Source organism: Phocoena sinus, chromosome 1, assembly GCF_008692025.1.
Source record: "Phocoena sinus isolate mPhoSin1 chromosome 1, mPhoSin1.pri, whole genome shotgun sequence".
NCBI lineage: Eukaryota > Metazoa > Chordata > Mammalia > Artiodactyla > Phocoenidae > Phocoena > Phocoena sinus.
The window spans coordinates 73567032-73639120 of NC_045763.1; positions in this window are offsets into that span (position 1 = coordinate 73567032).

Sequence of the window (72089 nt, forward strand, 5' to 3'; positions counted from 1 at the left end):
CTGATATTTGGCAATATTCAGGCTGTTTTCAACTATGTGCTCCCCGGTGCATTCCTTTCCACTGTGCCTAAGGACGCTGAGGGATGCTGAAGGTATCTTTATGACAGCATAAGATTCCTTGTCACAGGGATAAAATTCAGTGGACTTTTACAGCTGCAGATGCTCTCCTGGAACTGGGAGAAATAATTCTCAAGGTAATCACCAAAAAAAAAAAAAAAAAAAAAAAAGGAAAAGGGATAAAAGAAGAAATAGAAACAAATATATTATACTCAGGAAAAGTATCAACTGGGCAGGAAGGAGGGCTAAGGCCAGCATTTATTGTGTTTTGACTATGGCTCTAAGGTTCCCATTAAGCTAAGGAAAGGGAAAAATATAGGCAGTCAGAGGTGGATGTCACAGCCAAGAAATGCTGTCATCTGCAACACTGCCAGCTCTCTGGTCTCCAGGGCCAAAATTGTAGAAATGATTTTCTAGTCCGAAAAATCTAAAGATGTAAAGGTAAAAAGCATATTGGGTATTTCACAGTGTTTGATAACTGACGACTGTGTAATGGAAAAAAAAGAAAAAAAAAAAAACCTTTGGACAGAACACTTTCCCATATCTATTAGACTTTGTAAGTCTGTTAGGTAAAGAGAAGTCTTTAAAATAAAGAAGACGGCAAGGACCTGAAAGTAATGACTGTGGAAATCCTTTATGGAACCAGAAATTATAACAAAAAGAGAAGGAAAGAAGTTACATATGTAATAAAATTTCTTTGTTATTTCATAAATTTTGACTGTAAGGTGAATTCTTGTTGCAAAAACTATAAGGAAAGTTGAATTCCTCTGATCCCTTGTGGAGAATCAATGAACATTCCTTTTCTGACAGGTAACAAACAGGCTGCAAATAAGTCATTCATACTAGAAGTCCATGACTCTAACATCAATGGTGATTTGGACTGCTTGGATTGGATTCAGGCAAATGACTCATGCACTTAAGCTAGAAGAAAACACACACACACACGCACACACGCACGTGCGTGTGCGCACACACAGACACACACATGACCACTAACATAAGCTTCACATAGCTTGCAAATTTTGTCTGCCTTAAATTCTATTCCATTTGAAGCATGTCTACTGAAATAAGATGTGCTGGTCATCACAGAGTCCTTGGAGTTCACCCTGTACAATCTTCCTACTCCTGGGTAGAACCAGTGTAGCTTGATCTTAAATATTTTCAACCTAATAGGGACTACAGTGTCAAAAATAATGGTGATGTTTCTTTTTTAAGTGTTAAAACCTTTCCTGATGCAGGGCAATATGGATAGCATCTTCCCTGAATACCTGGTAAAAGTACCTCTTTTCCCTTCTGTAGTCATCTGTGTATTTTGGGCCCTTGTCTAGGATTCTGGTGATGTGGGAAAGGATGTATGATGGTGAAACATGTTCTGTATGTCAGTCAGCTAATTAGGAAGCCAACTTACTGACTGGATCCTGAGTGCCTCACTTCCCAGGGCTGTAAGTGGTTTCTAAATATTTGACTTTTTCATGGAAGCCAAGTGCCTGCCACCATTTCTCCTCATTCCTGTTGGCTTCCCAGCAGCTCTCCATTGCTTAGATTCAGTCCTTTCTTTACTCTCAAAATATTACTGGGTAACTAGCTAGGCAGTATCTTCACCCATTTCTGAAAGCAAATCTACACTGACAAACATCCTAATTTATTGTAATCACTTCTATTATTCCATCTCCATATATCACTGTGACAAAAATTCAACTATTATAATTATTTAGTTTGCATTCAAACTTCTCCAAAATAATAGAGTTCTCCTTAAAATCAAATTAACTGCAATTTGAAAAGGTATATGTCATATTTATATCCATTTATGGATTTTTTCCATTTCCACAGCTTACATTTCTTTGTTTCTAGAATAAAATGTATGTGTTGATCATAATAGCATCATCCATTTATCCAGCTTTTGACTCCAGAATAATGTCCCATTTCATTGGAATAACTTATAAATGATGGTGTGAGCTCCTACATATTTACTTGCTAGGTATTGTTCTTCCCAAAGTATTTCTACAGACTTTTCTGAAAATTCTCCTGCTTTCTCACAAAAGCTCAGAGAATAGATTCTTCATGTCTTCCATACAGGAATTCTTCCCTTGCCTACACACTCCCATCTTTGATGCTGATGGGATTAGAAAGAGGTCACTTCAACAAGTCAGTGATTACAGTTGCTATCTCCTCTCTGGCTGCATTTGAGTCCCAGCTTTAGCAAGGCATCACTTTGCCATTTTAATAAAGTGTCTCTGATGGTGGTAATTTAAATGAGGGATAATGGAGGAAAGAGCATCTTGTCTGGCCAATTATATGAATGTGATACTATTCTCTGAGTTAAGGATTACAGAAGGAGATGAAAGTGTTCCTTGAGGATTGTGTAAAAAGTTCAGCTTTGGACATTAGTTTGTGTTACATCCATATACAATAACCAGAAGACAGTTGATAATATGCAAATAAATCTAAAGAGAGTGTTGTGGACTAGAAATATAATTGTGGAAGTTATCAACATAAAAATGGTAATTAAAGTCATGAGAATGGAGAACTTAACCTCTGAAGTTTACAGTAAGAGAAGGTCTCAGACAAAGGATCATCAACATTCATGAGATAGCCAGGGATTGATGCTCTGAAAGGATACTGGTGGAAGACCCAAGAGGAATAAGAGAAGACCCAGTAGAGAAAAGACTTAGACATTTATTGGATGTAGGGTCACATATGAACGGTTAAAAATGATTCTAAAGTTTCGAGTATGGGTTACTGGTATTCATTAGTGAGTTGTAAATGGATGGACGTTTATTTACAGAGTTAAATTATATTTTAACTAGAAAAAATATTGGACAAAAATTTACAATGAAAAAATTATTTCTAAGCCTGGGCCAATGGCCTAGAGCATTAGTGCCTTGTTGATCTTATTACAAACAAAATTCTCTATGAACTATTTAGTATAATGACTTTTCCCAGTCTTGTCTATTGAGTAGTTCTTCACTTACAATGAAAAAAATCATAAGAATAAAAACTGTTCCATGAAAGTTGACTTAAGTTTAAAAAAACATCATTCTCTAGAGTCATAGTAGTGTATCCAATGTGCAAGGTGTTGTGATTTGCTGGAAACTGAAGCTGGGCTCCTGGGTGTTCATTTAAATGGGGAGCCTGGGGAGAAATGCAGAAGTCAATTTAATAAAGCATGCAGTAGAACTGCCCTCTCTGGCTGTCCAGATTGTAATAGTGGAGCATGGCGTTGTTCCCCTTTTCTCCAAATCTATTCTTGTTTTTCTGTTACCGCAATTTCTTACACTCTTAATGTCTCTTCTTTGTCCTTCTTTCTCCTTCCTTCAGGACTGCCTGTACCCCTCCTCTTTACCTCTCTGCTTCACTCCCTGCTTTTCTCCGTTACCTTTAATTAAGGCTGTTACCTCTGTGCTCATGAGTTCTTCTGCAATGCAGTGCTCTCAGAAGCCCTCATGGTGCTTACTTTCCTGCTAAGAGCTGCAAAGTCAAACCTCCACTTACTTGGTAAAGAAGAGCCTTACTTCGTACAAAGGAGATGTGTGTATTTTCAGTCTTTATTATTTTTGTTTATTTGTTCTTTTTTTTTTTTTTCTGAGAGCTCTGTTCCTTCTGCTTCTTATCTGAGTCTGGAGAGGTGGGAAGCAATTTATCCACTCATTTTTCTGGCTGTGCTTTCAATTCAGAGCTCAGTGATGGTCATTTCAAGTCTCTTTGAAAGAACCTTTCTACAAGATCCTGATGCATCACTATCAACCAGGGTGGTAGAAACCAGGAGGATGCAACTTAGGAATCTGCCTTTTTAATTAGCTCTTTGGGTAATCACTATGCACGCTACGACCTGAGACCTTTACTCAAAAATCATTATGACCGTTGGGATGAGGGAGTGTTTTACAGGAAAAAAAAAAAAAAGAAAAAATCACCTAAGCTGCCTCTTCCTAACTCTACTGGCCTTCAGAATATTTTCATAAATACAACTGTAAATTTCCTGAGGTCAGGAATCTTGCCTTTTATTTCTTTGTGTCTTAGACACAGCAGTGTGTCATCACGGGATGAGCATGGTCCTAGAAGTCAGAAACACTTGAGTTTCGGTTCTAGCTGCATTGTCTCACCTTGGATAAATTCCTTAACCTCCTTGAGCCTCATTTTATTCACCTTATAGGAGTAGAATACTCAATTACAGGATGGTGTTGAGCATTTGGTGCAATTAGTAAAAAATGGAATGCTTATATAAAACATATGATGGAAGCCACAATGTGTATTTGAAGCTTTAATATTCTCACTTTCACCCTCTGTAAGACTGTTTCCCCATTTGTAAAATACAAGTTTTACAGTTACATCTTACACTGATGAGGAGTTAAGAATAGTAGGGTATGTGAAAATATCCACAGATTTGCTTGCCATATAAGGTTACCTTTATTTGTTAGATATACTTCCAGATATCAGTAAATCAAATTGTACTCATCATATAGTTATTGAGTGTCCCTATGTGCAATTCCCTCTGCTAGGTATGCTTGTAGATTCAAAATTAAAATCACAGGGTCCCTGAACTCCAGGATCTCACAGCCTAGTGAGAAACATGAATAAGTACATACATGACTAATACAAGGTAATCTACGTTCTGTGGTATTCACTGAGCCATAAACTAAACTTTAGTTTATGTAGCCATAAACTAAAGGCTACAAGAGTTGTTTGGAGGAGGAAGAAACAAATTCTGACTGGGAGATAAGAGCATCTCTTCTTAATGCTGGTTGATTTTAAAAGGGAGAATAAAATTAAGGAAAGCCGTATCTCTGTGTACTTAATCTGCTTGGGAGGGCTTTAATTACTCAGAAAAGAGAAGGAAAATAGTACAGTTAAACCTTGATTAAATGGAACACTCTGAATTAGGATAATGGGATTTTTCTCATTAATTCTCTTTACGAACAAAAACCTCATGGATTGTTGTTGCTATTCCTACTTTTAACAATGCCTATTCAAACAGTCCTTACTGAATTAACATGGATTCAACAATGGTAGACACTGGAGCAAATATGAGTGATTCATAATATCTAACTCCTGACTTCATTGAGTTTATTATCTTGTGAATGAAAAGGGACATAGCATAAAATATAGCATTAACATTAAAATATTAATATAAAAAACAATAATATAAATAAGTATGTAACTAGCTAGAAATAAAAGAGTGCTATAAGGATTAGCTCGATGAAAGGGATATTTTGAATTAGAATAGATTAACAAGATTTAGTCAGAATACATTGATTTGTATCAGAGATACAAGTATTTCAGAAATATTGAGAAGTTGACAGTGTACAGAATGGTTTGAATTTGAAGAGATGGGAAGCAAGGAGACAAATTTAACAGGTTTTAATAGTACCTGAGAGTGTCGCTTGATATGTCTTAGATAACTGAATTCCAGAGTTCTTGTTTTGAAGGCCATCATTATTGATTAACATTATCTGAGCAAGTACAATGTACAAAGCAACACAAATGCAGCATGGTCCAGGGATTACGAGTGTGGGATTAGGAATCTAAGAACCAAAGGTAAGAAGACTTCAGCAATTTCTGTATTTGAAGACTTAGGCAATTAAGTCAAACATTCTAAACGAAGGTTTCCTTAGCTGTAACTTAATAATAATAACAGTATCTAACTTTTTCTTTTTACCATGAACAAGAGACGAAGTAAGCAAATCAGTTGGAATGATGCTGTACACCTGAAACTAACACAACATTGTTAATCAACTATACTCCAGTATAAAATAAAAAGTTAAAAAAATCGGTTGGGACAATGCCTGGAACATGGTAAGTATTCAATAAGTGTTAACTATCATTATCAGAATGTCTTGGAACTTGGACAGAAGTAGTAGAATTTATACAAACCTTTTGAAATGTCTAGACAATTTTATTTAACATGAATTCTGGGGATATATTTCTTTTGTTTTCTACTTTATTCTAGCTGTGCATGAACTAGATCCTAGTTTATTAGGACTTTATGATAGTACAGTGAATGCTGTTCATGCTGTGCCCGCCTACATCCAATGGCCTAGCCAAGTAGTGGCTCACAAAGTTTCCACATAAACCTACCACATCCTGATTCTCTCTGCCTCAGGTCAGGTCTGACCTTGGCTTGTGTGAGTTGACCAGAAGTGCAAGCCAAGGAACAACCCTAGGAGTTACCCCAACTGATGAAGAAGAGGAATTTGTGAGTGGGAACCCCACCTTCTCCTTCTATGGGATTACTCTGATTTGTGTTCCAGAAATTCTATCAGATGATCCCCAGTGGGTAGGGACTCTAGCTTCCTAAAAGAGTAATCTGCTCATGAATAAAATTTTATGAACCTTCTCTTTTTACTGTCTAACTTCCTCACTCCTACATTTTGCTTCCTATGCCAGTTATCAGTTCATTTTCTTTAAATCTACGCTTTGTTTCCTGCTCTGGGATAATGGAGTTAAGCTCTATAGAATTTCTCTTCTGCCAGTTGGCACAATATTAAGCTGTTTCAGTAGAGGATGCTGGAGAAACATCCTGGAGAGGAAGGGAGTTTCTCCTGATTTCAGTGTCCTCCTTTACGTTAGCTACAACAGCATATGAAGGGCACCTGGCAGTCAGAACTCCATGAACAGCTTCCCCTGGCACACCTCTCAGGTGGTTTGGCAGCAAAATTCCTCCAGCACAGTACCTCCCAAAAATGATTTTTCATGGCATTACCTAGAGCAGCTTTGAAGTGAAGTGGCATTTGCATAGCATCTTTCTGTGGGTGGCTCCCCTTAGAACCCCTTAGGCATCTTCACTGCCTCAGTTAAACTCACTGAGCCAGAGGTACATCCTCTTCAACCAGGTCTGGATCTTAGCCCTGAAGATGGAGGTGTGTGTGTATGTGTGTGCACATGTGGTGGAAAAGTGGAGGCCCTTTAATAGAGGACCTTCCTTTGGCACTCCATCTCAGCACTTGGGATAGTGGTTGTTCCTTATAGCTGCTATTTCTACATTCTATAGAGTTCTCTTTACTCCTTAGGTTTAGCTAATCTCTGTTACTCCAATCTCATTTTATAGTTAATACTTCTTTATATAAAGACTTCCATATTTAAATTTCTGTGTGAGTCCTCTATCCTAACTGGACTCAGACCTATACATCTCCCAAATAAACTACTTGCACCCAAATCTTTGTGCAGAGTCTGCTTTTGGGTGAATCCAAACTAAAACTGGAAAGTCATAATTCAGATATGATGCAGCAACACAATTACATAGATTCTCATCTATGATGGATTGAGATGTGAAATGGAAGAGGAAGTTCTGGCTTTCAATACCTGTCTAGCACACTGGTTCCCAAAAAGTGGTCTCTGGACCACCAGCATTAACATCATGTGGAAACTTGGTAAAAATGCCAATTCTTGTGCCAATTCCCAGACTTACTGAATCAGAAACTCAGGGATCAGGGGTGTCCCCAAATCTGTGTTTCAAAAAGCTCTGCAAGTGATTTTAAAGTGGTGTAAAATTTAAGAGCCAATGTTCTAGAACTTTAAAGATATGGGGATAAATATAAGAATAGCAGAGCATGGGCTTCCTTGGTGGTGCAGTGGTTGAGAGTCCGCCTGCTGATGAAGGGGACACGGGTTCATGCCCCGGTCTGAGAGGATCCCATATGCCGTGGAGTGACTGGACCCATGAGCCATGGCCACTGAGCCTGTGCATCCAGAGCCTGTGCTCTGCAACGGGAGAGGCCACAACAGTGAGAGGCCCACGTACTGCAAAAAAAAAAGAAAAAAAAGAATTGCAGAGCATATTGACTTTTTATAACTGAAATAAAAGTCTTGAAGAAAGAGAATGACAGTCTTAGGTCAGCCAACTATCAACTCAGGACTGTAAAAGCAGAAAGCCTTCATAGCAGTGTTTGGGATTCTCTTCTGCAGCTGAAGTGCAGAATGTACTGACAATTAGGGCCACCATTTGATCACAAGTGAGGTGTATCTACAAACAAATATCAATTCACAGCCCCAGAAAATCTTCTATGCCAAAGTCAGAGCTATTATAGGGAAGAATGAGACATCAAGACCCCGGATGAGCCATTGAATGGGTAAATGTGCCTGAGAATTTTCAACCCCTATATCTCTCATCATTGCCAGAGGAAAACATTGCTCCCCTTGCCTGGACACTCTTCAAAGGTCTCATGTGAGGTCAATGCCTGACAGAGGATGTTTGCCCTCCTCAAGTTCTGTACTTGCCCTACTGCCCTATCCCAGTAATTCTAGATTCAATAACTGGGATCAAGCCTTGTCCTGGCATAAATGGAGAAAGTCTGTCTCTGGTATGGATTATTCACCAAAAACCTGAAGAACCTTTATATTATGTAATGACAGGGTATTGATGAGACTATTCCTACAGTGTTCCACTGAGAGCAGTGCAGAATATAAGGCAAGACAAGGGAGATTTATTAAAAATAGGGCAACCTCCTGTGATTCAGAATTCAGTATTCTCACAAGGACCTGTAATGACTCCTTAAAGCTTAGAGACAAAGATGCCCTACAATAAGTAAGTTCAACATGCCAGAATCACATTGGCAGAGTACAGAAGAAGGCGATAGAATATTTAGAGATGGGAACCTATAGGAGTGGGAACTAAGTGTATAGATCTTTGAGTCTTACATCAATGCTCCCTAGAAAGTGCCCACTGCAGAAGAGATGTTGGACAACCACTGGATAAAAGGATTCAACCAGTGTATGTAAGCAAGTTTCTGTCCTTAACCGTGGAGGTGCTTGCACAAAGGGCTCATGAACAGAGTATCCACAGTGACAGGAATGGAGGTTATGCATAAACTCAGTTGTTTGCATTCCCTTCCACTAAACCAGATAAGTAGCAGAGGCCAACAGTGAGTACCTAATAGGGTATCATCCCTTAATGATACCAACCAGTCACTTGGTAGGAAGTTAATTATTTTAAAACTTACGGGAAAAGCAAGCTAGATCAGTAAAAGTATAAGGCAGGGTGAAGGGGATCCAGAATATTTAGTAGAGGAGAGATGATGTACATCTATTGTTGCCTTGGGACCAACTGCAACAATGGGAACTGTAAAAACTTTTCCCACTAACTCTTTTATCATGGGCAATGAAGCTCAGAATACAGGATCTTGAATGCCAAATTAAGGAAGTTGTATTTTTTTCTTTTTTAAAAAAATAAATATATTTATTTTATTTTTGGCTGTGTTGGGTCTTCGTTGCTGCGCGCAGGCTTTCTCTAGTTGCAGCAAGTGGGGGCTTTCTTAGTTGCTATGTGCGAGCTTCTCACTGTGGTGGCTTCTCTTTGTTTCGGAGCATGGGCTCTAGGCGCATGGGCTTCAGTAGTTGTGGTGCACGGGCTCAGTAGTTTTGGCTCACGGGCTCTAGAGCACAGGCTCAGTAGTTGTGGTGCACAGGCTTAGTTGCTCCACTGCTTGTGGGATCTTCCTAGACCAGGGCTTGAACCCGTGTCCCCTGTATTGGCAGGCAGATTCTTAACCACTGTGCCACTTTGGAGGCCCCAATGCATTTTTTTTTCCTTGAAGAATAAAAACCTCACCAGTTGGTAAGATAATATAGTCATAAATTTAATTCACACTAACAGCCTTTACTCCCTCCCAAAATGTAAACCCACATACATACACACAAGTACATATACCAATAGGGTGATAAAATGTCAGAGAATAAAATTTAATCAACTTACAAGGTAATATTTTCCTGAATAATTTAATCAATCCAATTTTGCTTTTCTATGACCTCAGAGTACAAGAAAATCACAGATTTTAGAGCTCCAGGCTAAAAGAATATCCTTCAAATAATGTAACATTTTTTGAATGCTTACTCTGTTCAAGTCTCAATACTAACACAGTGATAACATTATCTTTTTCAGTATATTTTTGTCAGGTAAGTACTATTACTGTCTCTATATTAGGGAAAAAGAAACTGAGGTTAAAAGGGGAAAGCAGGATCAGGGTTTCAGCTCAAGTTCTAGCTGACCCTGAAATCCATGTTCCTAACCATCAAAATTTGTTCCAAAAGAGGTGGTGGAAAACCAGAGCACTTGGGTAATTTTACTCTAATTGTCTATGTTGTCTTTTGAAGTGGCAAGTCTCAGACTGTCAACACTGGTACTTTGATTTTAAAAGGGTCACAAAGGGAAAACTTTAAGTTTCTGTTATCCCATCTATAGTGTTTAAGGTAATTGCTGATAATCCAAATGAGGTCTTTGGCTGCTGCAGCTTATATTAATGATTAAATGAAATATAATAAACATAAATTTAGCTGTCTATAGTGTTTGGGGAGTAATGAAAGATATTACAGTGCTTCTAAAGTACAAGATCTAAAATACAGTATTGCAAGCCAAGATGTTAATTTATTTTTAAGATGAGGTTCAGGTTTAGAAGTAGGAAAGTGTTTCAATGAACCATGGTAAAGTTACATTTGTAATAAGAGAACTGCCAACTTTAGAGTTACACTGCCTATATAATGTAAATCCAAGCTGAGAAATATTTTATTTTAAATTGCTTTATAAAACTGTTGAACTCCTGTTGGTTTATACACAAGATTTACACCAACATGTTCTTTCCATCTCCATTTTTCATGAAGGAAATATTAATCTTTGATTACTTCCATAATTACAGAGTTAGGAGTCATTATCTGGGTTATACAGCTAATCTTTGATTTTTCATCCTACCTACAAACAAGTTCATATATTAAAAAATCTTTTCATTTACGATATAGGACTATAAAGAGCAAATCAACATGGATTCCATAGGATATTGGTAATGGTCAACCATATTCATACAAGTCCTTTCTCACCTTTTCTCTTCTGTACATCTGACATCTACCCTCATGTAGACTCGAGGTTGACCAAATTTTGCTAAGATCTAGTCTCTTTTTCTCCTATTATCCATCAAACAAAAGCCATTAAATGCCTGATTCTCTTCTTTTGGTGAAAACTAATTATATTATTGACAGCTATTTAAGTCAAAAACATATGTTATAAATCATCTCTTTGAATTGGATTGTAGTCTATTCCCTCAGTTAGAAGCAGGTTGATGTTTCTGAGAAGGGTAGACCATATACACTTAAGCATACAGGAGTTGTCTTTTTTAAAACAAGTTAGTAGCTTTATACAATAAATGTTTATTTCTTAATCATGTAAATTCCATATCTGGTAATGCCTTTTCTGAGTCTTTGTCATTTCAAACATCATCTTGGGGATCAGGATCAGACTGTTCCTGTCAATTAGACTAAACTTACAGATTAAAAAGGTTTTAATTGTTAAATGAAGTGATATTCTACAGAGTAATCTTAGAAGGTGTATATTTTATATAGAAAGACAATTTTAAATATGTGATATTTGAGCTTGAGATCTATGAAAGAAAGATGTATCCATGCCTTCCCCACCTGGCACAAATGGAGTAAGGATACTTTTTTTTTTTTTTACTATTGATGTGTAAAAACCATGTAAGTTACACTCTTTTCTGTACAACCACCATAACAAGAAAGGGTGGACAAACTGAAAATCAACTTTTCTTGGACCCATTAGAGAACTGAGATTACAAGGCAAGCAAACACCCAAATCTGGAGAGATTTAAATCAAGAACATAGCAGCCATACATGGCCAACTGGAACAAAGTCACTAGAACCATAAAATATTATGAACATTTAAATGATAATTTTGACAGTTTGCTGGAGTCTGAGTGTGGACTGGCTTGAGAATGAGAAACGATTGGAGGCTACAGTGTTGAGCGGGATACACTATTATCAATTTTACCACCAGAAACCCCCCAAGATTCTCACAGAGAAAATTCAAGAAAGACATTCTCTTGCCTCTGGCAAGGGAAGAGGACTAATCGTTGTACAATATGGTTAGAGATTATTCCTTATCAAAAGTCTACTCTCAAGGAAAGAAGACTTTACCAGAGCCTTATCCCAACTGAGGGTAGGTCTTTCCACACACTATATCCCATTTTAGCCTTTCTATTTCACCTAAGAAGGAAAAATCCTTCCAATTGAAGAAATGCTTATGAAAGTCACAGCCCAGAAACACAGAACCTCTAAAAGAATTACATATAATCAGACCCCCACACACCTGTCCCTCACACCAAAAGTATTCCAGTGTAATACAATGGATTATAGCTGATAAAGCTGCAAGATGCAGATTCTCTCTAAGAAGTGGTACTCAGGAAGACCAAAAACAAGAGTGAGATAAAAATAAGAACACTAGATGAATCTGAAGCCTCTGGAACTTACAGCTACAGAAAACTTTCATGTTTGCTCCCAACTAGGCTAAAATTAATCCTCACACTAAGTACCTATTTATCTCATATCCTATTATTTAATACATGTTCAACAACAACAAAATTACAAGGGATTTCAAAAGACAAGGAGAAAAAACAGAAAATACAAAGGAACCATAGAAACAGCCTAGGAATTGCATAGATTTTGGAATTAATAAACAGGGTATTTAAAATAACTATGATTAATAAATTAAGGACTCTAATAACAAAAAGTTGACATAGTGAAAGAAATCATAAGTAATGTAAGCAGAGAGACAGAAAAATCTAATAAAGAACTTTTAAAATGTTAGTTATCAAAAGCACTGTAACACAGATGAAGACTGCTTTTGATAGTCTTATCAGATTAGAAATGTCCTGGGAAAGAATCAGTTTGCTTCAACTTACATCAATAGAAACTTCCCAAATGAAAAATAAAGAGAACAAAAATAATTATTTAAAAACATATCAAAACACAAAACAGAAGAAAACATTTAAGATCCTTGGGACAATTTCAAAAGATGTAACATGTGTAATTAGTATACAAGGAGCAGAAAAAATAGAACAGAAAAAGTGCTTTAAGTAATAATGGCTAAAAATTCCAAATTAATGGCATACACCAAGCCATAGTTCCAGGAAGCTCAAAGAAAAAGAGGTGGAATCAATGCAAAAAAACTACACCTTAGTATGTCATATTCAGAAAACCAAAACAGAAACAGAAAACCAAAAACAGAGAAAATCTAGAGAAGGAACCAAGAGAAAAAAGAATACTCTCTAGGAGAAACAAGGATAAGAATTACAGTGGACTTTTCATAAGAAACAGTGTAAGCAAGCTGATAGTGGAGTTAAATACTTACAGTGCTGAAAGGAAAAATAACAACCTAGAATTCTATATTTAGAAAAAATTTTTTCTTTAACAATGAAAGATAAAAAATGTCTTTAACAAATCAAAACTGAGGGAATTCAATACAGCAGATTCACAATGCAAGAAATGTTAAAAGAAATTCTTCACGAATACTTACCTACTTAAAGAAGAAAGAGTTTCAGAGAAGGAATACATAAACGTAAAGTAAAATATTTTATTTTTATTATTTTCAATTTATCTAAAAGATAACTGTTTATATTAGTAACAACATATTGAGTGATTATAGCACATGGCTAAGTGAAACAAGTGACACAATGTCATAGAGGATGGGAAGGGAAAATTAGGAATACTCTGTTATATCGATATGTTACCTGCATTACACATGAATTGGTATACTATTTGTGGGTTAATATAAATTAAACATTATATTGCAAACTTTAGGACAACCACTCAAATTTAAAAATAAATATAATTGATATCCCGAGAGGAGATAGCAGAGAATTTTACAAAATGTGAAATTAAAGCCAAAGAAAGCAAAGAGATAGAGGGTGAAAGAGAACAAATGCAACAAATAGAAAACAGTTGCAAAAATGGAAAACATTAATTCATCTATATGAATAATCATTTTAAACATGAATGATGTAAATATACAAATTAAGAGACAGAGACTGTTAGCATGCATAAAAAGCATGACCCAATTATATGGTTAACAAGAAACCTGGTTTTAATATATAGATTCAGAGAGGTTAAAAGTAAAGAATAGGAAATATATATATTTCTAATTCTAATCAAAAGAAAGCTGAGGTAGCTATATTCATTTCAGACAAAGCAGACTTCAGAACAAGGGAAATTATGGGGATAAAGAGGGGCATTAATGATAAAGGAGCCAATTCTCTAAGAAGACATAATCCTAAATGTGTGTGTACAGAGTATCAAAATACTTGAAGCAAAAACTGGTAGAACTGGAAAAGGAAATGGACAAATGCACTATTATAGTTGGATATTCCAACACTCTTCTTTCAGTAGTTGATAGATAAAGCAGACAAGAAACCAGTAAGAATGGAGTTTATATGAGCAGCAAAATCAATCAACTTGTTCTAATTGACATTTATAGAACATTCCAGACAACAACATTCTTCTCAATGAAACATTCACCAAAATAAACCATAATCTGAGTATAAAACACACCTCCAGAAATTTAAAAGAGTGGAAATCATGGAATTAAATTAAAAATTAATAGCAGAAAACTTAAAAGGAGGACTCTGCTTGATAAAGTTGCCGCCCTTCACCTGAATACAGGAACTGAACTAATAAGTAAATACTGGATGATGGGGACAGGTTTCTCACTGTTGGATTGGGAAGCTACAGATAACCAAGGGCGAAGAGGCTAGAATGAAGTATATATCTCCAATATATATAAACAAGAAGGATATATGTCTATAATTATGTTATGGCATCTTCCCCTGAAACCCTATAATAGCATGCTGGAATACAGGCAAAACTCTTAAATACATATGCATTTGATTAGCTTACTTTATCTTCTCCCTATTATACTATGCTAATTTTATTTAGATTCATGGAACTTGACATTTTATTACACCAGATTCAAGAAGGAACATATGAAACTTCTTCACAAAACTATGACACTTGATGTTCATGGAAGAAAGATGGTGCTAGAAAAAATGAGAAACTATTAAGAAAAAGACAATACAAACACCATGTATTAACTGTCAGTACGGAGGTAATGATAACTAAACATGATGAATTTCAGAAAATAATGGGGAATTTTCCAAAATAAATTGTATAAGGAATCTGCCTTAAACATAAGAAAACAAACATTTAAATTGTTCATGCTCCAAAATTTCTAACCTGATCATTAACTTAAGTAACATTTCTCATTTAGTGGTAGAGGGCACAATTAGACAAGGAAAACTAACTACAAATGATTATATAACGTTGTATTTTTTTAAAGTGAAATCTTAAAGAACGCACTTGTTTCCAAATGTTTAAGATGAGGAATCTCTTCCCAAATTAGTTCTAAAAGTAGTAGAATATTAAAATCATGGGGTCTGTTGTGAAACTAGAAGGAAACACTACAATGTGATTTTATTCTATAAATGAAATAGAATCTTAAAAGTGAAGTTGGAAACCACACTTACAGTGAAATAACCTTAAGTTCTCAGAATCAACCTCAATCATGGAACCACTTTCAGGACAAAAATTATAGCAATGCAAGCAGAAAAAGAAAAGTTGTGAAGTTTTCAGATTCTTCTATGCTATCTAATGGGCTTTTACATGGGATGAGTCAACCACATAAAATATTTCTTGGTCCATATTATATGCACTGCCTAAAATACAGACACAAGCACACACATCCGATCACACACACATACATGTGCACACACACAGTGAAAACTTTGTTTACTAAAAATGTTTCTGTACTGTAGGGTTTATACCTTGATTATTGGAGCATGGTTTTTAGAAATTTTAATGTCAGAATAATCTAAGACAGAAATCAGCAACCTTTTTGCTGTCAAGGGCCACAAAGTAAATATTTTAAACTTTGTGGGCTATACAGTATTTGTCAATGCAGCCATAGACAGTTCAGAGAGAAGGAAGTGTGGTGGTGGTAATAAAACTTTATTTGTGGACACCAAAATTTGAATTGCACAAAATTCCATGAAAAATGTTTCTTTTGTAACTTGTTTAACCATTAAAAATATAAAAATCATTCTTAGTTTGGTACCATACTAAAACAAATGGCCTGTAAGGATGGTTTGAAGAGCACTGCTCTATGCTATCTTTTTTAAAAGAGCTGTGTGTGTGTGTGTGTGTGTGTGTGTGTGTGTGTGTGTGTGTCCTGAGTAACTCATTTGACCTATAATCAATTAATCAATCCCCATTGATTTTAGACTTGTTTATATGGATGAGCAAGATTCAGTTATTTGACACTAATAAGTAGGGAAATAAGAGGAGTTTACCATATGGATCCACAAATTCCTTACTCCATTATACTTTCCCTATCCTGTACAAAACACCCCTCACCAAAACTCACTCTAAATATAAAATGGACTGCAGACTTAGAAGATTGAGAGGGAAGTCCAATTTAATATTATTCCTTAGTGACATAATTTCCCATATTTTACCTCTTTCTTTCCTGGTATTACCTCTAGGAACATGTCTCATAAAATGAGAAGTTTCCACATAAGACCCAGGAGGCATGTCAGGGAGTTAGGTCTGACTTAATCAAAGTGTCCGGTTATACTGGAAAATATTTAAGTTCCTAAAAGTAAGCATCTTTTGTTGCTTAATTTTAACATTGAATTCCATTGTTAAATTGCTTGTGTGTGTGCTTTTTATTTAGTGACTTTATTTTTAATAAGACTCAGAAACACCATCTCTTTTTTACATTCTTGAAATTACTTTCTTATCTTCTAATGAGTTATGACAGCTACCCTTCTAAAGATATATGGTAAAATTATCAAGTTTTTAAAAATAATAAAAATATGACCCATAGATGGCCCACACATGACTTGTGATGTACAGAAAACCTAGTATTAATTAGACATTGTTCTTCAACTTCTGTGCTTCTTGGCTTCCTAAAAAGTCAAGTAATATCGACACAAATAGCATCATTTAATATGAAAAATAATGTTTACTTTAGGTTGTGGTTGTCATCTATATACCTAAAAGAAAAACAAATTAAAATGTTACACATTTATAGGAATATGAGAAAGTAGGAGACTGAGTATAACTTGGAAAAATAATTTTAAAATATACACCTCAGTGGAACAAAAGCTAACATGACTTCCTGTGATACACTGTATTATTGTTAAAAAATCAGCATTGTAGTATACATCCTATTTCCAACGATGTCAGGCTAGGTCACATGACTTACTTTGGTCAGTGAAATGTTAGAGTCTGAAAAGATGTAAAAAACAGTGCATGGTTAACTAAAATCCCTTTTCCTTATCTGTTATGGTGATAGGTAATATTAGCTAGGATCTTAGAGTGAAGATGACATGGAGCAGAGCTATTGCTTCTTCCCAAGCAACATGTAATGTAGGCAAGAAATGAACCTACTTTTGCAGTCATATGCCAATACAGTTTGGGGTTTGCTTGTTACTGCAGGTTAACCTAACCTATATTTACTGATATATTTTTCATAAGTTAAAAGAGGTCTCATCACTCTTTTTTAAAACAGCAACTGGTGACTCAATGTTATGGACACCATGAAATTGTCTTCCAAAGACTCACCTGATTAACAATTAACAATGGCATTCCCACTCTACAAGGGTACAGCCATCTAGATTGTTCAGTCAGAGTGTGAAAATCTTAACTAGAATGAGCAAATACAGTCCACACTGTCTATACAACAACCTATACACTTCATGAAGACAATTATTGCAAATAATAAAGAAAACAATCCACACCAGAAAATGAAAAATGCATGTAGCTAATGATAAATGCATCTAAAGCATAATACTATCAACTAAAATATAGTATACTAAGGTTCTGGTATTAAGTTTCAATTCACTAAACAGCTTGTGGGTTTTGTTTTTGTTTTTTTTTTAATGTGTGTGTTTACTATTGCAGGCTAGATTTCTCTCAGCATTTCATTATTCAAGTTATACAGGAATTCTTCACTGTGTCACATGTTATTTTCTTCTGCAATGAAAAAATATTTTCTATGCCAGCTTGTCACTTTTTTCCTTTTTCTTTTCTTTTTTTTCTGCATCTCTGAATTTAGAATTGCTCAAGTGAACTTTAAATTTAATGATTATCATCTCATATTGAAAGTTGTTTCCTTTCCAAATGGTCTTGAAATTGTCAGACGATTGTTCTTATTACTAAGAAATAGCACCTCTTTTCATGAGCTGAACCTCTGCTTAATAATGAAAGTGATGATGATGAAGTCTGCCATTTATTTAGACTCCATAAAGCTCTAGGAACAATAATTGGTATTTTATAAGAATTATCTCAGTTAAGTCTCACCAAAAAACCTACAAAATAGTTGTTATTTTCCTTTTACATTCAAGTAAACTGACTGTAAAATACTCTTTCATAGGGTCATAAAACAAGTTTCAAAGTCCACTGCTCTTCTACTAAGCTACATTATCTTCTCACACTATCCGATGGCTCTGTCACTCATCTATCTTTGCATTCTGTCCTGTGCTGTAGCAGTGAGAGACTAATGAGAACACTTCTTTGAGAGAAAAATGTACTTATTATTTGGTATCTGAGCTGAAAAATATTACCCTCATTGGGCGGAAACATGCCCATCATGGCATTTCTTGGATAAGACCATTAAACATCCTCCTGACTGTATCAGCTTTATTATGTCAAGCCCAGTATAATGCAAGATGAAGTGTACTCATCAGTAGGCCTGGGGAACTGATGAATAGGCACTAATAAAGCTATTCAGAGTTAAGATCTGGCCTCCAGGGAGGAGGAGGCAACTCAGCTCTTTTTTAGTCAGCTGTCTTTTAAAAAATTTTTTATTTTATATTGGAGCATAGTTGATTAACAATGTTGTGTTAGTTTCAGTTGTACAGCAAAGTGAGTCAGTTATACACATAAATGTATCTGTTCTGTTTCAAATTATTTTCCTATTTAGGTTTTTGTAGAATATTGAGCAGAGTGCCCTGTGCTATACAGTAACTCCTTGTTGGTTATCTATTTTAATAGGATTATCTCTGGTGACCAGTCTAGAGAATCTCTAGGCAAAGTGAAATGAGTTATACAACTGTACTTCTAGCACCATTAAACTGGGTTGAAGGAAATCCCAGGCTTTGGATGGAATTATGTAGACCAAGATCCAATCTGTTGTGGAAGGAGCCAGCAAAATGTATACCAGGATAAGTGAGATTCCAACCAAGAGAATGGGGAAGGGCCCCCAAACCAGCAAAGTAAATTGAAACTCACTCAGTAAAATAAATATAGGGCTAATGGTGAAAACTAAAGGTCAGTAGACATGTGAAAACCAAGTGAGCCACACTCCATACACCTAATAACAAGTTTAGAGCCATGAGACTAATTTCGGGTTGTGAATGACTCCTGAAAAATCTTGGTTAGGGGAGGCTCAAGATCTATGGTGGGATGTAACAGTAAGCTGAGGACCTTGATTAGGAATTCTAGATCTGCCTTTTACTAGCTGCATAACCATGATCAAGTTACTTATTCTGTGACTTGATTTCCTCAATTATAAAATAATGGTAATAATTATACTTAACTCATGAGTTTCATATAGTAAGTATAATATAGAAAGTGTTTCTTATTGGCTAGGGCAGTGCAAAAGATAAAAAACGAAGTGACACTTAAAAGTATATGAGCAGTTGGGGCAAACCCTTTGAACATCAAAAAGTTCTGTAAAATTTAAATCATTAGAAAACACTTCCTGAAACTAAAGTGAGCTCAGAGGAACTCACAGAATTCTTTTTCCTAGCCTTCTATTCCCTCAATTACCATTCCAGTTTGAGTCCAACATTACCATCTGTAAACTAGATATATTTACATGCATAATGTGCCTTGAATGATTTTATTATCTTTACCCTTATACTTGTATCTCTTTTCACTTGTCAAATAGCATTTATAGGAGCTCATCACATATGTATCCAAGTTCAGAATCTCCATTTCCTTCATGTATATGTCAGATTCATTTCTAAATCCATTTTACATCCATAATATTTAACACATCTATTCTCCTTTATTCACTTAACAGTTGACTTCCTAATTACCATCTCAGGTGTCTGTTAAACTTTGTAACTTATTTGATCTCTTCCTCTTTAAATTACTTTTCTATAGCCCATTTTGCCATTTTAATTCTATAAAAACACATAATCAAACATTTCTCTCACTAAACACATAATCAAGCATTTCTCTCACTAAACAATCAGCTGTTCTTCATTTCCTGTAAAATAAAGTATATATGTTATACTGACATTCATGGTCTTCCTTAAGTTGGCCTCAGTACATAGTTGTATTCTTGTATTGTTATTATTCTCTTTTCTGTATTCTACTTCCAGGCAAACTATTCTATTTATTTCTGAGCACAGTTTCTCTTGCTATTTTATTGTTGACTTTACTCAGGCTGTTCCTTCTGAGTCTCAGTGCCAAATACCTAGCAGATTTTATTAATTCTTTAAGATCCAATTGAAGTCATTTTATTTCTACATCTCTTAATGGCCTTCATTGTTTTACTTTGAATTACAGTCAAGCATGTGCATGATCTATTCACCTAAACTGTAAGCTCCTTGAGGAGAGATCCTAGGTCTTTTTACTTCACAAAGTATATCATTTATTGCACAAAATGAGTGGGTACTCAATCAATGTCAAATAAATAAATAAATAAACAAATATGTAAATTCAATTTCCAGAAAGGGAAATGATAATAATGCCTTCTGAAAAAAATGGCTAATTTTGAGAACTGTTTTAAGGATGTTTTTTCAGGGCACATATTGTTTTATTCATTGCTTGGATGTATTCTTTATCACATAAAATATTCTCCACATGAAGAAATAGCTTTAAATAATTATATAAAAACACATATCATTTTGTTTTCTTATCAGATATAAATTCTTTCCTGACACCCATGCTGAGGATGAAAACTCTGATAAAACTGAAGCTCAGACCTCCTGCAATTTTACAGGAAATTCAAAACTTTTCAGGAAAAAGAATTCACTCCCGGCAGTTAAGTTTTGCTATATATATATATATATATATATATATATATATATATATATATATATCGGTATTGCTTATCTGGGTAGTTTGAGTTTTTGTTTAGAAAACACTGAAGATGTTGAGAATTTAGGAATGAGTAGGAAGGAAGTGTGTTGAATTAGCATATGCATGCTGACATCTGCTGAAGAGAGCACTGAGAGTGCTCAAAATATCATACTCTTACAAGGATATGAAGAAAAAATGGAGATATGGGAGGGGTAGAAATGCAAGCTCTGAACCATCTATAGCTTTTTGTAGCAAGTCCTATGTTATTGTGAATAGCTCTCTACAGAGCTAACCTCCCTCCTTGATTTCAACAAATCACAAATAATAATAATTGCAATACCATAATTTGTTACTGTACAAGTGGTCTTTGTGGTATGGTCAACCTGAATCCAACAATTAAGGGCATATCAGCAGTAAATATTTTTACTTAAATAATTTTGTATTTAAACAATATGAACAATACAATTAAAGTAATAATTCCCAACCATCAGCACAACCATTTACCCCAAAGAGGAGAAGTTTACATAATATGTTCCTTAGAAGTTTATACAATGTAATTTTTAGACATGGTACAATAGGAAAAAGAAATCTGTCAGTTCTGCTACCTTTTGAGATGATTTTATTGTTATTTGATTGTGAAATTTAAATAAAGTACTACTGAGAATTACTATTTTATAGCCTGATTTATTTATGAAACAATTATTTATTGAACACTTGTTATGTGCAGGGTTTAAGACAGCAGACAAGACAGACAAGTTTCTTATCCTCATAAAGCTTACATTTAAGTGAGGAAAAGAAAAAGGAAGGTGGGGGAGAAAGGAGGGAGAGAAGAATTACCTATGGATTGTAATAGATATTGTGAAATCAGCAGGAAATGTGACAGAGAGGAACCATGATGATTAAAAAGCCATGGTTGTGCTATAGACAGATGAGTCAGGGAAGGCAAGGAGGTAATTTGGGGCCTGAAGTGTAGGATGGAGCTAATCATGCCCAGAGTAAGAGTAGAGAGAGGAACATCACAAAGAGAAAAACAAATGAGAAACCTTATAGAAAGAAATATTTTGGCACACGTGACAGGAAAGAAAGCCAGTGTGGCTATGGCCTGGGGAACAAGGGGAAAAGTGACATGAGACAGGACTGGATAAGTAGTCAATAGGTTATGTATGCAAGGCCCTACAGGTCCAGGAACTGAGTTTATTTTTGCTGAGTTCCACTGCTTTAAGCAAGTTAGTGATAATTATAACCACTCTGGTTGCTGTGGATAGAACAGATTAGAAATGGAAAAGAATAGACATATGGCCCTAGAGTGGTTTTTGTAGTAACCCAGCAGCAAGCAGATGAGAGCTTAGAACTGAAGGTAGTGATGAAAAAACAGACTTTGTTTAAGATATATTAATTCAAGGTATATCAATATATTGGGGAGGCAGGTATAGAAAAGAGAGAAATTAAGCATACATCCTAGGTTTTTTAGCTGGAAGAACTGGGTTGGGTGTATGATGGCTCCAATTATGTGAGATGGAAGTCACTGAGAGATGGAATTTATATTGTCCTTCCAGTTATGTGAATTTTAATAACACTAGCCAATGAGATTCCAAGTTAGTAAGACAGTTCAGCTTTTGGCTCTATAAGACTCAAGTTCAGAAGACAGCTATGGGCTGAAGATATAAATTTGGAATATTTTCAGAGGACCTCCACCATTTAGTAACAGCGTAGAAGAGTAGGTGTTTGCCAAAAGAATTGAGAATGGTCAATAAAGTAAAAAGTAGGAGACCATGGAATCACAGATTCTAAAAGAGGAGAATATTGGAAGAAGTGTGTGGTCTCCTACATCAAAAGATACCAAAAAGTAGCATAAAATAAAACAAAGATATTTCCATCAGATTGTAGTTTATTTTCATTAGCCAGCACAATTGGAATATGTTATAAATTAACACATATTTTTCTAGGACAACTGGTTCTTTTCAATCCAATGCAAAATGATGGAACACCGTAATTCTTATTTATTCATTCATTCATTTGATCAATAAATAATAGATGTTACAGGTTGTGTTAGGCACTCTTGGAAATACTTTGTTTTATTGTCTCTCCTAAGTTTTTATTCTTACTGCAGCCTAAACCTTATGATTTGAACGAATCTCTTTTTGAATGGTCTAATTTTGTTATACCATTAACTCCAGACCAATAACTTTCTAGATTCCAATTCTATTTAAATTTCCTTTCACAATGATAACAATCATCCCAGTCCCCTACCATTTCCCAAGAGAGTAGCATTTCATAAACTTCTATTTCTCCTACCGTTGATATAGGCATGAAATCACAATCAGACTAAAACAGACTCAGGAAAATAGAATCATTACATTAAAGCATAATCATTACATTAAAGCATAATCACGCTGTTTTTTCTCTTCTAAACCTATAATACAAAGGAGCCCCTATGAAATAAAAAAAAAAAAAAAAAAAGGGAGGTGACCATAGGGGAAAAAGCAAGCAAACAAAGTAAACTAGTGATTAGATTAAATGTGTTATTCTAATTTCTCTTTTCATTGCTTGCAATTTTCAATCATCTTTTAATGGAGATTAGGAGGTTGGCCTAAAGCCATCAAAGAAATACAAAGTCCATAGGTATAACCTACTACAGTGGCATTGAGCCAAACATCTCATATTATGAATTTTGGCACAAGGTGTTACTTTGAGAGCACAGACATGTTTCTATGTTTCTCAGGCCAACCCACAATGCATTCTTTATAAAGCATGGTCTTTATTAGGGCTTGGCCCTTTACATCAGACATGGTGCACAAATGGGCACAGCTTTCCAAGGGTTTTACTAAATACATATTCTATGTGTTACTCTCAGGCATTATGTTTATTAGTGACAGAATTATCCATAAAGACCCAAATTATAAAAACTGGAAAATTTTAAATATAGTGTTTTATACATTATGGAAAGAAAAAAAAAAGCCTTTCTTGCTGCCTGCTTGTGAAAATATTATGCACATGATATAATGCTCTCCAGTTCAAACTACTTACTGCAGAGATCGTAACACCAAGTCTAGAGTACCCTCACAATGATATTCATTACTTCACTTGGTGAGAAAAATTATATGAAAACATTCTCCCCTGGAGGTCACAGTACAAACTGAAGGGGAAACAAGAGGCGAATAAAAGTGGGAAAGCTCGTATAATGAAATGTTCAGATGTGCCAGTAGGAAAGAATAAGGCTTTTAAATATTTTTGCTATTGTTGTTATTGTTTTGTTATTATTACTCATTGTTTAAATTTGTGCTGCTTTTAGAAATTAGCTTGAATTGAATTTCTATTCTGGAGGATAAAAGGCCATTTATTTATTTAAGATGACACAACTTAAGTTTGGTGTGTTCTCTGTCCTCCCATTCCCCTGTGATGTTCAATGCCTGGACAAATAGCATTATCTAGTGTTGATTAGAAATATAAAGAACAGGTGGAAGCTATGGTTGTGTTTTGTTTTTTTTTTCCCAAGAGCAGTTTGCACTTCTGTTTCTTAGCAAATTGCAGCCTGCTGTGTTCACTTTCTGAAATAGAAATGGAAAACTGAGATAAAAAGAATAGCAACAAAACACATAATACCACTACTACTAACATAACCAACAAGCTCACTTCAGCTCTGTCATCATTGACTGTATTCAAATAAAAAGATGAAAATCCCACCATGTTATAGTGTAAGAATCTTGTTTAATGGTTTAAAGAAAAAACAAGATTTTTTAAAGCTCTTATTTTTGTCTTTTTAAAGAATTCTGTTAAAATGGATTATTTGTGTGCCATTTGTTTTACAGATATTTTTAGGCATTATTGCATGTTTCTGGATAGTTTAGATGACCATCTTAAAAGCAATGGGCTAGAGCAGTGCTTCTTAAATTTTAATGTGTATATGACTCACTGGTGGATATTGTTAAAAAGCAGAGTCTGACTCCGGTGACCTGTGGTGGAGCCTGAGATTCTGCACTTCTAACAAGTCCCAAGGTGAGAGGATGCTGCCGGTCCATGGACCACACTTTGAGTAGAAAAGGGTTAAAAGATTCTACAGAGCTAACCTCCTACTTATCTATCTGAGCCAGGGGCAAGGATAGTGTATCCATGGAAAGAAGTTTTGAAACTCATTTTCTTTTTAAGTTTCAAAGAAATGGAACATTTTTTGTGGCTTTATCTGGGTTAGTTAGAAAATTTATTGAGAAATTTGGGTTCCAGAATAAGTTGAATTTACTAAAATGATCATTTATTTTCATTGTATGAATTTTACATGTCCAGGGATAAGCACAAGTTTGTAATTGTTCCTAGAATAAGTTATTTTTTTTTAGAATAGAAAAGCTTTTGGCTATTTCTGTGCTGAAATTGCTTTTATTATGGTGTCTTTCTCAACTAATAGTGTTCCTCTTCTCAGATTTGTATTTTGAAGCTTCCCAAATGATTAGTCTGATCACATAACAAGAGGGTAGAAAATTGGGGCTGACCACTGATCCTTGGAACATATATCTAACTTATTTGGCAAGTCAGAAGCAAAAGAGATAAACCAGTCATTTTCCACAAAAGGTAGAGAGGTGGTAGCCATGGTGGGAAGTCAGAATCATACAGAGAACATGGGAACATGGCTATTTTAATTTGAAAAAATGACCCCATATGGTTCTGATTTGCCACCTCTACTCCCAAAATTAATAACTGCTGAAATAAATTAATGACATATTTTGAGTCTTACCTTTCATTTTTCAATGTTAAAGTCAAAAACCATAAAATTGTTCAATTGCTTTGTGTACTTTTATTTTTTGTATAGTTAAATAACACGAAGGGGTCTCTGTTAAAAATTTTCTCACAGACCAAGGAGCTAAAGAAAACTACATAAAAATAATGTTCTATTGCACAGGCCAGTGGTTCTCAATTCTGGCTATAACCCTGGGATAACTTAGGGGAATGTTAAAAGATACCAAGGCATGAGCCCCACCCTGGACCAGTTAAATCAGAATCTGTAGGCATGAAGTCTGGCATCATTATTTGTAAAGCTCTCCAGGTAATTCTCATATGCAGCTAGAGCTGAGAACCATAGATATGGGCCAAACACCCAGACATCCGCTGTCTATGGAGTGATCTAGAATAATTTATTTTTATATTACTAAAATATTGTTTCAGAGTAATAAATTAGAGGAACTACCATTCTTCTCATGGACTTCTTCAACTTATTTTTTCCTCATTATATAAAACCCCATGAACTGTTAACAAATACATAATTATACATTTTATCTTTTATGAGAATAATCAGTGGATAAGTATTCACTCATCTCAGTAGATTTCTCAGGAAACATAGAGCTGACTGAACTCAATTAAATAAATTTAGTGCTAATGGCATTCCAGTGTTTAGTATACTATTAGGTCCTTTCACTTAAGAACATGTATGGTTTTGCTGGGGTTTTTTTTTGTTTGTTTGTTTCTAATCCAATTATACATTCAAAACAAACAAAAACAAACACCTCACATAGGAAATAAATCTCTTGAGGACAGAAAAGAAGAAAGAATTTTCAGCTCACCTCATACTCCCATCCTCCTGGTTTCTTGAATGAAAGCTTTTTTAAAAAATTATGTATAATTTATATGAAGTAAACTTCATCCTTTTTAGTATACAGTACTGAGAGGCAATCCTCCATGAGTTCTCACATTTCTGCCTTTCCTTCAAGCAGAGACGCTGACTGCCCTTTCTTCTGGGCTATGTTTCAAGGATGTTTGTATAGTAAGCAGCTTTGGAAGATTGAGTGTTTCCCACTGGAACAAGGAGAAGGCATTTTATGAGTCCCAAGTAAAGTTTCTTGACACTATATAGGCAGATTCATATTGTCAATCCCTCAGCTGTCACGGAAATAATGTCACTTCAGTCCCCCACCTCCCCCCACCAAACTGAGGTCCAACTTCTTATTGGACTGCTTGGGAATTAGAGACAGTGTGTGTCTCCCCTGGGCACTCTACTTGGTCCTTTATGTTGCTTAAGACACAAGTCAGCCTGGTTTAAAAGGAGCCTAAACCCACAGGCTGTGTTGGAAGTGGTCCAGGAAGCTGTGGCCACCCTGTACATTTGGGTCTCCCCTCCTCTAATGACCACTTTGAGTTGCAAGTCTCTGTGTCTAATGACTTTGCCAATTAGAGCCTCTGTCAAAGGAAGGCAACCTGCACTCAGGAGAGCCCTTTTAAGGACTTATCGCCTCTGTGACACAGCTACCACCTTTTCTGAAAAGCTACTGGGCTCTTGTCAAAACTGAACTCCTGACCCAAGCTGTTAGCTGGCTACTGGGCTCTTGTCAAATCTGAACTCTTGACCCAAGGCGGCCCTGCGACGACACCTCTGCCTCTATTTCCATTTGAGTGTATATCAGTTACTCAGACTCAGTAACTAACAAGAACACAGTTGGCATCAGAGGAATCTTGGCATTACAAGAAAAAGTGACAGCTATTCCTCCGTGAGAAACTTTATCCTCCACTCCTCCATGTGAAGTAAGCCACTGGCTCCAAGGGGCTCTCGAATCACAGAGGCTCCCTAAAAGCCTAAGCAGGGTTCACCGATGGCTCGGCTGTCCCAAAACCAGATGTCGTCCATTGGGTTGCTGTCACCACTCAACTTAACATCAGCTATGCAAAATCGATGATGGATGTGGTTGCTCCACTCAGTGGACAGATTTCAATGCCATTCTCCGAGCTCTGGTCACTATTTCCTTCCATGCACTTTGCTATATTTTCACTCACTTGTTGCTAATGGTCTAGAAAACTACAAACTGATAAACGTCATTTTAGAACTGTGAACAACAGAAATAAATCACGGCTACACATCAAACTGTATGGGTGAGTCATGTCCCTGGAAAGATCTCATTCTCTGATGAGACTGAGTAGAATCAAATTGCTGATCAAGTCTTCAAACCCTAAATTTCCACCATTGATGCCTGGATCCATCATTCTACCAGACATGGAAACATATTCATCATTATAGACTGGTAAAAAGATAAAGGATTGCATGTCTCTGATGTGGAAGTTACCAATGCATGTCGGATACTGTGATGTCTGGCAAAGTTGACCTGTCTTCTTATGGTGAGGGAGGCCACATCACATGGGACATGGCCTCCATTCATTCCTGGCAAATTGCCTAAATTGGACCTTTCACCCTTTTTGTGGACTATCAGTGATGCTTCACTGCCTTCATCATTTTTTCAGGTCTCTGTGTTGCTCTTCCAGTCCAATCAATCACACTATTGTGGCCCTTGACCCTAATCTGTGCCATGATTGCAGCTTTCTTAATCAATTGCCACCTGATGATCCACTCAACAAATCTGATGGACCTGCATTGTCTGTATCTTCCAATGTTGTCTGGTAATTCTGAGCATTGAAAGGCCCTCCTCAAAGATTAACTTAAAAATATTTTTGACACTGCTTTCTTTACCCCTTCCTTAGTAAGGTAGTTTAGTCACTGTATGTGGCTGTCTCCAGAAAAGGATAATCTTCCTAGGTCACTTTCTGGGTAATTATCAAGATGAAAATTATGAGAATTACATAGACCTAATTTGATATTTTGCCCTAACCACTCCTGGGCATGAGTTCTTTCTTTTCCCTGATAGCAGTGTTACATAAGCCTGTTTGGTAAACTTTCTGAGTGGCAACCTGGCCAAAAGAGAGTCTAGGTGATTCAACCTTAATTTGGGTTCAGCTACCTAGATTCTCTTGTTGGATTGACATGACCCTATATGACAAGGATAATGATAATATTGTTGATGACACTTCTCTCCAAAAGTGAAGGACAGAGTGGAACTTTGTCAGTTTTATAAAAATATCCTGTCCTGCTTGCACTCGGTTCTTCTGGAAAAAAAAGTCTGGATGAAAATAGAGAGTGATTGCAAAAAAGATAAAGTTATGATTTCTGGAATAGGAAACACAAATTTTGAGGTGGACAAGGGAAAATAAAACCTTGGCAATTGTGGAGAGAAAACTTCAGACCCCTAGGAACTATGAGGGAGGGAGCAATATTATTTTTGTTTTTCAGAATCACTCCTGAAAGTCAACTCATGAAGGAAAACTTCCCGATAAGGCTTTCCCAAGCTGTGGCAAGCAGCTTAAACATATAGTCAGACTTTCTTAGCCATGGGTTCCACATCAGTGAATGTGGAGGGCCGACTGTAAAGAACTTCAGCCTGTGGATTTTGGCATCAAAGTGTGCCCTGGAATCAATCTCCTGTGAATATTGAGGGACGACTGTAATGGTCTGCTGGGTTTGCCAACCCTGCCAGAGGGTTCTGCCACAAGTTAACCACCACCACCCTTAACCTTGCTGAGTATTGGAAACTATAGAAATTGGCACAGTTCTTACATTTCCAACACAAATCAGCTATCAAGACTCCTATATTTTGCACCTTCATAACTGTTGCCATCACTTAGTCATTCTGCAAGGTGTATAAAGGCCAACTGGCTGGTGATGTAGACAAACATAAGAGGATGGACTTATTGCCCTCAGATAGCACACCCCCCAACAAATAAAGACCACCTTCAAATTTAAGTTGAACTGGGAATCCTAAGGTTTACCAGCCAGCCAGTCAGGAGACTAACTTGGAGGCAATGTTAACGTCTGCTTTTCTGCTGAGGAAGTTCCCACTTGAAGTGTCCAACAATTATAAACAACACTTTATTATAGCGGCACCATGTACATCCTTGGGACTCTACTTCTTGTATAGAAGCCAGGCATTAATTTGCTTTCCTTCCAAAAACATAATAACTTGTACTTCAGGGATAGTCATAAGAGAACCTGAAACATTTGAGGAAACAAAATCAGTAGATTTCACATACAGCAGATGATTGCAAAGATCTCTCCAAAATGAGACTATCATTTGTTACTTAGGAGAGCTTTCTGGAGGGATGTATAACTCATAATTTATGAAAATTAAATATTTAACTCTATGATGTTGTCATCTAATTAGAGAAGGTGGAAAGGAAATTATCCCTGTCTTTAGCTGAAGGAAATAATCAAGGGCATCACCCTGATCCAGTTAGGCATTTAGTTCAGTCTCAATTTATTGTCCAGATTTGGTAGGGATATAGAATTGTTCTAGATTTTGTCCTTATGGACCAATATGGAGTTAGTGAAATAATTTATACACCCTGCTGTACCTGAATTAATGCCTCAGGCCAAGGGGAAAATTAATCCAGAAACTTAAGGATAAAGCCACCTGGCTTTCTAAGATCAGCTGGTTGGTTCCAGGAGCCTGGGATCATACTTAAGTTTAATATCACTAGTTGTCCTCACCCTACTGCTCAGAGACCTACAGATAATAACCTAATTAAATGCTCTATAACACAATTGAATGGAGTTGGTCCTAGCTTCTGTCAGGCAGGTTAACCAGAGTGGCCAATGGAATGGCATAGTCAAGAGAAATTTCTACTAGAAGCCAAGAAAGTGTAAAAACAAGGGATTGGTATGTTGGGAGACAATTCTTCACTGGTGTCCATTTTTCTACATATCTTGTAAGCAGAGAGATGACTGTCCTTTGCTCTGGATTACATTTTCAAGGTCATTTTTATATATGTTTAAATTCCCTGTTTGATAATTCCAGCATCTGAGTCATATCTGAGTCTTGTCAGGTTGATGCATTGTCTTTTGATGGTGTATTTTTTTTCTTTTTCAAGTGTCATGTAATTTTGTATTAAAAGCTAGATGTAATCTGAAAATTAGATAAATAGTAGTCTGAAAATGGGCATACCTCTTCTTCTGCTATGACTTTGTTGTGGACAGATTGGAGCAATCTAGTTAGGAGATAAGCTGGATTTTATTGTAGTTTTTGTTGTTGCTTCTATGATTTTCTTCAGCAAACTATAGGCTACAAATCCCTTTTGTGTTCCTTGTAATTGGATTGGGTGATCAAAACATTTTATTCACTGTTTGTGTTCCACGATCAACATTAATCTTTCTCTTACAGCATGCATCTCAGAAAGAGCTCTAGGTTCTGCATCGCTTCTAGCAGTAGACTACATTTACTTGTTTCTTCATGCTTGCTAGCTTAGTGGGGATTTTCAGGGGGGAATTTCTCTACTGTTCTGGTTCAGACTCTGTCCTAGTCAATTGTTGTATCTTTACCTCTCTAGGATGACGCTTTTTCAGTGACACTATTCCTCTTCCCCATTGCAGCCAAACTTCACCTTGTGTCTTTATTAAGTCTTGGGGGGAAGAAAGTTTTCTACTGCTTCTCTTCCACTGATGTGGAAATCTTTAATAGTCTGGGCTCAGGATTGTTTCCTGCCCTTTCACCAGTGTAGAGGGTTGTTTCCTGTTTCCTTTTTCCAGTCTCAATTCTTTTTCACCTGTGCAGACCCAAAGAGGGTTTTCTGCCCTTCTCCCAATGTTGTAAAGCTTTTGCATCATTGGGGGAAAAGAAGAGAATGATCCAGTCATGGCTTCGTGCTTTTCCTGCACAGATACTGTTTCCTGTTCCAAGACCTTTATCATCTAAGGAAGCTACCTCTGTTACCCATCCATCCCCCAGTGCTTTTTGTGATTATATGGTTAGGTCTAGGGAGAAGGGTCTGTAACTTGCTGCCAACTCTCCTGTGTCTGCCATTCCAAGAAGTTCTATAGTTTCACGCTAGCTCACACTCTGATGTTAGCAATTCATCAAATATTTTAAGTTGGCCTCATTTCCTTGCATGCTACTTACCTAGTGCAAGCAAGCCAATCTTCATGTCCTGTCTCCTGGAGGAACTTAGTTTTTCTTAGATTTCAGGCTACTTGTTTATCCTGCATCTTTAGTTCTTTGATAGGTTTATAAAAACTTATGATTTTATAGATTGTTCAACGTTTTTCCTTATTGTGAGGGTGGCAACAGTATCATCTCTAGTTTTCTACACCTTAAGCAGAAGCAAGAATGTCAATGGATTTTTGGTACAGTTTTAATTCTTCTGACCTGAATCTATGGGTCTTTATTTGAAGGGTAATTTTATCCTTTTGTCATCTGATTCAATGCTGTCACAGAGAGAAATTATTATTAATTAAGGCTTATACTATATTATATTTCCTCCTAACTTTTGAATGAATTGTGATATTTCATTACACGGAAACAGAGACATTTAAGAAAATCTTGGTTTATAGTTTCTGAAAATAAAACAAATTCTACACTTACCAAAACTGATAATAAAGAATTAATTATTTGTGCTTCATGAGGGTTCTACTTATGGCCTGGGTGATAGAGCACTGTACTTAAGTCGTTTCTCCATCATTTATTATGCAATGATCTTGCAATCTTGGGCAAGTTATTTTTCTGAGTCTACATTTATTTATTTGTAAAAAGAGTAAGATATAATCTGCTTCTTTTTTTACACAGCGTGTCTAAGCGGAATCAATGATGTAGACATGTAGAGGTGCTAATCTCAGGATAGATAAGTATATGACATTATTTTTTACCAGACATATATTAATAATAGTTATCCTACAATATGCTCTTAGGCAAATCTCTTAGCACTTCTCCACCTCACTTTCTTTATTGGTAAAAATGATTTATGTAATATATTCTTTTATAGCAAATCTTACAAATCAAAATAGTGAGAATCAAAGACATTGTATCTACAGAAGGGCTTTGTCTGCTGTAATATTGTACAAATGGCAGGAGTTCTTATAACATTCAAATGTAGGATTCTCCTTATTCTTAAAAACTATTCACCAAGTATGCTGGAAATATGAAACTTCCAGAATTTATATAAAGCAATCTTAGATTTCAAAAATAATTGAATTTGCTACTTTCAGAAATATATCTTTCTAACAAACTAGAAAGATAAATGGAATCATATTTAGTTTCCATATCATTTAAATCAAGTAAGATACAACATAGTTTTCTAGGTGAATATAATTCACACAAAAATATACAATTAATGTTTAGATATATTCTTTGTCTCTCTCCTTCAACTGAAGATTTAGAAACCTGAATATTATTGATATATCTGACAAGTTAAAAAAAAAACCTACAAGTTAACCTATCAACAGAGCAGTAAATATTGAATGTGACTAAATGTAATAAGTATAACACTACCAAAAGATTGTTGGATGGAACTAGGAATAGTAGACTTTGAGTTAATATTGCCAAATTTAGCAAATAAAAATACAGAATACTGTGTTAAATATAAATTTCAAATAAATAATAAATATTGTTTTTAATATAAGTATGTAGAGAATGGATGTATGGATACGGGGGTGGGAAAGGAGGGATGAGATGAATTGGGAGATTGGGATTGACACATATACACTGCTATGTATAAAATAAATAACTAATGAGAACCTACTGTATAGCACAGGAAACTCTACTCAATGCTCTCTGGTGACCTAAATGGGAAGGAAATCCTAAAAAGAGGGATCTATATATACATATAGCTGATTCACTTTGCTGTACAGCAGAAACTAACACAACATTGTAAAGCAACTATACGCCAATATTTTTTTTAAAGTATGCTCCCAAATATTGCATGGGTCATACTTGTAGTAAAAAAAAATCATTTGTAGTTTATCTGAAATTACAATTTAACATGGCATCTTGTATTTTATCTGGCAATGCTATATGCAATTAATGTGCTTTTGCTCTTCCTACACCTGAAATTTGATTTATTTTATAGACCTTTTAGCTGTCCTCAGTTCTAATTTTTTAAAAAACCTTAGATATCCCCTTACTCCTTGTTTCATGCAAAAGGAATAACAAAACCCCAAATGAACCTCCTCAGTAACTTGGGGAATGTATAACCATTAAGGCCCTGGAATTACTCCCACCCTCCTGGGGTGCCCTAAAACTGAAGCCAAGCCAAGGTGAAGGGATTGTTTGGTGCTTATATGTTCATAAAAATTTTAATCTTGTGCAATATTTCTCATGAGGCTCTTCAAGCCTTGGAACAGTCTTTTGCCCCAGTAGAAATAGGATTTCTTGTTCCAAATTTATTGCTGCTTAAGACCCACACCTTACTTTAAATGGGCTGCCCAATGCTTGACACTGTTTCCTACAGTCAGTAACCCAAAGGATCAAGGGAATAAGTACATGTTTCTTTTACTCCATAGTGAATCTCTCATTCAGTGGTTCTCAAATTTAGCTGCATCTGAATCACTCAGCAGACTTGGTAAACAGAATACTGGGTCCCATCGTCAGAATTTCTGATTTAGTAGGTCTGGGGAAAAGCCCAAATCTCTCTGATGATGCTGATATTGCTGGTCTGGGGACCACACTTTGAGAATCACTGCTCTAAATTAGAATTACTAAGAGGAAGGACATTATAGTTGATTAACTGGAGTATGTTATTCATTTGGCACCTCTGAAAATCTGCAGTAAAGAACTGTTACAGGGATAAATTATGTTCATAATATTGACCACATTTTAGTCTTTAAATGTTTTCTGAAACATTCAAGATATATTGTACAATGTAAAGTCTAAAGCTTAAAATTTTTTGAAAATTGATACTGCATGTTCATGTGTATTTGATACCTGTCATGTCTAAACATGCAAAAGAATAGATATATGCTATATGCTATATTTTGAAATTAATTTAAGTGCATATTCTCAGAACCCTTCAAATTACATTTAAAGGCTATTAGCATTTCTAAAAATACATAAGAATAAGAAACAAAATCCTACCAAATACCCAGATTCTTTGTACTTACAGTAGTATTGTGGGGAGAGGGTGGGGAGAGGTATAATATTCAATGAGTAAAATTATAAGTAATTCAGTTTTTGTTATTTCTCTAAATAACATACTTCCTCCAAGGCATTGAAGATATTTGAATAACTTTCACTTCACTTTCTCGGTGAAGTGTCTAATCAGCATGCACTTCCAAGTGTAATTTAATGATATGCAAAAAAATAGTTAAGGAATTTATTAAGCCTAGAATTTTAACATCTTCATAAAAAACCCATGTTGGACCAGCTGGCTCAAATACGTAAGGCTAACACAAAAATTTTATCAAATATGTCTTCAATTTTTGAAATTAGAATATAAAAATGTCAGAATTTAAAAAAAATTAATCACCTAGTGTCACTTGTAACTTGAACTGATAGAATGAATGGCAGCAAAGAATTAAGCAGAGAGATTATTTTTAAAGAGCATGACAAAATGAGATCCCCTGTGAGCAATTAGAGCTTGCACTGTCTCTTAAAATGCTTTACTGTACTCTTCGGAACATTATCCAATGATATACTGATTGATGTATAGGAAATTACAACAAGAAAGCTAGCATCTTTTGGAAAAGTCTATACATAAAAATCAGACACCCAATCTCAAACCAAAATGAAGAAATAAAAATAAGGGGTAATATCTAAACTCTTTAATAAGAATTTGAACTCTGTGGAATCCTAAGCAAGTTTGTTTTCATCCTTTATTAGCTTGCTTACTAATAGATCAAGTGATAGTAGACATTCTTTAATTTATAAATACCTATTAACAAATATTTAATTAAGTTCCTCCTATGCTCAAGGTCTTATTCTAAGCAGTTGACATATCTAATTTAACACACAAAAAAAAAACTTATGGAAAAAGTACTATTATTATGCCCATTTTACTGATGAGAAAACTGGGGAAATTGAGGTTATGGTTTGCTCAGCGTCACCAGTTTGTGTGTGGTGTTGGCTGGCAGTATGATGATAAGTTCTCTTGAAGATTTTAACCATTGAGCTTGTTCAGATTCAGTATTTAATATATAATTGTCATGATATCCATTGGGATACATAGTTATCTCCCTTTTATGATGAGAAAGTGGTGCTTGAGTTTATTGTATAACTTTTCTGGTTTGGATTCTAATCTCAGTGCCATCTTGCAGCATCAAATTAATTAATTTCCCAGCTTCAGGATCCTCACTCTAAAATACTGATAAATTTATGTAATTAATAGGACTGTTTTGAGCATTAGAAATACTATATATTTAAAGAATTAATTTCAGTTCCTTACACATAAATAGTACTCAATAATAAGTAGTTATTGTAAATTTATCAAGGTCCTCTATAATGGGTCTTCTAAATTAGAAGATGTGATTTGGATATCTGACCACCCTTAAGTGTTTCTATTATACCACTTTGTCTTGAAACATACCCAAACACTGGACCTGTCAAAAGATAACTCCACTGGGATCAATCAATATAGATATTGAAAAAAAGAAGATACTCACTTAGTATGCTCAAATTAACATTGCTGCCAACAGTATGGACAAAATATTTCAAAAGGTATTGCCATGCAACTTCAACACATATGGCTTTAGCAATAATTAAAAGATCAGCTTATGATTGGCAATCAACAGCCAGAGTGCGGTGGTTAATTTCTGCAAAGATTTGGTATAATTTTGAGTCTGGAAAGCCAGAGTTAGCAAAAAAGCTATTCCGTAAACATTATCTTTTAATTTATATAAATCAAGACAGAGTTTTTAGGTGTATGCAATGTAAAAGGCACTGTTGACCATACACTCGAATTAATAACCTTTGCTTCTAGTCCTTGTAAATAAATAAAGGTGTATTGTGTAACAGTTTTAAGAAATGCAGAAAAAAACATAGCATATATCCACAATTCACCTGTACCATCCTCATAACTGGTTAATCCTATTCCATCTGAAAAGTTAACCAGAGACAAAACAATGAGCATATATTGTAGTTCATGTCTTCTCTTGAGATGTCAGAACAGTGAGGTGAAGCAAGCCCTAAGGTTGCCTTTTCTGATCTATCAAACACCCACAACTTCCAAAGACCTACCCATATCAGAGATAAACACACCTTTCATTTATTCTTCCTTTCATTATTAGTGTGTAGTTTTAGTGAGAAAAGAAGAAATAACAGTGGTGTCTGCTTTGAATCCTGTTCTAGAATGATCCTCATCTGGGAAAACACATGTCCACACATATGGATGTCTATCTCACAGGAATTCTATGTTGAGATTTGGAGCCATAGTCTTGGAGTAATATTAATTTGCAAGCATTGTCTTTGTATTTCCCTTTGGAGAATTTCTTTCCCTTCGTGGTGTAAAGATGATGACTCTGAGTGTATTGGAGTGTTCCAAGTCCTTCAATATCAATGCCTTGCTAAAAGCTGTACAAAAAAAATAGAATATAATTTAGAATATCACAAAGCTATCTCGGATTGTATCCCCAAATGGGTCAGCTACCTTAAACATAAGAATATGTCATTGTCACATAATCACACGTGTTAGAAAGTAAGGGCAAAACTATTACAAGACACTCAATATTACTGTGTTGGGAACAACAGAAATAGAAGCTTCACATGTGGATGTTGGCTATTTTGCCATTAACTCTCAGTTAATTACCTTAGGTGTTCATATTTAGCCATTAAAAATCCTTATTTTCTGGTTTCTGACAAGAGTGCCTTAGAACCAGAAGACAATGAAATCTAATATATGAAATCTGAAGAAAACTAAGCACAATTTTCCTGAGATATAGATTATAAATATTTATTTCCTTTTTTTAAAAGAATAAATTAAGTAAAAGTAGTAAAGAGGTACAAATATTAAATGCTATCCTTTACACTGATATTTCTTTTGGTACAATTACACCCTCAAATCTTTTTATTTATAATCAGTTATCTTTGTCTGTGTGTGTTGTATCATCCAATTTGACTAATATACTTCTCTTTAATCTACATTGAATCATATCGTGAGCCGAGTGGCCGAGTTTCCTGTACTTTAACATTAGGGTATTTTTTACATAAAAAAAAAAACCAATTATTTGGTATATTTGAATTTGTAGAATTCTCCTTGTAACTGTTACAAAGCTTAAATAATTATTACTGGATTGTACCTTTATCTCTTCCATGAGACAGAAGAACATGTATGCCAAAAAGAGAATAAAATTGCAGTCCACAAATTTGGAAACACCTCTAGTCTTTATGTTTATCCCATTACTTGCAAGTCAGTCAAAATGAAGCATAGTGGATGGAAGAAGAGGGAATTTATGAGTCCTAAGAGACTGACATTTACCCAAGTAACTTTTGAAAAATTTGATTTAAAATCTTTCCTAACACATAAAATTTAGTAGCTTTCACTCATAGTGGGTTTGAGTAAAGAGGTGAAACCAGTTCCCATGCTAGGCATGGCAAAATAAGCATGGAATCTTGCCAAAACTTGAAGACCAACCACTTGTGGTTGTGGGCTGGCAAAAAGTATTACAGTTTAGTTTCTTCTGAAGTAGGTGTCTTGACCTCTCCTTATTAGAGGGACTTCCAAAATGACACTGAACCATCAGTCAAGTGAAACTGGAATACCCGCTTTGGGAGGCATTAGGACATTTATACATAATCCAGACCTCCTTCTTCAGACACATGTAGGTTTATACTTCTCCACCTTCTCTGAAATTAGGCATGGCTCTGGACTTGCTTTGGCTAATGGAATAGAAGTGGAAGTGATGTGTGTCTCCCCTAGGTGGAAGCTTCAAGAGCCAATGTATGATGCGTCATGCTTCCTTCTTATTACCACAGAGATTGTGGAGGAATATGTTGAGATGGAAAATCTGTGAACTAAGGTCTTGGTATGGTGAGGAGACCACTCCTGCTGACCTTATTGATAGATGTACCTGAGAGGAAAATCTAACTGTTGTCAGAACACTGAGTTTTTTGGAGTTGTTTGTTTCCATAGCAAAACTTAGCCTATACTAAAGGATACACAAACCACCTTTTATTTGAGAAGAGTCAGATTAGATCTCACTTAATAAATTTTCCAGTCACCTTCAAAATTCAATGTATACCATAAAGCTGAGAAAAAAAAAAAAGAAACCTTGTCTCTAGAAAAACTATATAACTGATGACCTGGCTAGCTGAGGCTAAATAGGGAGTGATTTTCCACCTTACTAATTTCATTTTTTAAAAAAGTCCTAAATGTAGCATAGGGACCCAGCAACTTCTACATATTACTGGTGAGGGAATTCTTTAAAAATTTATTTCTGACTATTCCTAGGTGCCCTACACAGAGTAAGTTACTTAAAAAATTTTATACAAGAATTTTAAGTGTTTTCATGTAGAAAGAAAAAAAAAATGTCAGTTATAACTTTGTTTTTTGTCAGTAGTTACCAAGAATGGGGAGCAAAAGTTGTGGTTAAAATGTTATCATCATGTAACCAGAATGATGCTTTGATTCAGAAAAGAAAGAAAATATATTTTCTAGTGTTTGTCACAATTCAGTCCATTCACTGAGACCATGAAACAAAGAGCAGCCCTTCAATATCAGGTTCTCCTTCTGTGAAAGGGGTAATGGCATTTGCCATTATTGTTATTGTTGGCTGAAAAGCAGGTATAAAGAAATATACCTTAAAGTCAAAGCTTTAAAATATGGGAGTTCAATGTTTAGTGATTTAGATATTTTTCTCTCCTACATTTCTGTCAAATATCATCCACTGAAGTTTTGAATTTTTACCTTATATCGTTGTTAAAAATTAAAGTTGAGTATAGACAATTTCATATAATCCAAATCAATCTGATGAAATAGTATGTTTGAGGGAGCTGTGCCTGATGCTTTAAAAAAACATTTGGCCCTGAACTCCAATAATACAACCCAGATTTACTATGGTCATAAGCCAGGTAGAGATTTATCCTTTCATCAGGCAGATCCCTTACCTTCCTCTCTCTTCTCTCCTGAACATCCTGCATTCTAGATTCATATTCCTTCATGAAGACACAGGGAAATGTGTATCTATCTTCTCCGTAAGTCTGGGAGCAATTGTGAAAAGAGGAGATGTTTCTTCTAACCTGGTTCATTCCATTTTGAACACATATCTCCAACTGGAAACGCAGCATTTTATAAGCACTGGGGCAAAGAACAATTTACTCAGGCTGCTTTCTATCTTAGTGAATCATTGAGTCAAAAATGGTAAAATAGATAGCTAATGGGAACATGCTATAAAGCACAGGAAGCTCAGCTTGGTGCTCTGAGATGACCTAGTTGGGTAGGATGGGGGAGGTGGGAAGAAGGTCCAAGAGGGAGGGGTTATAGGTATACATATAGCTGATTCACTTCATTGTACAACAGAAACCAACACAATATTGTAAAGCAATTATATTCCAATAAAAAAAAATGTTATGGCTGACAACAAAGAATTCTTGAGCGTTTGCACAGAGTATAGAGAAGGGAACTACACATTTCTGACAGTGTATGTGTATTGAGTGCTTTTCTAACACTGTCACTTTTGAGCCTTACAATTCAATGAGTTGGATATTATTACCCTAAATTTCAAATGAGGAAACTGTGTTTTAGCGAGGTGGAGGAAATTAAATTTTCATCACTAAGGCTTTTCAGAATGGGAATCGAATTTTAGGTCTCTCTTATGCTCAAATTATTTATCTCACCACAGCACAATGCTGCCTTCTTTAAAGGAAATTACAATTGAAAGAAGTTAAGCAACGTACTCTCCTTCTATGAACCTCAGTTTCCTCCTTTGAAGCGTGATGATTATAATACTTCGTAAAATTGGGAAAAAGAAATAGGAGGACATTTTGAACAGAGTTGAATAATACAATGAAAAACAAACATGGAATATTCATGAGTAAAGCAACATGACAGGAGAGGAGTGTTTGTATAGAGGTGTAGCAGGACAAAAGCTTCGAGTTGAAGTGGGACTGAGATTTTTACAGTCTTGAATTTCAGAATTTTGTATCTTTAATATGTGGGAAATGATGGATACCTATAAGTTGTTACGTATAAAATGGAAGGCAGATGTAAAATATAAACTGAATCTGAATAGTGTAGTTTAACACTATTAAAATAATTAATAAAAATAATTATAAAAATATTAAATAACTTTTAATTTCTTCAAAGATCTGTTGTTATCACTAAAGGGCTTATTGCTCAAAATGTGAACTGAGATCTTGGAGACTTACTCATTGGAGCTCTAGTTCTGCCACTAAGTAATAAGGAACTAGAATCACCTCAAAGAAAGATATTATTTCATCACTTGTAACTATTTTAACAATGTTAAAATAGTTCCTTCTTGCTTTGTGATTCTGAAAATGCAGAGTAATATAACACTTAAGATCATGGGCTTTTGGAGGCAAATATAACTGGCTTAGAGTCTTCTTTATTCAATGTTTTAGGTCTCTTATTTTAGGAAAATATATTTAATCTCTTTAAGCCTCAGTTTCAATGATTGTAAAATGATGATAATAATAGTACATTCCTCATAGGGTGGTTGAAAGAATTAACAATACAATGCCATTGTTAATGTATATAATGTAAAGCTTGGCATATATGTTCACAAAAATTAGTAATTACAGTGAGTTATGCACTCAGGTAATCCACAAAGAAGGGATTTAAGTGTGGTATCACTTCTTTCTAAGAACAACAAATAAGCCATTTTCATCTTTCTACCTTCTAGAATAAAATAGTTGGGATTATTGTGGATGAGAAAGATGTGTGGCTAACAGTATTTTATTTTCTTTATGGATTTCCTCCTCCTCATCTCAATTCCCCAGCATATGAACTCATACCTTTTTGAGTCTGTTTGCACTCTTGCTATTAAGAACACAAGCTGACTTAGGGCATGCAGTGGAAGAGTGCTAAAGGCAGAAAGGAAGTGGTGGGGACCCCTTTCAACAGTATTGCATAAAGGCACATGCTGTGTGTCAGCCAGCCCACCCTGGGAGAGGAAAAGATTACTAATGGAGTAGTAATGTTAAAAAGAATAAAAAGTGAGTTCTTCTTTTTTCTTTTGGAACCATTAAAACTTTTCAAAAATACACAAAACCAACTTGAAGCTCAATTAAGGGCTGCTAAAGGGAGAAGAGTATGCTGTATCTCCAGCATCTGGACTAGAACTAGTCCATGTAATGTATATCTGTCACTGACAGCTTTCTGGGCTATTTTTAATTCAGTCTAATTAGTCATGTCTTCTCCTGCATGTATAGGAATCAGTCAGTGTGGGTAACAATTGTGAGACTACCTTTTGGAAAACTTCTTTGCATATTATTTTGGAAGACAACCATAAAGTCATATAAATGATAGCCCCCATAAATGTCAGTCCTGAAAATTCAGCTGACGTCAACAAGCAGAGGCTGGATAGGCTGTCATAGATATTGGTTTTGAATACAGCATCTGACATCAAAATCATGGCTTTGTAAACATTTCCTTCTTTGCATGCCGATTTAATTATCTTGCACCCCAGAGAAGAGAAAAACTGGGGCCAACATCATTTCAAAGGAAAGAAAAATGTGTTCCTATTTTTATAGCCTTGTAAAATCAAGGAAATGTCTGAAAAGAAGAAAAAAATAGTCTTGAAGAAGAATGCAATATTCCCCAACCCAAACTTATTCAAGATGTCATTCCTGGATAGAATGCTATACTCTCAGCATTAGACAGGCTGGTTAAGCAAAGGCAGGTTGTACACAGATTGTCATCTGAACATGATATTGATGGATTGTTTTTACAAACAGGCTGGAGTGCAATGAAAAGCCCTGTGAATGTGCTAAGACCATTTTAACAGGTCACTGGAGACCAAAGTGCCTGAAGGAGAGAATCTAAGCCAAGTCCTATGAACGGTTCATAATATATGAATAATGAAGCACTTCAGAAAAAGAAAGGGAAATGTATATATAAAATGAAGATATTTCCAAAGACATTTCTTGTGTCACTAATATTTCTGAGACCCCTTCTAGCTGCAACCCAATTAGGTGTTTCAGGATCTGCAATATGTTTTCTTCACGACACTCTGATCTGCCGTTCTTTCTTAAACATTTTTTTCACATCATACAGAACATGTTTCCATTGTACTAAAGCAGGTAGAAATCTTATCTTAAATAATCATGAGTCACTATAATGAAACAACTAAGTAGAAACACTCCTTTGCACATATGAAACTAGAACTGTTGAGGCTTTTCAAAGGCAATAGTGAAAACAGAAACATTAGCTGAAAAAATATATATATATATCAGCTTCCTTCCAAATGGGGCAACATGTAACTTGCCAACCAATCCCACACAGAACCAAGTTTCATCATTAAACATGTGACTGAGACCAACAGGCATTGAGTTGGGTCTGGCTCATGCACCTGCCCAAATGTAATCTTCCTCTGAGTATAAATATTCAACTGCAAGTCCTTTATTTTAAACTTCAGTCTCTAAAATTATATTATCATAAATTATAACCTGCTTTACTAATGAATAATCACTTAAATCAAGTTTTAGAAAGAGGAATTTGTTATTGTGCCTGCTGAGCTCATGACTTAAAAGTTTGAGAGAAGTTCAGTAAAATTAAATTTATTTAAGCTGTAGGTGACCACTGAAGTTATGAGGACTGTTTAGAGCAAATTCAAATTAAATAAACAGGGTAGCATTATTATTCAAATATACTCTCCAGCTACTGTTACTGACAATTACTTCTCATAGGATCAGATAAAGGAAAAGGAAGCAGAAGTTCAGGTGTACATCTGCCCATTTTTTGTCATTTAAGTCTTTTGTTGATTAAAAAGTAAGATGAGAGATTGGTTCAAGATGGCGGAATAGAAGGAAGTGTGTTCGCTTCCTCTTGTGAGAGCACTGGAATCGAAACTAACTGCTGAACAATCATCTACAGGAAGACACTGGAACTCATCAAAAAAGATACCCCACATCCAAAGACAAAGGTGAAGCTGCAATGAGATGGTATGAGGGGTGCAATCACACTAAAATCAAACCCCATAACTGCTGGGTGGGTGACTCACAAACTGGAGAACAATTATACCACAGAAGACCACAAACTGGAGTGAAGGTGCTGAGTCCCATGTCAGGCTTCCCAACCTGGGGGTCTGGCTATGGGAGAAGGAATTCCCAGAGAATCAGACTTTGAAGGTTAGCAGGATTTGATTGCAGGAACTTGACAGGGCTATGGAAAACAAAGACTCCACTCTTAGAAGGCACACACAAAGTAATGTACACATCAGGACCTAAGGGGAAGGAGCAGTGACCCCACAGGAGACTGAACCAGACATATCTGCTAGTGTTGACGGTTCTCCTGCAGAGGCAGGGGGTGGCTGTGGCTCACTGCAGGGACAAGGACACTGGCAGCAGAAGTACTGGGAAGTACTTCTTGACATGAGCCCTCCCAGAGTCTGCCATTAGCTCCACCAAAGAGCCTGTAGCCTCCAGTGCTGGGTTGCCTCAGGCCAAACAACCAACAAGGAGGGAACTCAGCCCCACCCATCAGCAGACAAGTGGATTAAGGTTTTACTGAGCTCTGCCTACAAGAGACATACCCAATTGTAGCCACCACAAGTCCCTCCCATCAGGAAGCTTGCACAAGCCTCTCAGATAGCCTCATCCCCCAGAGGGCAGATAGCAGAAACAAGAACTACAACCATGCAGCCCATGGAATGAAAACCACATAAACAGAAAGTTAGACAAAATGAAAGGCATGTAACAAATGAAGGAACAACATAAAACCGCAGAAAAACAATTAAATGAAGTGGAGATAGGCAACCATCCAGAAAAATGTTGAGAATAATGATAGTGAAGATGACCCAGGACCTTGGAAAAGAGTGGAGGCAAAGATCGAGAAGATGCAAGAAATGTTTAACAAAGACCTAGAAGAATTAAAGAACAAACACCTAGAAAAATTAAAGAATAAACAAACATAGATGAAAAATAAAATAACTGAAATGAAAAATAAACTAGAAGGAATCAATAGCAGAATAACTGAGACAGAACAGATAAGTGACCTGGAAGACAGAATGGTGGAATTCACTGATGCAGAAAAGAATAAAAATAAAAGAATGAAAAGAAATGAAGACAGCCTAAGAGACCTCTTGGACAACATTAAATCACCAACATTTGCATTGTAGGGGTCCGAGAAGGAGAAGAGAGAAAGGACTCAAGAAATATTTGAAGACATTATAGTTGAAAACTTCCTTAGCATGGGAAAAGATATAGCCACCTAAATCCAGGAAGCACAGAGAGTCTCAGGCAGGATAAACCCAAGGAGAAACATGCTGAGACACATAGTAATCAAACTGAGAAAAATTAAAGACAAAGCAAAATTATTTAAAGAAACAAGGGAAAAATGACAAATAACACACAAGGGAACTCCCATAAGATTAACAGCTGATTTCTCAGCAGAAACTCTACAAGCCAGAAGGGAGTAGTACGATATATTTAAAGTGATGAAAGGGAAGAACTTACAAACAATATTACTCTACTCAGCAAGGATCTCATTGAGATTTGATGGAGAAATCAAAAGCTTTATAGGCAAGCAAAAGCTAAGAGAATTCAGCACCACCAAACCATCTCTACAACAAATGCTAAAGAAACTTCCCTAAGTGGGAAACCCAAGAGAAGAAAAGGACCTACAAAAACAAACACAAAACAATTAAGAAAATTGTAATAGGAACATACATACATACATATCAATAATCACCTTAAATGTGAATGGGTTAAATGCTCTAACCAAAAGAAACAGGCTTGTTGAATAGATACAAAAACAAGATCCATACATCTGTTGTTTAAAGAAGACCCACTTCAGACCTAGGAACACATACAGACTGAATAAAACAAACAATGAGGAAGGTGGATCTGATGATGACGTGTAGTCCATGGAAGCCTGTGGCTACAAAGAAAGTGGATATTCCATGCAAATGGAAATAAAAAGAAAGCCAGAATAGCAATACTCATATCAGATAAAATGGACTTTAAAATAAAGAATGTTACAAAAGACAAGGAAGGACACTACATAATGATCAAGGGATCAATCCAAAAAGATATAACAATTATAAATATATATGCACCCAACATAGGAGCACCTCAATATATAAGGCAAATACTAACAACTATAAAAGAGTAAATTGACAGTAACACAATAATAGTGGGGGACTTTAACACCTCACTTACACCAATGGACAGATCATCCAGACAGAAAATTAATAAGGAAATGCAAGCATTAAATGACACTATAAACCAGATAGAATTAATTGATATTTATAGGACATTCCATCCAAAACCAGCAGATTACCTTTCCTCTCAAGTGCACACGGAACATTCTCCAGGATAGATCACATCTTGGGTCACAAAACAACACTCAGAAAATTTAAGAAAATTGAAATCATATCAAGCTACTTTTCCGACCACAACACTATGAGATTAGAAATCAATTACACGGAAAAAAACATAAAAAACATAAACACATGAAGGTTAAACAATGCATTACTAAATAATCAAGAGATCACTGAAGAAATCATAAAGGAAATCAAAAAATACCTAGAGACAAATGACAAAGAAAATACAATGATCCATAACATATCGGCTGCAGCAAAAGCAGCCCTAAGAGGGAAGTTTACAACTATACAATCCTACCTCAAGAAACAAGAAAAATCTCAAATAAACAATTTAAACTTACAACTAAAGGAAATAGAGAAAGAAAAACAAACAAATCCCAAAGTTATCAAAAGGAAAGAAATCATAAAGATCAGAGAAGAAATAAATAGAAACAAGGGAAACAATAGCAAAGATCAATAAAAATAAAACCTGGTTCTTTGAGAAGATAAACAAAATTGATAAACATTTGACCAGACACATCAAGAAAAAGAGGAAGAGGACTCAAATCAATAAAATTAGAAATGAAAAAGGAGAAGTTACAATGCACACCACAGAAATGCAAAGCATCCTTAGAGACTACTACAAGCAACTCTATGCCAATAAAATGGGCAACCTGGAAGAAATGGACAAATTCTTAGAAATGTATAACCTTCCAAGACTAAACCAAGAGGAAATAGAAAATATGAACAAACCAATCACAAGTAATGACATTGAAACTGTGATTAAAAATCTTCCAACAAACAAAAGGCCAGGACCTTCCAACAAACAAAAGGCCAGGATTCACGGGTGAATTCTATCAAACCTTTAGAGACGAGCTAACACCCATCCTTCTGAAACTCTTCAAAAAAATTGCAGATGGAGGAACACTCCCTAACACATTCGATGAGGTCACCATCACCCTGATATCAAAACCAGATGTAGATACTACAAAAAAAGAAAATTACAGACCAATATCACTGATGAATATAGATGCAAAAATCCTCAACAAAATACTAGCAAACAGAATCCAACAACACGTTGAAAGGATCATACACCGTGATCAAGTGGGATTTATCCCAGGGATGCAAGGAACCTTCAATATAGGCGAATCAATCAATGTGATACACCATATTACAAACTGAAGAATAAAAACTATATGATCATCTCAGTAGATGCAGAAAAATTCTTTTGATAACAATCAACACCCATTTATGATAAAAACTCTCCAGAAAGTGGGCATAGAGGGAACCTACCTCAACATAATAAAGGCCATATACAACAAACCCACAGGAAACATCATTCTCAATGGTGAAAAACTGAAGGCTTTTCCTCTAAGATCAGGAAAAAACAAGGATGTCCACTCTTGCCACTCTTATTCAACATAGTTTTGGAAGTCTAAGGCATGGCAATCAGAGAAGAAAAAGAAATAAAAGGAATACAAATTGGAAAAGAAGAAGTAAAACTGTCACTGTTTGCAGATGACATGATACTATACATAGAGAACCCTAAAGATTCCACCAGAAAACTACTAGAGCTAATCAATTAATTTGGTAAAGTTGCAGGATACAAAATTAATGCACAGAAATTGCTTGCATTCCTATGCACTAACAATGAAATATCAGAAAGAGAATTTAAGGAAACAATCCTATTCACCTTTGCAAAAAATGAATAAAATATCTAGGAATAAACCTTCCTAAGGAGGTAAAAGACCTGTACTCAGAAAGCTATAAGACACTGATGAAAAGACTGAAAGATAACACAAACATATAGAGAGATATACCATGTTCTTAGATTGGAAGAATCAATATTGTGAAAATGATTTTATTACACTAAGCAATCTACAGATTCTACAGAACTAGAAAAAAAAAATCTCAAAATTTGTATGGTGACTCAAAAGACCCTGAATAGCCAAAGCAATCTTGAAGGAAAAAAATGGAGCTGGAGGAATGAGACTCCCTGACTTCAGACTATATTACAAAGATACTGTAATCAAGGCAATATGGTACTGGCACAAAAAACATATATATAGATCAATAGAACGAGATAGAAAACCCAGAGATAAACCCATGCACCTATGGTCAACTAATCTTTGACAAAGGAGGCAAGGATATACAATGGAGAAAGACAGTCTCTTCAGTATGTGGTGCTGGGAAAACTGGACAGCTACATGTAAAAGAATGAAAATAGAACACTCCCTAACACTAAACAGAAAAATAAATTCAAAATGGGTTAAAGGGCTTCCCTCGTGGTGCAGTGGTTGAGAATCTGCCTGCCGATGCCGGGGATATGGGTTCGTGCCCCGGTCCGGGAAGATCCCACATGCCGTGGAGTGGCTGGGTCCGTGAGCCATGGCCACTGAGCCTGCGCATCTGGAGCCTGTGCTCCACAATGGGAGAGGCCACAACAGAGAGAGGCCAGTGTACCACAAAAAAAAAAAAAAAAAAAAGGGTTAAAGACCTAAACGTAAGACTGGACACTATAAAACCCTTAGAGTAAAACATAGGAAAAACACTCTATGACATAAATCACAGAAAGATGTTTTTTGACCCTCCTACTAGAGTAATGGAAATAAAAAGAAAAATAAACAAATGGGACCCAATGAAACTTAAAAGTTTTTGCACAGCAAAGGAAACAATAAACATGACAAAAAGACAATCCTCAGAATGGAAGAAATTATCTGCAGATGAATGGACAAAGGATTAATCTCCAAAATATATGAACAGCTCATGCAGCTCAATATTAAAAAAAAAACAAACCACCCAATCAAAAATGGGAAGAAGACCTAAATAGAGATTTCTCCAAAGAAGACATACAGATGGACACGAGGCACATGAAAAGCTGCTCAACATCATTAATTATTAGAGAAATGCAAATCAAAACTGTAATGAGGTATCACCTCAGACCAGTCAGAATGGGCATCATGAGAAAATCTACACACAACAAATGCTGGAGATGGTGTGGAGAAAAGGGAGCCCTCTTGCACTGTTGGTGGGAATGTAAATTTATACAGCCACTGTGGAGAACATTATGGTGGTTCCTTAAAAAACTAAAAATAGAATTACCATATGACCCAGCAATCCCACTACTCGGCATATACCCAGAGAAAACCATAATCCAAAAAGACACATGCCTCCCAATGTTCACTGCAGCATTATTTACAATAGTCAGGACATGGACACAACCTAAGTGCCCATTAACAGATGAATGGATAAAGGAGATGTGGTACATATATACAATGGAATATTGCTCAGCCATAAAAAGGAACAAAATTAAGTCATTTGTGGAGACATGGATGGACCTAGAGTATAGAGTCATATAGAGTAAAGAAAGTCAGAAAGAGAAAAACAAATATCGTATATTAATGCATGTATGTGGAACCTAGAAAAATGGTACAGATGAACCAGTTTGCAAGGCAGAAATAGAGACACAGATGTAGAGAACAAATGTACGGACACCAAGGGTGCAAAGCAGAGAGGTGTTGGTTGTGGGAAGAATTGGGAGATTGGGCTTGACATATATACACTAATATGTATAATATAGATAATTAATAAGAATGTGCTATATAAAATAATAAAATAAAGTAAAACTACAAAAGAAAAGTAGATGAAACCTCCATAGACCTTCTTGGTAAGCTCCATTAGGAGATTTAAAAACCGATGGCTTTGGTTATATGCTTGCTAAAGTTTAGACATACCTTTTTACTGTCCTTAAAGGTAGCTCTCTGAAAGAAAAAGACTTAATTTTATCTATTTATAGATAATTTTACATTTGCCAAGTCATATTCTTATACTTCTAATTTGATCCTCACAAAATTCTTGCGAGGTAGACAGGGCAGGTGAACTCTCAGGGTCAAGGGCAGCATTGAATTTATGTTTACCTCACCAATGGCAACATAGAGTGTACATAATTGTATTTGTGAATAAATGGTTGAATTATCTTTTTAAAAAAAAACAATAAAAAAATCCAGGCTCAGTGAGATTCATTGACATTCCCAAGGTCTATTGTTTGGGAAGACTATCATTAAGGCTGATTCTGAGGGCTTCTATTACTACTCACAAGCTCTGTGCTCCAACTAATTTATTGGGTCTTTCTGCATATAACACTTACAATTTCATAGTATTCATTCCCAAACTTAAAATAAAAAGCCTAAGAAGCAGAATAAAGATGGAAAAAAATGATTTGCTTCTTTATCTTGAAATTTCAATAAAATTTTATTGAAAATTTTTTTGAGGTGTACTTGATTGACAATATTATATTAGTTTCAGGTTTACAACATAGTGATGCAAAATTTTATAAATTATACTTTATAGTTATTGTAAAATATTGGCTGTATTTCTTTTGTGGTGCAATATATTCTTGTAGCTTATTTATTTTATACATAGGTTTGTACCTGTTAATCCCCTACCCCTATCTTGCCCCTCTCCTCTTCCCTCTCCTCACATTAGGTAACCACTAGTTTGTTCTTTATATCTGTGAGTCTCTTTCTTTATTGTTATATTGACTAGCTTGGTTTTTAGATTCCACATATTAATGATAACATACAGTGTTTATCTTTCTCTGTCTGACTTATTTCACTTAGCATAATACACTCCAGGTCCATCCATGTTGTTGCAAATGGTAAAATTTCATTCTTTTTTATGGCTGAGTAGTATTCCATTTGTGTGTGTGTGTGTGTGTGTGTGTGTTTTCTTTATCCATTTGTCTGTGATGGACACTTAGGTTGCTTCCTTATATTTGCGATTATTAATAATGTTGCTATGGACATTGGGGCACATGTATCTTTATGAATTAGTATTTTCATTTTCTTTAGCTATATATCCAGCAGTAGAATTGTTGGATCATATGGTAGTTTTATTTTTAGTTTCTTGAGAAGCATCCATACTGTTTTTCATAATGGCTGCACCAATTTACAAGACCACCAGTAGTGTCCTAGGGTGTGCTTTTCTCCACATTCTCACCAACATTTGTTATTTGTAGACTTTTTGATGATAGCTATTATGATACGTATGAGGTGATAGCTCATTGTGGCTTTAAGTTGCATTTCTCTGATGATTAGTGATGTTGACCATTTTTAATGTGACTGTTGGCCATCTGTATATCTTCTTTGGAAAAGTATCTGTTCCAGTTGTTTGCCCATTTTTTAATTTGATTCTTTGTTTTTTTGATATTGAGTTGTATGAGCTATTTATATATTTTGGCTATTAACCACTTCTTGGTCATATCATTTGCAAATATTTTCTCCCATTCAGTAGGTTGTCTTTTTGTTTTGTCGATGGCTTCCTTTGTTTTACAAAAGTTTTTATGTTTAATAGATCCCATTTGTTTATTTTTGCTTTTATTTATTTTGCCTTGAAAGAGACCCCAAACTATGATTTATTTCAAAGGGTTTTCTTCTAGGGATTTTATGGTTTTCAGTCTTACATTTAGATCTTTAATCCATTTTGAGTTTATTTTTGTAGATGATGTGAGAAAACGTTCTGATTTCATTATTTCACATATAACTCTCTAGTTTTCCCAACACCACCTATTGAAAAGACTGTCTTTTCTCTGTTGTATATTCTTGCCTCCTTTGTCATAGATTAATTGACCATAAGTATGTGGGTTTATTTCTGAGCTCCCTATTCTAGTCCATTGATCTATGTGTCTGTTTTTGTGCCAGTATCACACTGTTTTGAATACTGTAGCTTTGTAGTATAGTCTGAAATCAGGGAGAATGCTACTTCCATGTCTATTCTTCTTTCTTAAGATTGATTTAGGTATTCGAGGTTTTTTGTGTTTTCATACAAATTTTAAGGTTATTTGTTCTACTTCTGTGAAAAATACCACTGGTATTTTAGCAGTGGTTTCATTGAATCTGAACTGTATTTTAAGGATCAACATTTTTTTTAATAATAAAATACTCATTATACTTTCTTTTAGAGGATTCATTTTTCAAAGGAGAATATGTTGGCTCAAGAGTAATCACATTGTATGTATTTTACTTAAATTCTCCAGTAGTTGATATTAACCATGTTTTTTTTTTCTTTTTAAGATGCTTATTTTACTCAGCACTTTCACATACATTAGTTCCTAGCTCCACAGTAACAGCATTTATTAGCACTTTACCAATCAGGAAATGGTGGATAAAAGCCTAAATGAGTGTCCAAAGGTCATATATCTTGGTCTAGATGGTCCGCCTCAAAGGAGCATCATCTTGTATACTGGACAATCTTACATATTGTGACATATTATGAATGATGGCTCTTTTAAACCTTATTGCATTTGTTTAGTTGTAATTCTCCTTTCACTGGGAATTTTGGGGTGAAAAGACACTTGCCAAAGAACATAGCAAAATACATAGTGTGACTATATGAAACTGAACAGGGTTGATTTGTATACTGTACTGTTTGATGAGTAAGTGTGGGAGTGGGTGCACAGCCAGGAGAGGGTTGAGTAGAAAGAGCCACCAAAAGGCCTTCAAATTAAATATCTTCATATTTTCTCATATAAATATTTGAACAATTAGAAATTAATTTGAATTAGCAAATTCCTCTTTTTAAAAGCAAATATCCTGAGGAGATCAAATCTGTAAGTCATAGTGACAATTATTTGACTAATCATATGAATATCAAGCTGAAAATAAGTAATTCAGGAAATAGGAACTTTGCTGGGCAGGGAAAGAGAGAGAATGTGGGAGCCTGGAGGATATAAAGCCCTGGTGGGAAGGGAAGAACTTCAGTTAGGAACCATTAAGAGGGCACTGAACATTTAGAAGGTAGAAGGCAGAGGAGGAGGTGAAAAAGCAGTTGTATACTAGAGGAAAGTGATGTCTCCAAGCCTAGATAGCAGCCAATGTGTTACTGAAAATTCTCTTGTGCACATGGTTGCTAATTCAGGTAACTGAATTCTAAATAATTTTTAAGGCTACACTATAACTCTCCCTAAGTCAGCTCAGTCTCTGAAGTTCATTTTAGCTTACTCTTTTATAAGTCATTGCCTCATGAAAAACAGTGTTATCCTCATCAGTCACTCCTACCTACACAGACACACAGTTCCTGATACCTGACTATTCTAATCAAGATTTTAGAAGACCTAACCCTCTCTTAAGATCCTTTCCATTTTGTCTTTCTCAGCTTCCCTTCTCATTCATTCATTCAACTAATATTTTCTGTGCTCAAATTATCTACAAAACATTGCTGAATTTTTGAGATTTTGAAATGAATCAGCAAGGTCCTGCGTTCAAGGAACTGAAATTCCTGTGGGGTGGTGCAATAGGAATATACACAGGATAGTATGGGAGCAGGAAAAGAGTAGCACTTAATTTAGCCTGGAGTGTTAGGAAATTTTTAGAAGGATCTGTGAGTTGAATATTCTTTTCAGGTATGATTCAGATCTCTGCAAGTTATCAACTCAGATATTTCTGAGGATCTGTTAAAGTTTTTGTTATATCCAAATTCTTCCTAAAGGAAAAAATTTCAACTATCACTAAGCCAATGAATTTAGCTATCAAACCACTACAGCATTTTAGGAAAATCTTCAACCATTTTCTCAAATGTTATACCTATAATGTAGGTATATATGCAGTTAGTCAGTACCAATTAACACATCCTTTTAACAAAATAGTCAAGTCTTTTAAAATTGAATTATCTAAACTTTTAGATATTGTTAGTGCTAATCTTTAAAATTCATTAAATATACTTTTATCCCTCTATCTGATTTTTGGAGTTCTTTATCTAGTGATTATATTAAAATACAAGCTCTGCATAATGACCTAGTGGATGAAAGAACAACAGCATGATTTTACTGATTTTCCATTTTTCTTACTGGTACAGCTCTTGATACAAGAATAAAACAGGATTCTCTTTGCCCTCAGCATGCTCCATTTCAGTCCAGTTAATACTTGAAAGATTTTTCAATGTGCTTGCTTGAAAATGCTTTTATATCGTAACTGCTTTGTGGTGTGGTCACCTGTTAGATTCGGAAAGTATCAGACTATGCCTAAGCATTGCTTAGATGCATTCTTAAGACTTAACCTCCAAAGTCATCTATAGGCAGGAAAAAGAATGGAATTGTTGAAAAGAATGGAATTGAAATTGAAAAGAATGGAATTGTTCTGTCGCTATTATGTTGGTAAAGTGAAGAAGAAAAAGAAATGGTGATGATCTCTTGGGTTTTTGGTAACAATGGGAAGAGAATGTGTAAAGGAATGAAGGAGTCCAGGAAGGTGATAGATGCTTGCCAGTCCCAACAATTTTGTGTAACAGGCCCTAAATTTAAACGAAAAATAAAAACTTCCTAGGTGACTAATGTGGTCATAATGAACAATTAGAGGAGGGTAACAAGCTAGAGAGTACATTCTTATCCAACTAGCACACATTAGTCATTAGGGCTTTCAAGAGATAACAGAAACTATTGACCAGCCTGGGGAGGGCAGCTGAAGTTACACAGTCACTCCACACTCTTTATACATTTGTCACTAGTGGATGTAAATATTTATGGCTCAGATAACAAATGACTTACTTTATTTGGTGATTTGAGTCACTGGTGCAATTCTAGGGTCAATGGAATGGTGTTAGGTTTCTGCTGAGATCTGAGCTGGATTAAAGCAAGGGAGTCAGAGCAGCTGTAAATGAAAATGTCATAACCCATTCCACCTCTATAATCCTTCTGTTCTCACACATGCCCCCAAACCAATCCCCCCCACCAACAGAAAAAAAAAAAAAAAATGAAGACAATGTGTACCTTGGATTGTAGGAAAAATTCTTTCCAATAACTGGAACTTAAGAAAATGTGGAGTGCAGAAGGGAAACTAACCCAAGCACATTCAGAGTGCATAAAATTAAAGCACACCAGCCTCATCTGTTGAACAGCATGGTGCTCTGGAAGTTCATAAGCAAATGTTTAATAATATTTATAGTTCAGCTAAATAAGGACTTAATAAAGAGGAGAGTCAGTTGTCCTGGATGAGATCAACTCGGTCTGTTCTCCCAGATGTTGATCCTAGGCTTAGGCAGCACAAATTCACCTCTGGTCCAGAAGGGTACAGGAGAATTCTGTGATGGAGCTCAGCCCGGGTTAGGGGCAGGAGGGCCTGAAAAGAGATATTCTTTACCTGCATCTCAACACTTAGACAAGTATTTGGTGCCACTGGTTAGGGAGATAGTGTTTTTTAATCTAAAGAGTGTGTCTGCAGAGCTGTTTTCCAACTGGGATCCTCAAGGGCAACTATCACTTTAGCACAAAAGTGTTCACTAAAGTTTATTTCAAGTGAATGTCTTTTCTTATATATAAAGAATGCACATATATAAGGTGTACAACATGATATAGACCACTTAACAAGAACACTCAGAGATCCTTTGTAATATTTTGTACTTGATGGCGTTCTATTTGGGAAATATTACTAAACCAGCTTTGATCTTAAGTTTCAAAGCATTGTATTAAAATAAATAAAGAAGATATAATATTTTGTAAATTTTTAAAAATATAAAATGAATGGATTTTTAAGAATAGAACTTATACCAGACAGGTTATAATTACAGAATATTAGAAACAACTTTATCTTAGATTCTGGGTCATGAAACTGCTTTCCTTGAAACTGTTAAAACCTTAAGTGGATTTTGAACCCTGAAATTTACTAAATTACTGTGTATCCACACTAAAAACTGCCCTGAGGTTCTCTTGATTGGAAGTTTTCTCAACTGACTACTCCCAGATTTGAAAAAAACAAGTCCAGAAACACTAATTGATATATTCTATGATCAAGACACTTTGCTACTACTTTTTGAGGGGAAAAATGCCTAGAAAACCTTCTTTTATAAAGAAGAAAATGTACATAGGAATTGACATTAAATCTAAGGTATCCATGGAAATGATGATAAATTTTACTTAGTGATTTCTTGTATGCATCCTTTATATGCACATTTTTTTCCTGCACAACACAGTCTTATTACAAGAGAAAGGGGAGTTGTGGTGGCCATGGTGATGCCCTGTCCAGATCCTCCTTTAAGGCTGTACTTGTTGCTCAAACCCCCCTTCAAGGAAGACTTGCTACCCCAGCTTCTAGGGCTGCTGTTGAAGGCAAGCTTCAGTTGGCAGCACCTTCAGCAATGCCTTTAGCTGCAGAGAACTTCCTCGTCCAGGGTCATATCCTTATAAATGCAGCCTACATCAAATGACTGATGAGGGGTTTATATAAATGCCAGATCATTTCAGTTCACCCAATGCAGAACAACATTAACAGGCTGTATTAGCTCCAGAACTTCTCCCTAGGGTGAGTTATTGGTAGAGATTTTCATCAGGCCATCAACTCAACTACTCCTTCTGCCAGATCCTGCTGGCTTATCCTGCCTTCTGTAGGAGTTGATTCATCTCAGAGTCCAGCTCAGTTTCCTTTGTAGAGAACTCAAGCTATGACCTGTAGTAAGATCTTTGTTAGAACTTTGGTTCCAGCTTCAGAGAAGAAAGGGAATTCTGCTGATTGGAACTCTAAGTGGAGACCATTATTTGCTTGTAGAATTCCTCAGTCAGTAAGTTAGGCAATGGATAACTATCTTTCTAAATCAAGGACAGATCATTTAGGATTAAGAATGTCATGGGAGGATTCCTAACTCTGATTTCCTCTTTTCTCAAACTCAGCACCTGTTGAGCTTTTAAGATTAAAAAAATGTGGGACCTAGCCATATAACTCAACTAAGCCAATTAAGATTTGGTAAGGATGGTGATTTTCATAAGGACTAAAATACACACACAGGTTTTACTTCGCAGTTTTGGCATGCCAAGTTTATTCGCCCTTGCATTTATATATGTTCTCTGCATTTCTTTATCTCGAGCTCTAGAATCAATCCTGGCCGAAAGAATGGATGATTTAAGAGACTCTAAATCAATAACTACACATGCTCAACTTTATGTCTGGTTCTACTCAGGTCTCAAATGTCCTAATTTCTTGGTGATTCAGATTTTGATTAGTTATCTTGAGAATAAATCTTAATTATGTAGCCTAAAAATATATACCAGGGATAAATGTTCTACTCCTAAATTCCAACCTCTTACGAAATCCTAGTTTCTTTTCTGTATCTCCCCGCTGGCTATCATCTACCTACAGAGTTTCCTGCAGAATGCTTCCTTCTTGACTGCTTGGTGACCTAAACCTTGAGTTTAATTGGAAACTTTGGATAAAATATTCCTCAGAAAGTCCTAAATAATCTGCTGCTTAGTTTTTCCCAATATATGAACATCCATCCTATTCCTGACCCTATGATTCTGAGTGGCATGGATTTGGGCCTCCAATCTGTGTAACATTTAACTAATCTTTCCTTCAAGCCAGAAACTTCCAAAGCCATCTTGGTGCTCATGGATAGAAAAGAATAAATGTATCCCAGGATAAGAAAAGTGTCCTGATATTTTGATTAAAAAGTGATCTTATTACTCAGAGTATATAACACAATTAAGGTATGGCCTTAACCATTAAGAGGTTGTAGAAACACATCTCTTATGAATGGTTCAATTTCCTCACAATTATAAATAAAACTTCCCAACCATGAAGACCACTATCTTTGCAACTATATACCTAATGGACCAAGATCTGTGTTCATTCTTACTGAGAAAGGCAGTCTCATGTTCAGTCTTCTGGCCCCTGCTCAGCTGCATAAGAATGGACCTTGTGCCTGGAACCCTTCCTTACCAGGGATAAAGAGTCCACATTTCCTTTCCTGGGATTATCACCTTGTGTGTGAATATCTCTTCCTGTTTCATGCTCGTTGTGTGTTCTTTTGCTCTGTTAAGCATGTGCATTATATGACATCTGGTCAACTCCAGCTCTATCTGTCCTCTGTGTGTGGGGGACAGTGTCCTTCCACTGTTGCACAGGAGGGGTGTACATAGGCTATTTACCCTGCGTGGGCTCCGGGAAAAAAACTGTTGGCCATGGGGGACCAATGCCTAATAACGAAGTTGATCTTGCTCTGTCTCTTTTCTATGTGAGTAATGTGTAATTTCATCTAGTGCTTGACTGAGTTGTCTATTGGTGACTCCAATACCAAGATGCTATGGGCAGAAGTGTTTAGAATCCTCCCAGGGGATTGATAACCAGTGCATGGTACTCTGCCTGACAATCCACTACTGAGTCTTTCATATTGAGTCATTCTTATAATTTTAGAGAAAATTATCTCATACTTACAAATTATATACTAATTCAAAGTGTTCTCACATATGAAATTGACAGAAAAGATAGATTCCCACATGTCATACAAAATCAATTCTTCATAAAACTTTAGAAAACTAAACTATGAAACCAAGCAGGATCCTGTGGGGTCCATGGGCATGGAAGTCTTTCAAACAGTTGCTAATCAAGGAAGGGAGAGGTTGCAGAGACAAGGAAGGAGCAGTCAAGAAACAATAGTGCAGCCTTGGTGCAGGGTCCTGGTTCCACTTCAAGGGATACACATAACAATATCTTTGAGCTCTTTACAGAATTAAAACCCAGCAAATGGAAGATGTCAGCATTCTTCATTCCAGAGAAGACCTCCTGAGGCCACATTAAAGGAACCAGAGAAGAGATTACCATCAAGAGATGGTAATCATCAAGAGATTACCTGAGGCCAGATTAAAGGAATGCAGGCCCTGGGCACACCATAATCTTATTAGCAACACTGCCCCTGAACTATTGCTATAAAACTCCTCACCAAATCCTCCCAGGTTGGAACACAGTTTTGAGAGGCACGAGACCACTGTGTCCACTTGTGCCTGGCAAAGCAATAAAGCTATTCTTTTCTACTTCACCCAAAACTCTGTCTCTGAGATTCAATTCGGCACCAGTGTAGAGACCAAGTTTTCGACATCAACTAGAATTATTAAATGAAAAAATTGATTTAATTGTATATATATTAAAAAAATATATTTATATGTAAATAAATACATAAAATATATAGTATATATTTATATATATAATCACCAGATATGTACCTGAAGACCTAATTATGATTAAATCTACATATTTCTATAACAAAACAAAAATATACCAGCCACCAACTTCCTCCATGGCAACAATTAATTCATATCACCTGGTAGGATTTTTTGCCATATTTCCCTTCATAAGAAAAATAAAGCAAACAGATTTTAGATTTCTTTATTTACTTCCAGAGGGCTGATCAGGTGATAATATCAGTCAAAGATGATCACAACCCAAAGGCCAAAAACATTGCATTCCTGTCCTCGAATGGACTGATTACGTTAGTAGAATAAAATCTCCATTTCCACCCATAAATAATTCCTAAGTGGAAAAAAAAAAGGAACAATAAATTGATAAGATTTAAAGGGTTATGGAAAATTCCACCTTTAAACTCATCTACCATTCTTCACAGCACAAGCCTCTAATCTCCCCTTCCCCATACACAACCCCTGCCCTCATTACAGATTTGATCAAGCACTGAAGGAGAAACAGATTCAAGTCAATTGGCCTACCCTGGTTGAAAATAATCCAGGGAGAAAAAAGGTCAAGACTGTAGCAAAGTTCTTTTCATTAGGAAGATTTAATAAGCAGAACATAAAAACTCTGTGATTGCTAAAAGCATGAAATAATATTCACATTGATAGGAGCTTAGCACTAAAAAAAGAATTTCATTAAATAGGAATAAAAAAGTTCAGTGATGCTTACCATTTCTTAGGATATTCCCAGAATTTAGCAAAAAGACACAAATATATATACATTATGAGAGTATTTTCAAGATATCTTTGTAAAATGATTATTGCAATTACAGACACAGTCTGGCAGGAAGGACCATAGATCTTCCCACCAAGGCAAGATTCATCACAGTGGTCACCTCTGTACCTCATCTCTGAAATTTCCTCTTCCATTTCTTAAAAATGATGGTGTGTTCCTCTCCTGCTTACATCCATCAAACCTAATTTTCAAGACTTCCGTATCCTGTTGCTGTACTTGACTAAATAGAGTTGAAACTGTGCACCTCAGATTAGGACTTGAACCCAAGCAGCTGGGACTCAAACCTGGTCAAAACCCAGGGTCTTCTAACTGAGATCACACACCTAGTTTCAGGACTTAATGAAGCTCAGGTTCTTGATGTCTCATAGCAGAAAGAATTCAGCGAGAGGCAAAGTGATAGGTAAGAAGTGGATTTATTTAGAGTGAAACACACTCCACAGACAGAGTGTGGGCCATCTCAGAAGGTGAGAAAAGCTCCAGGGTATGGGGTTGTCAGTTCTTATAGGGGTGGATAATTTCATAGGCTAATGAGTGGGAGGAGTATTCAAGCTACTTTGGGAAGGGGTGGGGATTTCCAGGAATTGGGCCACTGCCCACTTTTTGATCCTTATGGTTGGCCTTGGAACTGTCATGGTGCCTGTGGGTATGTCATTTAGCTTGCTGATGTGTTACAGTGAGCATATACTAAATCTCAAGGTCTAGTGGAAGACCCAATCCAGTGATTGGACCCATTTGGTTCTAATCAGTTTATGTCAAGTCCCTGGGCTATGTCATTCTTTCAAAGGTTGTGCCCTGCCCCCTCCCCTCCTGTTTCAGAGTCTTAACCCCTTTTATCTTTTTTGAAATTATATCACCTGCTCAAACAATCCTCCTTCTGCCTGGAGTCTTAGTGGCTGGCTCATTCTTTATATATTTTTCATTAACCTTTTAATATCATTAATATTGGCAGAAGAATGTGCTTAGAACAACTATATTTAAAAACGTAGGGCTTCCCTGGTGGCGCAGTGGTTGAGAGTCCGCCTGCCAATGCAGGGGACGTGGGTTCATGCCCTGGTCCGGGAGGATCCCACATGCCGCGGAGCAGCTGGGCCTGTGAGCCATGGCCGCTGAGCCTGCGTGTCCGGAGCCTGTGCTCCGCAATGGGAGAGGCCACAACAGTGAGAGGCCCGCGTACCGCAAAAAAAAAAAAAAAAAAAAAAAAAAAAGTGAAATATATTTATTTCCTCTCAAGTTCAAACTTCATGATTTTGGGGAAAAAAACAAGCTATTAGGGAGCTTTGAACTAAATGGCTTGAGCTAAAAGTCAAATATACTGGCTTCCTTCACACAGAGACAATGACTCCAGAAAAAAGATGGAGAGCAAGGGAAGGAGAGGTCTTCCTAAAACACACTGCCAGTTAGAGAACTTTTTTTTTTTTTTTGATTCATAAAAAGTCCTTAGGCGTTTAATTTTTTATTGTCAGATAAATTTTTGGCAATATAAGGATGACGCAGACATCTTGAGAATTAATATTTGAAAGAAGTTTCTATCCTAAAACTTCAGTGCTGTGATTTGAAAAAAAAAAAAAAATTATCTGACTCTGTAGGTGTAAGTTTGTGAAAGGTTAGAAGAACAGCCTTAACTCCTATTTCATTTTTTATTTAAAATTCTTGCAACTCTGTCACTGAACATCTTGAATTTGTTTTGCATGTCATCAGCTGTATGAGATGAAGATTTTTTTTTTATACTTTATTAACTATACAATCAAAGTCTCAGGCCCTGCATGATTCTCTAAAATGTGTGGCTTTCAGATCAGCAATGTCCCAGTTCAAGAAGGAAATTGCTTTCAGGCAGCATTATTCAGAGTCTTGTTTCCATTTTATCTTTTATTTAAGGCTGCTGTGTCATCTGGGGCCTATTCATGAGAACTCCAATTATTTGAGAGACAGCAATCAGTGACATTTTTTCTCTCTTGTTTTCTCTTCTGATAGGCACAAGTTAAAAATTATTTTCATTAAAAAATTAGGCACCTACTTAGTGGTTGAGGCAGTTTACACAAGGGCCACAAAGATTTCACTGTGAAGCAAAGAAAAAAAGGAGTGCCTCTGCAATGAAGAGTTCTATAGAGTTACCTGAAGGAGGCCCCAGCCCCAGATTAAATCATCTACTTTATCTCTTTGACTAATGGCTGATAGGACGTAGTCCTAGTGTTTGAACAAGGACCCTGGAATAATCCCTGGTAGGAAAGTCAGATTCAGCTATGTGTTGTTTTTGTTTTGTTTTGTTTTGTTTTTTCTCCCATGGCTGAGGGCTTCTTATTACCCTGGCTCTTTCAACATCAGATAGCCACTGGTTATAGAAACCAACCCAAAAGTCACATTAAAAAGTTACAAAATGATCTTCTTATAAGAAAGGATAATCTTACATAGAATGTTGAAACATATCTCTGCTTTTTGGTCCACTTGTACCCAGATCAAACCCATTGTGATGATAACAGTTTTTAGTCCTTACTATGGGGTGAATGCTGCACTTTAAAGACTGTATATGTGACTGTATCCCTTGTCACAACCCTAGGAAGTAGGCACTATCATTCCTACCTTACAGATAAAGAAACTGAGGTGTGAGAAGTAGTGACTTGCACAAGTTTATACACATAGTAATCAGTGGATCCAGGGTCAGCACTCAGAAAGTCAAGACTACAAAAACTAAGCTCATAAACAGTAGCCCCACTTAATTTTATACGTATCCTCTTCTATTTATCTATCTAAGAATAGTTACATATTTATGAAATACATGATCATAGTAGACAATATCAGTAACATAAAGAAATAATAAGTGAAAATCTTGCATAATTCCATCACTCAAGGACTATTCCCTTAACATCTCATTTATCCTATTCCAGAACTTTCATTCTCTCTCACTTACTCACTCATAACTCATTTATAATATACTACTTTTAAATGTAGCATTGTCATGAGCCATTTATGTCATTAAATATAATATTATTCAAAAAAAATGATCTTGATAAAAATATTCCATTAAATAGCCACATCTGACATGTATTTTATGTTGGGAAATAAGATATTTTCCTTTCAGGAAGCACTCATTTCTTACTCTGTTCTGTTTCCCATAGCCTCCAGGTGTGAGCACATAGCCACATAACTCAGGCCTGGACAATCAAAGTGCCAAATATTTTAGTCACTTTTTTTTTTTCTTTTTTTAAGATGTGTATGTATCCCCAAGTGTTTCACTGTGAACTTTCAAAAATTTTTGCTGGAATCATTGGAAGAAGATACTGTTTCTGTTGGTGTTCTTAAGTTGATAAGCTGAGGGTTTCTTGTGGGAGGTGAGAACAGGGCTGTTGCTGAGGATTTCTGATTATTGAAGCACTGAGAGCTAGATTCCTCAGTTTGTGGCTTGATACCTAGATTGAACCTTGCATGATGGTTGATTTAACTTTGAACTTTTCACATATAAATTTTCCTTTTTTGCATAAACAGAAAGTGCAAAGTCCACGCAGCAAGAACATGTTTGAATGGCTGAGGGATAGCAGAGGCCTGTGGGGTGTGAGAGGTAAGGGGAATGGCAGGAGATGAGTACAGAACGATAGCACGGGGCCAAATCACACAGGGTCTTAGAGGTCTTTCTAAGAGATTTGGCCTTTACCCCAAGTGTGAGGGAAGTCAATCATTGGAAGGTTCTGTGCAAAGAAATGGCATGACTTGCCACACGTTTGAAAATATGGCTCTGATCGTTTCGTTGAGAATACTCTGGGGACACAGGGCTGAGATGAGTAGAAAGCTATTGCAGTAACCAGGAGAGTTGATGACACCTTTTACCAGGATTTTTGCCTGGATATAGTACTGCCCCTTTGCCTTCTGTCCCCGTGGGGTCCCCTGATGTTGAGGACATACCTTGTGTACTGAGTCTCAGAGTGGAGCCCCAGGTGCCTGTGAGAGTCTGCACTCCCACCTTGAGTATCCCTGTGGCCAAGGGAGTGAGACATTAAATGGCAAATAAAAAGCTCTATGACAGGTTAAGGGAGATACCTCGAATTAGAAAAGAAGAAATCTTTCTCTTGCTTTGTAACAAAGGGCACAATTTCCTCTTGTGCTGGGCTCCATGAATCATGCGGTCAATCTTGTATAAAAAGTTCATTTCAATAATCTAAGGAAATAGTGGATAATTAAGATAGAAAAAAGACAAGAATAAACTTCTTTCATGTGAAGAAAGATGTTGAAGGGAGACTAGAATCAATGTGTATTTTTTAGTGTTTTTTGGGGGACGATGGATTATCTGAGTATTTTTGAATGTCAATGGGCAGGAGTCAGTGGAGAGGGGGATAATAAGAGAGGGAAGTGATAAATGATAGGACAAAGCACCAGGGAAGCAAGAGCAGTCAGAGGGCCTGGCCATATCGAACTCCTTCAGGCGAATCCTGAGCATATTTAACACTGAAATAACCACTGAATAGATTGACTGAGCGTTGTCCTTCAGAAGGGCTAAGCATTCTTTGTGGGGGCCTTTTCAAACTGGAACCAGGGAACAGCAGAAGAAAAATCCCAGCAGAAAATGGACTTTAGATTTTAAAAAAAGAATGTAAAGGTAGACATATCTTGAAGACTAAGAGTCTTCAAGTTTATGACATGTAATGTGACTATATTCAATCATTTAAAAAGTCAAGATCATCTTAAGAGAAAAGAGCAAAGAAAAGGGGTGATGGTTTAGAGAAGACATGTTTTTAGGAGATGATTCAGGGCACTTCCAATCAGTGGGAAGCCTCTGTTTGAGGTCAGATGGCATGCATTTGTAGTAGTCCAGTGTTTTGCACATAGCAAACATTTGACAAAAATTTGTTGAACAAATCCCAGATCATGTAGACCTCATTCTGGATCACCATCAAAGAGTCTCCTCTGACTGCACAAAACTGTGATGACTGGTGTGCCTAGAGACCCAGGGCTGCCAACTGACATGGCTGAAAATTACAGACCTCTGTCCATATTTCCGGGTTCAAATTCTATGACTCCTATATTTATCATCTCTCCTACTGTTCCTCAAAAACACAAAGCACTTTTATCATTCCCATTCTTTCCTTTGGACATGCTATTTCTTCTGCCCATACTTGGTGCCCAGCTTGAAGAGCTCCTATTGGGCTCAAATTCCAAATCCACCTCCTGTAAAACCTTCCATGACATCCTTCTGCACAGACATGTTGCCACAACATGTCTTGCACTTATCCCCATAATTAGAACTTATACATAATATTGAATATTTTAATTAAAGTTTATATTTCTTCTTCTCATTATAGTGAGATTTCGTGAAGAGTGAAAATGCATTTTGTAGCCCTAGTATATAAGGCAAGTCATAAAGAATTAATTGCAATAATTAATAATTACTTGCAATAATCCAATAATTGTTTGCAGACTGATTGACTAAATGAATGGCCAATTATGGAGGAGGATGAAACTCAAAAGATAAAATGGTAGGGAGGAAGCACAAGGACACAGAATCAGCAGTTGACATTTGTTATTTATTGCCACTCACTATCCATTTCTCTTTTCTCTTTTGGACAGAAACACTTTTTAAAGTATCTATCCCTTCCCATGGCCAACTCTATCTGAAACTTTATCATATGTTAAAGAGAAAGCCTGAGGCCCATCTAACCACTGGCCGCCATCTTGAAGAGAAATCCTGGGCAGTAGAACAAGGAAGGATCTTGTCACACTGTTAAGAGTAACCTCTCAGAAGCGAACATTTCCTCTGAACTTTTTGATCACATGAGCCAATTCTTAATTGCTTGTGCTATTTTGTGTTGGGTGTTCTATTATCTTTAGCCCAAATGTTCTACCTGAATCAGAGTCATGCTGGTCATTTCCACTGGGTTTGGAGTCATAGAGAATCACACCTATGTGGATAAGGGTCAAGTACACATTTGACTCAGTGGAAATAGGTCCCAGGAAACAGTAGAATGCCATGATCATGACTGCAATAGTCTTCTGCAGAGGGCTGCAGTTGGACTCTCCATTTTAGACAGTTGGGGGTGAGACTGATGCCTTCCCCTGCCTGTGTTGACAAGGACTTTTTGTCCTGACTTTTAATGTTCTCTAGCCCAAACCATTGGCACATTCAGGTCTTTCTTATCTTTTTTAACAAAAAGATGTACTGTTTTCATTTCTTTTAAGACTGAGAGAAACTTGGGCAAGTATGTGTGTGTGTGTGCTCATGTTCATGTTTGGCATTTACCCACAGCCATGAAAGATAGATGTAAATTATATATTTCCCATGCATAAAATTTTCAGAATACTCATTCTTTCAAAAAATAAAAGCATCACATGGCTTCTAGTAAAGTTTAAATAAGTAAGACTGATTCACACAACTTCCAAACCTTTGATTGAACTTCTCCGTTTGGACAAAGAGTAGAGTGCATGCATCCCTGACTGGTCCTTCATTGTTGAGTCTACCAGTTCTCCCTAGCTCCATGTCTTGCAACCATTATCATGTCATATACTGCAGCCTGCCACCCAGCCTGACTGCACTCTCTTAACCTTGACTCCTGTTCCGGCTGCAACAGAGCGAAAGGTGGGTCACGTCTCTTTCCCTTCAGTGCCTTTCACTTTACTACTAATTCCCCAACTTACTGGTCCTCTCTACCACTTTCCTGAAGCTTCCTGGAACCTCTCCCACCAAAACCCAAAAGCACAGGCATAAGGGTATCATTTATGGCATTTCAGAAAGGAGAAAAGAGCTGCAAATGTTTTTGCTCTCTTTTCCCTGCTCCCCGAGAGAGGACACTGGTAGAACCTTTGAAACGGTAAATAAACTTGAAATCATCGAGTGTTGAAAGTCTCTCTAGCTAATCACAGAAGCATGCTCCCTGGTACAACCTCCATGTGCCTGCTGAGGGGAAGGTTCAACTATCTCCTCAGGCAATTCCTGAGTAATTCCTTGCTGTGAGAGGAGTAAACCCTTCTTCTCCTCCTCCCTCAACAGAGAATATCTTCCGAGATGTAATATCCTTTGACCCAGAGAGGAGCACAACATGATTCCCTTCTGAGTGGGTCCTTGGAAGTCTCCTTGCTATAGGGAATGCCTAATAGCCCTGTTCAGCATGATCGACAGCTATTTTGCCATCATACTTAATACCGATTGTCTAAAACAAGTATCTTTTTTTTTTTCTGTTGAAGAAAATTGGCATATCCTATGTTGGCAGCTTTTTAAAATTTTAATATGAGAGGGAAATTAAGAAGCATATTAAAAGGAACTCTGATATCCATCCTCCCAAAAATGTTATTGTATTCATTCTCACCCTTCCAAACACTGTCACAGATCCATTATGCTGTCACGGATCAGTGTACAATTGACAGAGAATAAGACTGAGACAGTCCATCAACCTAATGTCACACCATGTAATAAAAGTCTACAGAAACCCTGAAAATGCTAGTTATACCACCAGATACAGCTCCAAAGTGACGATTGGTGTAAAATGTTCTAAATGGCTATAAATAGGTAATATGTCCTAAGGAAAATCTGACTCTTAGTGGTATTGAGAAGAGAAAATAGCAGAAATTACAGATTATTACCAATGGAAATAAGGCCAGAGGACACTAGTATGAGGAAATGGGTCTAGGGAGATAAATGAAAAGGAGATAACCCTATGTCAAACAATTTTTCTGATTCACTATTTATAATGGTCTATGTGCTTAAAGCCTTTTTGAGTAAATGAAAAAATTTGCAATGTTCACAGAAATTGCAAGAATTTAAAATCTTATCTGTCTAGTCCAATCTTTGCTTAGAGGAGTTTCTGTACTTGACGAAAAGCTGACTCACAATTATGTTATTTACTAATTTGTTAAAAGCTAAAATTAGTGTAATTACATAGAAGTATCAGAGGATTGGTCCTGCATTTAACCATTTACTCTGTGACTTGTTCTTGAATGGCTTTTTAATTCTTTTAAAATGGACCCATTGAGGTGTTTTTGTTTGTTTATCTTCAGTTTTAGGTCATAGTTTACTTATGAACCCTTTGAAAATGTCCATAAGAAAGTATCGTCCTTATGAAAACATAATTTGACATTGTGTGGAGACCCAGAAAGTTTCTACTAACAAATGTATGTCATCTTTTTGAATATGCAGGCGATGGTTTGAGGGAGTATTGATGATGTCATGGCTATAAAGAGCATCAGCTTCCAGTGTCTGTAACCAACACAAGTCTTTCCATTAAAGCAAAAGAATGCAATACTAATTTTAGTCCACGTATACTGATTTAGACATCACTAAAACATAATTTAAACAAGTGCTTAATAATCTGCTTAGCCTAATGATTTTATAAAAGGCAGGTTACATTTTAATGTATCAATCAGTGTTCTCCAGAGAAACAGAAACTATAGTATATAAGTGTATAGTACACAGTGTATAATATATTGTGTGTATATTAAGGAATTGGTTCACATGATTGTGGAGATTGGTAAATCCAAAATTTGTAAAGCAGGCTAGCAGGCTTGAAACTCAGGCAGGAGTTAATGCTGCAATCTTGAAACAGAATTTCTTTTACCGAAAACTTCAGGGTTTGCTCTTAAGGCCTTCAGCTGATTTGATGGGGCCCACCCACATTATTGTGCATACTTAAAGTGAATTCATTGTAGATGTTAACCATACTTACAAAATACCTTTATAACATCTAGATTAGTGTTTAATTAAATAACTGGGTGCTATGACCTAGCAAAACTGACACATAAAATTATCAGAGGTAATGAGAAGGACACTATTTTAGATTGTGTTAATACTATAGTTGTGTTGCTTCCCTTACCCAAGGGCACATTTGTGGAAACACCTCTAATTTCTGCCTTTATATAATTTCTGAAAAGGGATCTAAATGGCTTATTTACTTGGCTGTAGTTTACCACAAAAATCTCAATTCACCAAAGAGGACTCTTTGAGCTGGTATTTTTTTTTGCAAAATGTTATTAAGCTTTATTATAAAACACAAAAATAACATTTTTGTGTTTTATTATGTTAAAAGAAAAACTTTTATGGAAAAAATCTCTATCTTCTCTTCAATGCCTTGCCTTAGTTTACAAATACTTGATGATTAATTTCTTATTCTTGTTTATCTATGTTTATCTATTCATATATAAGCTGAGACAAGGGTGGAAGGGTTTTCTTGTTTTTTTAGTTTATTATAAAAATGAGATTACGACAAACATTATTTTTATTTTGCCTTTTCAGTTAATGTTGCAGACATTCTCCAAGCCAATACATTTTACATACCTGTGAAAAGTTACATAGATCAATAGATTATAATATTTCAACTATTTTTGCAGTTGGTGGATGCTCAGTGTGTTTCAGTTTTGTTGATTTCATCTTAACAAACAACACTACAATTTACATCCTCATACACAATTCCTTACATATGTATAGACATGAGTTTAACTGTGTTATTATTTCTGTAGGACTGAGTCTCCAAAGTGGAATTGCTGAGTCAAAAATTAGGAGACTTTTTTAAAAATTGTAATTAACATTGATGGATATTTAAAATGATTTCCATTTAACCATCAATAAAAATGTGTTTAATCTTGTTTTCCTATATCCTTGTGGGACTTTAATGTTCTTCTATTTTTCTCACTCTTGTAGCTGAAAAATATTTCATTTGGCTTAATTTACATTTCTTTGACTTATATTGAAGTTAAATATATTTCTATATGTTTGTAATTTATTTTTGGCCCAGTGTTCTCAAAAGTATTTATAAATGTTAAATTCAGAGTCAGAATCAAGACAATGAAAATGCTGTTCATAGAAAAAAGAAACAATAATGATATTTCTGAAAACATAATTTTCTTAAATGATATGTAATATCATTGTATGAAAGGAAAAACTTTCCTCTACTTTCTTATGTTCCTTAACAGGACTGTGAACTAAAGTAGCAAAAGACAATAACAAGAGAAAAAGACATACACATATAACAGATGCTTAAAATTTTACATACACAGGGGTAACACAGAAAAGAAGTGAAGTGACAAAGAAGCATTTAGACTCAAAAACTTATATACCATTTTAACAGTCAGTGATAAATTGTGGAGAAATGGCAAGACAAAGTAAAGGTGGTTGGGACTTCTGGGGTGGTAAATTGTGGGAAGATAAATATATGGGGCAAATAATGGAAGATAAATATTATTTTTGTAAGATTTGTCTGTGAAGACTCATCATAGGTACTGATTTTCCATCTTCTTCATGGCCAAAATCTTCCCTGGAGAGATTTAAGGCAGTCCTCATTTCGCAGAGGTTTCTGCTTTTAGTCAGGTAAGAGAAGCTCCAAGAAGTCTCCCTTCTGCATCTGTTAATTCTCAGTTGCTTTCATCTCAAAATAATCCATATAGCAAAGTAGCATATTTGGGGAGGCAGATATTTTCTGATACCCTTGATTATTTATCCCTTATAAATATTATTGTGAAAATAAGAATCATTGGAACTTTGGTTTTGTTTTGTTTCTGTGGGTTCATAATTTGTTTAACATTAGATATGAAACCTGAGACTTCCCTTATTAACCATATACCTTTGTACAAATGTCTATGCTCTCAGCTTAAATTTTCATAACCATAAACGCAAGAGATTAAAATCTACCTAAGAATGTTGAACTCTCTCTCTCTCTCTTTCACACACACACACATGCGCACATGCACACATGAATACTATCTGCATGGAAAATTTCTACATGCAGTAAATTTTATTTGTTAATGACGCTTTGTACTTACACAACCCTACTTCATCATTTATAAAATATTTACCCATCCACTGTTTTTTTTTTTCGGTACGCTGGCCTCTCACTGTTGTGGCCTCTCCCCTTGTGGAGCACAGGCTCCGGACACAGAGGCTCAGTGGCCATGGCTCACGGGCCCAGCCACTCCGTGGCCTGTGGGATCCTCCTGGACCGGGAAACGAACCCGTGTCCCCTGCATCGGCAGGCGGACTCTCAACCAGTGCGCCACCAAGCCCCACTGTTCTTTTATTGATGTTCACATTAAGACTGGGATTTAACAAAGGGATAAACTGAGACTTGAAGAAGTGAAACAACTTGCCTAAACCTACACAGTTAGTGTGTTCTATATCAGACCATTTGATTTTGGGTCTAGTTTTCCTCCTGTTTTATATTTGGGTCAATATACTGATAACTCGGATGCTTACATTTTTAATAATAAATATGTTTATACTTTCCTTAAACATGTCTGTTCCAATACAAATATGGTATTGTACTAAATATATCAGTTCCTACTGAAATAGAATTAATTTATAGAGGCCGTAATATTATGGACAAAAGTGAAATTACAGGACTTCCCTGGTGGCACAGTGGTTGAGAGTCTGCCTGCCGATGCAGGAGACACGGGTTCGTGCCCCGGTCCGGGAGGATCCCACATGCCATGGAGCGGCTGGGCCCGTGAGCCATGGCCTCTGGACCTGTGCGTCCGGAGCCTGTGCTCTGCAATGGAAGAGGCCACAACAGTGAGAGGCCCGCGTACTGAAAACAGTAACAACAACAGCAAAGTGAAATTACAGATGTAAAAATTGTTATATTGCTGGATCAATTCTAATGTTTACTTAACCGTGCTAAGTGAGGGTAGAAGGCTGGGAGTTTTAAGGAGACCAGTAGATATATTAAATTATTTTTTGATATACTAAGAAAGAGAATTCCAATTTTAAGATAAAGTTATTGCAAGAATGTCAGTAAGAACAGGCCTCGTGATCTGGAGTCCAACCAGGATGGCTCTCTCCAGACACTCACCTTGCTTTAGATACTTGCTTTTCCCTTCTCTCCTTTATAAAACCTGCTCTCGACACCTGCCTGAGGGGCTGCAGTGCATCTGATAAGCACAGTCCCAGGAAGGTGCTAAAGACTGACAAGGCTAACTGGTTCCTCCCAGGAGCTTTTGAACTTTAACAGAATGTGGTGCCTAAACCTGGGGTCTCCAACTAAAGTACTTAGGATTGGGTGAGCCACAAACTAAAGTGAAATGATGGGGCATATGTGCTGCTCTCTCACTTTTCTTAAAATGTCAGTCTATTTTATTTTTTCACTTAAGACACGTGCCCAGAGAAATACTTTTGTTGTTTTACCATAAGATAAACAAGGGTACAACTTGATGACATGTCACCTGATACTCAACCCTCTAGGACTGTGGTGAGTCTGGTGTGAGTACACAATTTGACTGCCACTCACCACCAGCTTATTCTTTCTAGGCTGAAATGCCTATCCAGGTTGAAAACTTTTCCAATTGTTTTCCAAAAGAAGCCAAGCACCTAGGTTTTCCTGTAAATTACCTTGTTTTTATACTTTAGCTCAACTGTTTAAAACACAGAGTATGCAAAGTGAAATGAATATCTGCAAGCCAAATATGACTCTTAAGCTAATGATTTATAACCTCTTCTTTAAAGAAATGAAATAACAACTTTAGATGTCATTAACGGGACTTGAAAGTAATAGTTTTGATTG